The 72,089-nt window shown below is 45.0% G+C and overlaps 1 protein-coding gene across 1 annotated transcript; it reads left to right on the top strand.

The window, feature by feature from the left end:
* The first annotated feature begins 13,691 nt into the window (after positions 1-13,691).
* On the top strand, positions 13,692-68,996 carry LOC124612743 (glucose dehydrogenase [FAD, quinone]-like). The gene is made up of 3 exons (XM_047141126.1): positions 13,692-13,769; positions 31,692-32,023; positions 66,470-68,996. The coding sequence occupies exons 2-3, from the start codon at positions 31,694-31,696 to the stop codon at positions 68,057-68,059; spliced, it is 1,920 nt and encodes a 639-aa protein (XP_046997082.1). The 5' UTR covers positions 13,692-13,769; positions 31,692-31,693; the 3' UTR covers positions 68,060-68,996.
* The last annotated feature ends 3,093 nt before the right edge of the window (positions 68,997-72,089 follow it).

Genomic DNA, 72,089 nt, shown 5'->3' with positions numbered 1-72,089 from the left:
CTTACCAAATTTACCTGCCGAATTACTTACGCCACACGTATCGAAGCACCATACACCTTTTCTTTCTTTCTGCTGATGAAACTTTCAGAGGCAAAAACTATTTTACGCAGATCACCATATTGCACTGACAAGTAAACCCTGTAAATTGCCCCTACATATCGTCAAATACAGAAAGACTGCTACTCAAGTAAACTGCTCCCCCACCGAGGACAGAAACTTGGATATTAGTGCATGAAACCGATCTACAACCCGACAATATTTCACTGCCTATGGTATCTATGTAGTAAACATACAGATTGTATCCTGCATCATACAAAATCAGCCCTTTTTACATCACTTGTACATATATCGCAATGAACGACAGCACCGTATAGTCTATACCCTTCGCAGCAGTAGATATTTACCTTGAGGTTGGGCGAGCATTCATTCCCAACGCGTGAACAGAGCACCCTCAGCGGATCGAAGTCACTCTCAGAACTGTTCTACAAATTTGGGCTCGCTTCCCCTCGGCACAAACGCATTACTGTTTCTGGTCCGGACCTGATTGCTTGCTTGCTTTTCTACTCCCGTCTCTAGACTCTGGGATTAGAAGAAAAGATGTATTTTCGCATGGTTTGCGATAATATGATACCATTTTCGCGGTACTTCTCGATATCAAGCACACAGCAGCATCCAACTGGTCGCTCGCGCATCATAATTACCAAGATTTCGCGCGCTACACCCGAATATGTGCTATATCTGCGAAGTTGAGTCTACCAGCTGGAGGACTGGGTCCTGGGAGCCATCCGTAACGCATGCACGCATACAGACATACAGAAAACAGAGCAAACACACTGCAAATGTTGAGGTGACTGGATGCAGTCGAGTACAGTGCTACATTACACCTCCCAATCAGAAAAAAACAATGAATTTGCGCTAGACATTGGCAGCTCTACTACATTTACAAGCGGTTTTAGAACACGGAGCAAGAGGTTATATCATGTACGCTTTGGTGGGAGTGACATAAAAATCGACAGAATTGCGGAAAATAAGTATATATTGAGGTAAAATGCGCTGAAATGCGGGGAAATTGAGGAAGTACTTGCGTGTCTTCTGCCTGGCGCAGAACAATTTGTACATGGGGCTAAGTATGTGACAGCAAGAGGAACTTGGGAAAACGTCAACATGGAAGGGAACTAAAGCGGGGAAACAGTCACTTTTTCTTCTGTTGAGGCAGCATTCAAATGTACGTCTCTTGAGGTAACAGTGATACGCGCAAGTTGACTACTGCATTTGACGTTTCACAGGAAGACAGAGAACAATGTGCCTCTAAACTTACTTGCAACTGCATGAAAGGATAACAGCAAATGGACGAGGTGGTCGATTGAGATGGAGATGTAACAAGGTACGATTTAATGGCGGAATGATGATGCATTCTAGAGGGGGTAGGATATGAAACTTCCTGGCGGATTAAAACTGTGTGCCGGACCGAGACTCGAGCTCAGGACCTTTGCCATTATATATAGAACTGTTGTGGGCACAGTATAATTTTCGAACTGTGATCTGATATGGACAGTGGACGGTATACATGTCTGGAAAGCTATATTGTCCTCGTATCACAATCAGCCAGTGTTTTACAGTTTGTTAGCATAGTTTATTGTAGAGATACCTGCAAGAAGAATTATGTCATGCGCTAGAAGTATATTTCTTACATTGGAATATTAACAGCGCCGCACTGCACACGATTGATAGGTAGGAAACTGAAGCGATCTAACATTATAGCATGTTTTAAGTGCAGAACGTTGTAGCCTTAGGAGTGAAGGTGTTTAGGTTCTCTCATACCAATACCTTCCCGATACCATACTGAAGAACCATACTTTACAGTTGACAGCGCAGTTTATTCACCTAAAATGCTTAGAACTCTATCCGTCTGGAGCTCCATCATGCATAAATTCACCTGTTTCTTGTTCTTCTTAACCATGTGCTATTTTATCACAACACTTTCAAATCTGGTACTATGCACCGATAAGGGGTGCATCTGGGGAAATCTTGTGCACCTGCATGGGTGAGGACTCGGCAAGCTCCATTCATTCACGAGACGTGAAATGTAGCGGTCTATTTCTGGTCAGCTGCAGATTAAGTCAGTAATGGTGCTCCAGGGCGGCCTGGTCAAAGACAGTGTGAGGAGGCAATTCCGTCTCTAATTTTATCCTAAGACTGTGGGAATGCTCTGTTACTCTCATAAGCACAGAGACAGATAATAAATTATGCACTATTCTCGAGGTGTTACTAATATGTAGAGCGCTGTCTGGTATACTTTGATGATTTATGTATTCGAGAATTAACAATGAACGGACGTACTGCACAGTCATCTATCTACATTTGCAATGATACTCGCAAAGTAGAGGAGGGGTGGTTTAGCTATGATACTGAAATAGTGAAACATGCTGTCACATCATTCACCAGTGTTGAACTTACTGTAAAATTTCTAAAATTGATTGCGCTATCAACTGTGATGCTTATTATAACAGTACATCGATGGTGTATTTCCCATCCCATCCATCCACTGACAGCCTGTTGCTTACCACATAATGACTGACAGAGCTCTTGTTTGAGAAGGGGAATGAGTTTTGTGGATGGGTGACACCTTCTGGCGGTTGCTAGCAGCAAAACAGAGGGAACTCAGAGCCATCATCTATCCCATCAGTTCGACAAATGAGTTTAAATGTAGAGGTCATCAATCACTTTCGGACATCAAATTGGAAATCTCTCCAATGCAGCCAAACTCTTCCAATTTCCTTATGTTGTAACTGTCTTTTGTTTAAAATCATCTACCATGTGTTGCGTGTTATCGTAACTGCAGAAACAAAAGTATTCACACCATGCGATGTCTAGTTTTCTGTGAGAGGCCATGGATCAGAACGTCTTAATGTTAGTTTTAGGCCGGCCGAAGTGGCCGTGCGGTTAGAGGCGCTGCAGTCTGGAACCGCAAGACCGCTACGGTCGCAGGTTCGAATCCTGCCTCGGGCATGGATGTTTGTGATGTCCTTAGGTTAGTTAGGTTTAACTAGTTTTAAGTTCTAGGGGACTAATGACCTCAGCAGTTGAGTCCCATAGTGCTCAGAGCCATTTGAACCATTTTGTTAGTTTAGGACCTGACACAGACCTTGAAGTAGTCGTCGCAAAAAACGAAATGTACGGCAGTGAACATAGTGTGTTAGAAAACAATGTTTCAAACAACGACACAGGGTCACAGGGAGCGTCTCTTGCGACTTACAGTATAGTCTCTGGGATACGGTCATCATCCTACAGTACGGGTGATGAAACCTTAAACTGCCCTCTGCAATGGATCAAAGGCTGTATATTTAATAGAATCGTCCCACATCAGCAGCAGCAGCAGTTTGACAGGTAAATTCGATGACGGACGAGGTGTCCCATTAGGAATGCTATTCTGGGAAGCATCGCAACAACTCTCTCTCTGCGCCGGATCCACATCGCAGCGATGCGTCACTGCGCCTGCAACGGCGAGAAGGTGACTTTTATATCGGATGAAGCTAGTGTGGCTTTTATAGTTCGTAATTTTTCTCTGTTGGATGGTACAGAATTATGATGATAGCATGATGGGCTGATAGATGTGAATGGACACTGATCTGCTTCGGACTGTAGTATCTGTGTATAGTTTGGAGACATACCACATTGTGCACATTTCCACAGAATAGCCAAGACACTGTCCTGTTACACTAACTCAGGTTGTTCTGTTTCCACATGGGTTGCAGAAGGTGCTGGATATGGTTTTCTCTGACTTCTGCTCAGTTACGATTTGAATTGGAACGATCACATGCGCAAAACTGCAGAAATGGGAGCAGTTGAAGGATGCGTAGTGACTGACTAAAACCACGTTGGAATTTTACTGTAGCATATCGGTTCGAGAAAGGTGACTCGCTTCAAGATATGAGAGAGATAGAAATACGATTCACTTGTGGCTGTGATCCTTTGCAGGTATCTGGTTGCATGGAAGGACTTTATTTCAAATTATAGACATCATTTGTAGTGGATAGCGTAACACTAAACATCTGAAAAGCTTGTGTACATTTTCTTATGAACTCAATCAGCACATCATCTACTACTACTGTTTGTGATCCTCTCAATCAGTCATCGTCTATTACTCGGTGGATATATCGCAGACCCTCTGACATGACATCGAGTCAGAATACGTTACAAGTACTATAGTAATATATTGTCGCAAATATCGCTTACGTATCACGTTCATTAGCCGAATCACTTTCAAAATTCAGATATTTTATCACGAGGTTGCATCATCGGCTACGTGTAACCGGAGTGCTGGGCTGATAATACACATTCCTATGATCACCATCTCGGTATTTGTCTGGAAAAGCCACCTCGTTCAGAGGTAATGTCGTACCTCGATCTATAATGCAAGTATAGCTTTAACATGGATACTTGTGTGCACCTCTAGAAGCAAGACGGCTTGTGACAGTAACACACAGTAGTTGTTGCGCTCGGATTTTTTGACATCTGGCCGACTGCGTCTCTCTTTCTAAGACAAAGTGGTAGCACTCGCAAAAGAAACTTACGAGACATGTCCACCCATCGATGATTTTCTCTCAGTATTATTTTGTATCGTGTGGAATCATTTATTAGCAAAGTATTATACTTAGTAGTAGTAGCGGATGCGTGTGCGTGATAGGTTCACCTTTATCATCAGGCTTATGAAGTATATGTTTCTGTTCCTACATTTTTGTGTTCCGACATGTTTGTGTTCCGACATGACTGTGGAATACTGTGATAGCAGAGATAAGAGTACGTTAAGTGATAATAATGGTACAGATATTTCTATTTCCAGAGCCACTGCCGTCAGCAGGGTGTATTTCATATACTTTGCTCACTGTCGAATGTCGTTCAATTGAGGCCACACACCTAACATTTAGTTGTAAGAACAGGCAAAAAATATGTATAAGGGTGGTTTCTTGGGCTAATGATTCTGTATATGCGTGCAGTATAGGTGACCTGTACAAGAATGATTCATAAATCTCGTTAACAGTAGGAGCCATGCGAATGTAGATGACTTAACTGTGTTATCCTCTAGACGATCGAATAGCGAACTAATAGTTAGTATGTGTTGGATAGCTTTCGTTATCACATGGAAAACTGACAAGATTGCAAATGGAGGTGTGTTTGCACTGGACCATTATTCCCACCAATGTAAATTGATCGGTTCATTGCTTCTGAACATTTAGAGCCATTATTTAGTTGAGGGAACATAGATTGTGGTGTCTGCATCTACCAGGTGAAAGACACGTTTGCTGGTTCTCTAGACATGAGAAACATGTTGACTTTGTAAATTATAGGGAAGATTTGGAATATGTTACAACACCAACATCAGTATTAGCGAGTGGAAATATCAGTTTCCTCTATTTTTATTTTGTCGAATTTTTTTCAAATAAAGGTTCTCCCACACGGAATATGTTTCTACTTACTAAGTGGTCTAGAGCATGCTCCACCTCGCTAAAGTTTGGAGTTTGTAGAGAAATAATTTCCAGTCTGTATCTTGGGAATTATGTTGTGCGAGCTATCGGTTGGGTGATGCTTTGTGCTTGATATCGAGAAGTACCGCGAAAATGGTATCATACTATTGCAAACCATGCGAAAATACATCTGTTCTTTTAAGCCCAGAGTCCAGAGATGGGTGCAGAAAAGCAAGCAAGCACTCAGGTCTGGACCAGAAACAGTAATACGTTTGTGCCGAGGGGAAGCGAGCCCAAATTTGTTGAACAGTTCTGAGAGTGACTTCGATCCGCTGAGGGTGCTCTGGTCATGCATTGGGGGTGAATGCTCGCCCAACCTCCAGGTAAATATCAACTAATGCAAAGGGTATACACAGTGCTGAGGGATATAAAAGGGCTGATTCTGTATGACGCAGGATACAAATTGTATGTTTACTACATCGAGATGGTAGGCAGTGAAATATTGCCGGATTGGATATTGGTTGCACGCTCTAATATCCAAGCTCCTGTCCTCGGTGTTTCAAAAATGGCTCTGAGCACTATTGGACTTAACTTCTGAGGTCATCAGTCCCTGAGAACTTAGAACTACTTAAACCTAACTAACCTAAGGGCATCACACACATCTATGCTTGAGGCAGGTTTTGAACCTGCGACCGTAGCGGTTGCGCGGTTCCAGACTGTAGCGCCTAGAACCGCTCAGCCACCCCGGCCAGCTGTCCTAGGTGGGAGAGCAGTTTAATCGAGTAGGAGTCTTTCTGTCTTTGACGATATGTAGGGGAACTTTACAGGATTTAATTGTCGGTGCAATATGGTGATCTGTGTAAAATAGTCTTTACCTCTGAAAGTCTCATCTTCAGAAAGAAAGAAAAGGTGGATGGTGCTTCGATACCGGCGGCATCAGTAATTTGGCGGGTAAATTCGATAAGAGCCAATCATAATGCTCGATTTATTCACAAGACATCCTTTGTGCGGAGATATAGGTGTCTCTACATACCGGTGGGAACATTTGTGTGTGTTGAAAGCAGGAAGGGTAACACGTGATGGATGGGGTATCACGTTAGAATCCCTGAGAAAAGTGAAGTCGATGTTATTCTGTGATGTTTTCGTAAACACGTTCTGTTAGGGCAAGAATTTCCGTGCATACAAGCTGAGACATTACGAAAACTCCTGCAAAATCACATGTTACATATTTCTGGGACACTATGCAACTTACTAGAGTTAGACTTGGTTATTATTTTAGATAGCCATGTGGCTTCAGTATAACGTTGGGAATGTTGCTAGATGCGCTTCCGATGGTATGTAGTTACGCATGGTGATGCGTCATCTACGCATTATGCATGGTCTGTTAGAATTGCTCAGCTCATGCTACTGTGGAATGGGTTTCTGCAGTGTCGCTTGGCAATTAGGTCTTCGTCGGACCGCAGGTAGAGGGAGGGTTCATATCAGCAGTGGTGAACACATGGGTGCACGCCCACCTTGGAGCGTCTGCACTCTGTAAATATGTCTTCGCTCCCATCCAGTTGCATCATCAATGGTGCCCAGGTGATCACATATTTTGAGAGAAATGTCTCAGGTGTCAAGTAGGAAGAGGATGCTGCCACCTCATGCTTGAGGGACCCGAATGAGCACCTGTGCATGGCTTCGCAGTTGATGGCCGCATCACTTCACGGGGGCTACTGCTAGCCTCCTGTGAGGTCCACTGGACGGGGATGGTGGGCTGTGTCTGCATACATTGTGTGTGTGTCTGTTGCATTATTTTCATGCAGATGTGTAGGCTGTGCTATGTGTTATTTGTACAGTTAAAGAGTTGATTTCGTGTCTGCAGATCTGTGTGCTGCATTATTTAGGAGGAGTTTGCTCTCTGTTCTGAAATTATTTTAGTAATTTAGGAGTTGTTTGTCTGCAAAGCGTTATTTAGGAGTAACTTACAGGTCTTTAGGCTGTGTGGTGTGATCCCAAGCATGTGAGTGGGTGTGTTTTTTATGAATGTGATAAATATAGTATCACAAATCGGTCCCTACATAAATTCTTTCAAAATAAATAAAGTACACTCTTTCCTCTCTCCAGCAGGCTGAGTCATTTTCCCACCAATCCCTAGGAAGAGGTGACGGTTGGATGACTTAGATTAGTGGAGTTAGTCCAAATGGCCTTTCTTTCCTGCCCCTTTCATAGGTTTGTAGAGATAGCCCAAGTGGTCTTTCTTTACCACCAAAGTTCAAATATCCCATCGATCCATAGGATGATGTGGTGGTCAGGTGACAGGTTAGTGGGGTAGCCTAAGTGACTTTTCTTTCCTGCCATTTTCTTAGGTTAGAAGAAATATCCAAAGTGACTTTTCTTTACCGCCAAAATTCAAACTTCCTGTGAATCTCTAGGAGGAGGTGGCGGTCGTGTGACTTAGGTTAGTGGAGGTGACAGTCCCCACCATTTTCTTAGGTTAGTAGAGATAGCCTAATTGACTCTTCTTTCCCATCAAAATTCAAACTTAGCACCAGTTTCTAGGAAGAGGTGGTGGTCAGATGACTTAGGTAGCCCAAGTGACTTATCTTACTGCAATTTTCTTAGGTTAGTAGAGATAACTGAGGTGTGATGCACTATCATGTTGTAATTTGAACTTCCCGCCATATTTCAGGGGGAGGATATGGGAATGGATCTGGTTAGTGGAGATTACCCAGTTGACCTATCTTCCCACCAAAATCCGCCATAATGGATATCGTCACAGCTGCCATATTGGATGACGTTGTGCACTATTGCCAAGTCTGCACGCCGCTATCTTGGATGACGTCATCACCGCAACATTGGATACATCTGGCAACAATGCAGAGTGTGCCAGAAACCAAACTGTCGCACTACTTCACGTAGCTCGAATATCTGAGCGTAACATTGCAAAGTGATGCGCAATGGAACGAGAATGTGAGAACTTTTGTAGGGAAGGCAAATGGTCGACTCTGCTTTCTTCGCAGAATTTTAGGAAACAGTGGTTCAGCTACAAAAGAGAGTGCATATAGGACACTGGAGCGACCAGTTTTTGTGTTCTGCTCAAGTGTTTGAGATCCGTACTAGTTCGAATTGAAGGAAGACATCGAAGCAATTCAGAAGTGTGCTGTTATATTTGTTAGCGGTAGGTTCGAACAACATGTAAGTGTTACACAGATGGTTTGGAAACTCAAACGGTAATCCGTGAAGGGATGACGGCGTTATTTTCAAGAACTGAGAAAATTTAAAGAACTGGTTTTTGAGCTGACTGCCAGTTGATTCTATTGTCGCCAAAATACATTATACATACGGACCACGAACATAAGGTACAAGAAATTAGGGCTCATAGGGAGGCATATAGGTAGTTGCTTTCCTCTCGCTCTATTTGTGAGTGGTACAGGAAGGGAAATGACTGGTTGTGGTACAGGGTAGCCTCCGCCAAGTACTGTACTTTGGCTTGCAGAGTATCTCTGTAGATGTCGATGCAGGAAAGACTCCAAGCACGGGTCGGGCTGTGTGACTGCCGACAGCCCTGCTGTATTGCGACGGCAGATGGCGCTCGTGGTGCAGAGGTGCTGGAGCCGTGGCGCAGCAGGTGTGCGCCATTGGGTCCGCCAGACCGCGCATCACTGCTGTCAATGTCTGACAGAAACTTGCAATTCCTTTGCCAACTTCGCGACGACTGTGTGATGGTATTCATATGTGATATCACGGACTGGATATTCGCCAAGTGGTCTGGCCTGTCATTCCCGCAGCTTAAATGCCCCGGAACACGTGTGGGATGCGTTGGAGGAATGTACTGCAGCACCCTCACATGTGTCAACGACCACCCAGCTGTTGTGAGCCGTGCTGGCGGAGTGGAGGGATGGAGGCCAGGCCAGAAGAGCTCCTCACCAATCTCGCACTGCGATCCGTGGTGGTTGCAGCACGCGTGGTGTCATTTTACTTTCTCGCACTGGCCGGCGGGCAGCAGCACGTTCGTCGGGAGACGGCCGTGCGACAACGGTGGTGCTCTAGCAAGGGTCCACAATGGGCACTGTCTGAAAAAGAGTGTGTGAGCGGCCGACCGAGCATTTCCCTGTTCCGCTTCTTGACTAACTACATCATTCTGGACTCCAAGCGTCGCTCGCATGCAAAAGAAATTCCTTCCCGATTCCGCACCAAAGTGGGCACATTATTTGGATGAGCCATATTTCTGGAGATTTTCAACACTAGGTAAGAAACGATCACTATTCTGCAGTGCCATTTTTTGACTGGGACATTGACAGGCTGAGCAAAACACTGATACTACCTTATTCGTTTGGACTTGTACCTTCTACTCCATTATGGGGCAGCGCACGAGATGGTGCAGAGAACGACAAATTAAGCGCTGTATTAGGAAAACCTGCAACTACGTCGTAAGGTGTTCGTAGAACAGAACGATTGGTATCACGAGACATATTTTTGAATTGTTGACTAAGTGAAACTATTATTTAGGTACAAAAAATCTACTGCGAACTGAACGCGGTTTGCATGTGGAAAAGCTGCTCTACAGGGGCCTCGCGTGGTCAATATTTGTTGAGGAATGCTGAGTACTGCGCAACAATATTGATCGTCTATGGGTTATTCTGACGGTTTCCGCAGTATATTGAAGTGGATTACGGACCTGTAGAGATGCTGACGGTCACTCGATATATTGCGCGGTATACTGAACAGTGGAAGCGAAGTATTGCGCAATAAATGAGAGTTCCTACCGAGACCGAGAGAGATTTAATCCACTGTGAACAAATTTCCAGAAATATAATGAGAAAAGTAAGAGACAAAAGATCTAGGAGTGCGTTGGACTGTGTATAGTAAAGCTCCATGCGGTACTTTGAGCAGTTAAGTTCCTGAAATCTTAGGATACGCGAGATACTTCGTTGTCAAATGATTCAAATGGCTCTGAGCACTGGGACTTAAAATCTGAGGTCATCAGTCCCCTAGAACTTAGAACTACTTAAACCTAAGTAACCTAAGGACATCACACACATCCATGCCCGAAGCAGGATTCGAACCTGCGACCGTAGCGGTCGCGCGGTTCCAGACTGAAGCGCCTAGAAGCGCTCGGCCACAACGCCCGGCACTTCGTTGCCCACAGCAGCAGAGGACACTTAAGATCAGAGTGTCATGACAGTAAGCAGAAGTGCTAATTTTTCTTGTAGCAGTTTTCAGAATTGGGAAATAAGGTCACATAACGTGTCCAGAAAATATATATGCTATGTTTATTAAACAGTTGTCAAACCACGGACATAAGGACAAGTAAGTTTTCAGTCGGTATTCGGTAAATAATTATTCTATGTCGTTTTCAGTATACTGTTGGCGTACCGAAATGCATGGCGAACAGTACATGCAAGCGATAAATTACACAGTACACTTACTCAATTTGTATTTGTTGTTGTAGTTGTAGTTGCTGTGCTTTACGAATCTATGCTGCAATAAATGAGCCAGTGGAATATTGAAATGTTTACCGGATGATTCTCAAACTATTTCGCCTTTCTGCGTAATTTCTGTTTGTGGTTTGCAATATAAGTGAATTCCAATATTTTCGTCACGGAGGCAGAGTTCTAACTGATGCAGAGGGGTCAACAAAAATATAGACACTCTTTTATAGTTAATATCTTTCCTTTAAACATATCGATGCAATTTTGCGCTATAGCGCACTCCATTGTTTTCTCAACAGCTCTTGCAGCGCGTTTTCCAACGGATGACAGTGCAGCAGTGAATGAAGTGAGATTGTCTTTTAAACAACGCAAGGCCATGATGAAGTGGTACTGGAAGTAGGAAAACATGGTGGAGGTACAACGGCAATGGCATAATGTGCACTGAACACAGACACCAGCACGTACAACCGTTTTCCGTGTTCGAGATAAGTGTGAAGACCACGGTACTGCTGAGATGGTCGGTAAGGAAAGGTCTGGCCGACCAGAAACATCAACAAGTCCAGCTTCCAGCGCTGCTGTGTTGCAACATTTTACTAGGTCACCTCAGAAATCTGCGAAGCAGAGTGCACGTGAAAGCAGGGTGAGTCGATCAAGCGTACGACGAATTCTGAAGACTGCAGAGTGAAAAGTGTACATTCCAAGATCGCTGCACGGTATGGACGATGACTACCCGGATAGAAGGATGGAGAAGTGAGAGTGGTTTGAAGGCATGCTTCGCCAGGATAAACAGTTCGCAGGGGTGCTTATCTGTTCAGACAAGGCGCAGTTCAAAGTGAACCGTGCTGTAAGCAACCACATGAACTACCCGTACCGGGCTCCTGAACATCCTCACGTTCAGATGGACAAACACGGTCATCTACACGGTGTCAATCAGTAGTGTGGTCTGTCATCGTGCGGTTTGGTCGGTTCATTCTTCTTTGAAGGTACTGTAATTGGTGAGGAGTACCTTCATATGCTGCAAACACCGATTTTATCTGCCATCCGAGAATGTGCAGTATTTGCTATCTGCAATGTTACAAGAAAGACTAGTTGTTTCATGTAAGGACAAATCGAGGAAAAACTGTTAAGATTATATTTCTGTTCACCAAATAAAATGATCTGCTTCTTTAAGTTTATCTTATTTTACTTTTTGACGCAATTGGGAGGAGAGCGTCTGGGGTATGCTTTAAAGCAGTGTGTGTGTGTCCATATGGATAGTGAGGGGCGGCTAACAGTGAGAAATGATGTGTGGGACACGTTTCGTTCAGTTGGATGAGGTGTTTGGTATGCACGCAGAAGTTGGAGGGCCTCTCAGTCGATGTAGTTGACCGGGGCACCCACGACTGCGACGAACGATTCATACATTCATCTTCTACTAAGCGTAACACCGTGCGCAATATAGCTCGACGCATTTGACAATAGGGACTTATCTACTACACGATTTGTTGGATAAGATGACAAATTTTCCGCTGGTAAAATCAGTATCAGCAGAGAAATATGTCAGTTAGTGTGCAGTTTAGCCAGAAAATTTCACGGGCGAGATTCTAACGATTCGTAATAACGAAAAAACGTGTCAAATTTGTCTATCCCGTTGTCTCGAGTAACAGAGAGAAATATGCCCCGTTTACAGGAATTTTGAATATAAACGCCTCCACACATTTTTTTTTTGTTTTATTAAATTACACGACGCATTTCGGATGCTGTAGGTCCATCTTCACGTGAAAATCGTGTAATTCTTAAATTAAGTTTGGTCTTGAGTGAGATAAAATGTTTTTCCTGTTACGAGAAAGTTAGATGTTAGGTTTTCATAAAAGGAAAACGCATTTCACCTCACTCAAGAACAAATGTAAATGTAAGGTTTTACCTGCAGCTAGATGGCGCTCCGCCTCTCTACCACAGAGATGTCAGAGCCTATCTGGACGATGGACGGGTCGAAGAGAAAAAGACCCACCACGGCCTCCTCACCTTACTCTTCCTCTAACTATGGGGGACCTTGAAAAATGCAGTTTATCTATAGAAGTGAGCTACGTTGAACGAGCTACGACGAACCATCGAGGCGTCCACACCGGCATGACTAGCAGTTGTAGTTGGGTCAAAAAAAAAAAAGAAGGTTCAAATGGCTCTGATCATTATGGGACTTAACTACTGAGTCCATCAGTCCCCTAGAACGTAGAACTACTTAAACTTAAGTAACCTAAGGACATCACACACAACCATGCCCGAGGTAGGATTCGAACCTGGGACCGTAGCGGTCGCGCGGTTCCAGACTGTAGCGCCTAGAACCGCTCGGCCACCTCGGCCGGCTTGGGCCAACAGTCCAGCGTCATCGATGTCGTTTCGCAGCTGATGGGGCTCACTTTGAACACATAAAATAGCCTTCTGCCACACTCGCGCTACCGTGCAAGAATTGTAACAGCATGTGATTTTGTTCCTTTAATATTGGGTATCAAAGAGCGCCTACATTTTTTCGAGCCCCACCCTATTGTGCAATAATATTGCTCCGCTCAATACAGTGGCACAATGTTATTGCACAATAAATACCGAGCGTGTGAAAAGGCCCCTTAAGGAGAGGGTTGAAAAGAACGGCGTACCATCTGGAGCACCGCGTGACGCCATGTGGTGCAACCGGCAGCCACCGGAAGGTGCGACAGCGAGACACCAAAGTCGCGACGATGATGAGGGTGCGGAGTGGCGGGGGCAGGGGTCGGGGGCGGCGACCTCTGAGATAGCGGCGGCCGGCGGCCGGGGGCAGAATAAGAGGCGGCGGCTGCGCCCGGCGGCACAGCCAGTGCACCGGCGGACGCCGCAGCACCAGCCATCCAGCCAGCAGCCACTCACTCCTCACCCAGAGGTAAGGCCGGCCGGGCGGCACGGCAGCGACACCGCGCAACTGCAGCTCACTTCAGTTACTGTCTATTAGCCTTTCTGTCTCACTTGTGTACAATTTTCACAACGGTAACTAGTTTAGAACTTCTCCGTTCATTTTCAAACCGTTACCTGAATCAGAAGATGTAACATTAATAAAAACAAAACCAAAGTACGCAGTGTTAAAATACGTAAATAGGTTTCCAACAGACGTACACATTGCACTAGTGCAAACGTCGTTTATTATATATCTGTGTTTCTAATGTTTGCCAGTACAGAATTCCAACTGAATTTTCAAAAGATTCATTTATATATCGTGTCGACGTAACAAATGTGATACGAGTGTAACGTAATTCCAACGGCATTTAAACGCTCGACGGTCGCCTTTACTTGTTTACACTTTCAGGACTTGGCACTCGCCTCGAGTTGTTTACTACGCATTCGTGCGCACTTTCTTTGCACGTGCTGTAAAGTTAAAATGAAACGCGTTCGTGTTGCACCGATAAAGGCTGCAGACATTGTCGCAGTATTTTACGAGACAATATCCGGGACAGTATTCAGCTGATGCTTGTGCGTGTGAGTATTACGCAAAATAGTGCGACAGTGTGTGGGGCGTTTATCAATACAGTATGAATGCACTAGGTGGGCCTACCAGGTCACACTAAATGTAGCAGGTTGCTAGAATTGTTCGACGAAGAGGCGATTATTACGGAGTTGCTTCGTGAACTCGGGTGGTAATCCCTGGAGGGGAGGAGAGCCTCCTTTCCACGGAACGCTATTGAGAAAATCTATAGAAGCGGCATTTGTAGCTGATTGGATTCTAATGCCGTGAACGTACATTTTGTCCAAAAACCACAAGACAAGGTAAGAGAAACTTCCTGGCAGATTAAAACTGTGTGCCGGACCGAGACTCGAACTCGGGACCTTTGCCTTTCGCGGGCAAGTGCTCTACCAACTGAGCTACCCAAGCACGACTCACGTCCCGTCCTCACAGCTTTACTTCTGTCAGCATCTCGTCTCCTACCTTCCAAACTTTTACAGAAGCTCTCCTGCGAACCTTGCAGAACTAGCACTCCTGAAAGAAAGGTTCGCAGGAGAGCTTCTGTAAAGTTTGGAGGGTAGGAGACGAGGTATTGGCAGAAGTAAAGCTGTGAATACGGGGCGTGAGTCATGCTTGGGTAGCTCAGTTGGTAGAGCACTTGCCCGCGAAAGGCAAAGTTCCCGAGTTCGAGTCTCGGTCCGGCACACAGGTTTAATTTGCCAGGAAGTTTCATATCAGCGCATACTCCGCTGCAGAGTGAAAATCTCATTCTCAAGGTAAGAGAAATTAGGACCTCTATGTGGGCACATAGGGAGTGGTTCTTCCCTCGCCCTATTTTCGGCTGTTACGGCGCTTAGCGTCGGGACTAAACGATATGTACCCAGTTGGTAGACATACGTGCAAAATACATTTGCATTCAGGAAGGGCAGCAGGAATTGAAGTATAAATCAAACGTGGAACGAGTAAACAAACATCACTGTAAAATACTCACATTGTGAATACTCAACTTATACATTGAAGATCTGCATGTCACGCATTACCGAGTCCTCCGCCTACTGATGGCGTTGACATGCGCAACTGTAAGTCCCTGTACAATACTTCAGTTGCACCCGCCTGAAGTTAAAGTTCCACGAACCTAACTGTTCTAACCGTGAGATGACGTCACTGAGGCGAGGTAAACTCTGAATAGTGATGTACGAACAATTCTTTTCAGAACTGCGTTGGAATTCTGTACAGCAGGGTGGGGCAAGATTTGAGCTCGCTGGCCTTGCCCAGGCCCGAGTGGCAAAGCGCTCAGCCTCGATTCACTTTTGCCCCCACCCCTACGCCACGCTCTCTCAGCACGAGGAGAGAGAAGAGGGGAAAGCTGCATTTAACCAGCAGTGCAGCCACCTTGCACCCTGCTTAGTTTTATCTTGCACAGTCCTCAACAACACAGGTCCCAAACAAACAAATTTTCAAAATTATTTGATTGTTTTTGGTGTGCTGAAGACATAATTTTTATCTGATACAGTCGGCATACCGACAGACGCAGACAGTTTCACAGAGCTCCGCAGCTAAATTGCCATGTAATCTTGATTTACACTGACGAGCCAAAGAAACTGGTACGCGTGCCCAATATCGTGTAGCGCTTCCGCGAGCACGCAGAAGTGCCACAACACGACATGGCGTAGACTCGACTAAAGTCTGAAGTAGTGCTGGAGGGAACTGACACCTGAATCTTGCAGGGCTGTCCACAAATCCATAAGAGTACGGGGGGATGGAGATCCCTTCTGAACAGCAGGATGCAACGTATCCCAGATATGCTCAATAATGTTCATGTCTGGGGAATTTGTTCGTCAGCGGAAGTATTTAAACTCAGAAGAGCGGCCCTGGAGCCACTCTGTAGCAATTCTGGACGGGTGGGGTGTCACGTTGTCCTGATGGAATTGCCCACGTCCGTCGGAAAGCACAATGGACATGAATGAATGCAGGTGATCAGGCAGGATGCTGACGCACGTGTCACCTGTCAGAGTCGTATCTAGATTTATCGGGGTCCCATATCACTCCAACTGCACACGCCCCACACCATTACAGAGCCTCCGCCACCTTGAAAAGCTCCCTACTGACATGAAGGATCCATGCATTCATGAGGTTGTCTCCATACGTCTATCTACTTGACACAATCTGAAACGGGACTCGTCCTGCCAGGAAGGTAGCTTGACAACGTGCTCAGTACGTTTCGTTCTACTGAACGTCACGATAAGGTCCCTGAACAACCTCTCCGCTATGTTTTGCACATCGACTGTATCTTCTGGAGCCCACTCGTCTTTCAGTTTCTCCTTGGGTGTGTCTATCAGATCCCTGGACGTCACAACTGCTTTGCTTTAATTGAAGGAGGTTTGTAGCTCAGGTTAGATGGCATGTTCCCCAAGGCATTGAGCTTTGTGGATATTCTTAATCAGGAACTAGAAGTTTCCACTGACAGGATTCTATTACGCAATCGCTTGACTGATTGTAAAGTGCTAGTGATGCCTTCTTTTTAAGTACAGAAAGGTGAAACTTTCTCGAAGCTGCACTCTTTTTACTGTTGAAAACACATTCTGAAAACCGGCATGAGTTCTGTTACTAGACACAGTGCTTTTGAAATGAACTGAGTTAGGACGAATGGCTGCACGTGCCCTCTTATTTGACTGGGTGTTGATACCTACCAGTGGCCCACGTTTTCCACTGGGAGGAGGAGAAGGAGAGAATTTTGAGGGCTCCGTATTGGTCCCAATAGCAGCTAGGGAAGTGTAACTCCACCTAGACAGAACCCCACATGCCTAGATAAGCCTTATACAAATGCGGTTTGGCAGGTTCCACAGAGGTTGCCTTCTAACGACTGTTCCACCTCAATAGCCACGCATCTCAATTGCGAGCAGCACACCTTGAGATTTAAGGTTTTCTTTATAGCGGTTTTTACAATTTCAGCGATCTGGCCGGTCAAGCCAAGGTGTCTGTTCCCTGTGACACACAAGATTGCACCGCCGCGCCGCACGATGATCGCTGAAGCGTGCCCAGGGCTTACGGTGAGAGCGGACTGGCTTTGCTTACCAGTCCCCAGCTCAGGAACCTCGGGACCGCCAAGCCCGTACCCAGCAAATGAATGCTGAGCCCCTGAGGGCTTAAATAACTATTACCTAATGGATTACGAGATTTTTTTCAGCCGGGTTTGGCTGCTCAATAATGCTATGTGTTTCCCGTTAATCGTGGTTGTGAAAGTTAGCAAGAGGTAGAGTTATTTATTGCCATCAAACAGAAATGGACGCAGTGACTAGCATTATAGTACGTCTCTGGTCACGGCTAAGCTCGGGATCTGTCAAATGTGCTGAAATATCGTCACACATTGTTGGAACAATCTGCACACAATAGTCAGCACTTCAATCCACCGGTCAGCGCGGTACTTGCGAAAGCATTATTTCGGGACTTCGTATTTACAACGACTTATCAAATAAAAACACTTTCTCAAAATTTGGTAGATTCTCTGGGGTTCAACCCACGTCGGATGTGCACACGTTCAGCTAGAACGATATTCCTCCTCGCCCTTCAGTTACGCCATTACAACCGCACTCACTCCTCACAGAAGAGAGTGTCGGAGGTTCCGTGCGGCTTTTCGCGGATGCTGCTGTAGTATACAGAGAAGTTGCAGCATTAGAAAATTGTAGCAAAATGAAGGAAGATCTGCAGCGGATAGGCACTTGGTGCAGGGAGTGGCAACTGACCCTTAACCTAGACAAATGTAATGTATTGCAAGTACATAGAAAGAAGGATCCTTTATTGTACGATAATATGATAGCGGAACAAACGCTGGTAGCAGTTACTTCTGTAAAATATCTGAGAGTATGCGTACGGAACGATTTGAAGTGGAATGATCATATAAAGTTAATTGTTGGTAAGGCGGGTGCCAGGTTGAGATTCATTGGGAGAGTCCTTAGAAAATGTAGTCCATCAACAAAGGAGGTGGCTTGCAAATCACTCGTTCGACCTATACTTGAGTATTGCTCATCAGTGTGGGATCCGTACCAGGTCGGGTTGACGGAGGAGATAGACAAGATCCAAAGAAGAGCGGCGCGTTTCGTCACAGGGTTATTTGGTAAGCGTGATAGCGTTATGGAGATGTTTAGCAAACTCAAGTGGCAGATTCTGCAAGAGAGGCGCTCTGCATCGCGGTGTAGCTTGCTGTCCAGGTTTCGAGAGGGTGCGTTTCTGGATGAGGTATCGAATATATTGCTTCCCCCTACTTATACCTCCCGAGGAGATCACGAATGTAAAATTAGAGAGATTCGAGCGCGCACGGAGGCTTTCCGGTAGTCGTTCTTCCCGCGAACCACACGCGAGTGGAACAGGAAAGGGAGGTAATGACAGTGGCACGTAAAGTGCCCTCCACCACACACCGTTGGGTGGCTTGCGGAATATAAATGTAGATGTAGATGTAGACTACTGCTCACTGCATCCCTCAACAGTAACATTCGAAGATCACACCGGCGCTTGACTATCGATCCTTGGGCTATGCTCGGCCCGCACGAGTAAAATAGGCTTTTTTCTGTGCACCCTGAAAGACTTCTTTGGAGCGACAGTCGGAAAAAAAACTGGAAAAGTAACTTAGGGTTACAGGACAGAATTTAAAGAACATTAAATTTCAGAACAAGTAATAAAAGTTACAATGTACCGGGGATAAATTCCCTTCGACTCTGATGGTGAAAAGTACAAAAAAATCGTGCAAACATTGAGTATACATTAACGGAAAATGGTGAATATTTACACAAGCTTTGTTTTACATTTAATTGCAATACTTATTTACTTTCCATAGTTTGTATGGCCATAAAACACAATCATAACTTGTTGTTTTTGCGGCACCGCACAGAATCATTTTTTTATTTCAGGAACCCCTTTAATTTTCATCCCTTTCAACACGGCTTTCATCCATTCTATCATGAATATTTCAGCTCAACTCAAGCACCACCCACGAAAGGTAGAGAAGAAATACCACAAATCAGTAACAACTTGATCCTTACCTTTGCTGAACTAATTGTATACATATGAGTAACAAAGTTGGTCCTCATACATCATAATATACAACAGATTGACAACTTTTTACTCCAAGTCAATGCTCTAAACATGTCTCAAGTAAGTACAGACAATTGTAAGAAATGTGTTTATACATAGAGAAAACTTACAGAAATGACGTTATTAATCAGCCTTAGGTTATTTATTTTTGTTATACAGCTATTATGGTTGCCAAAAGGATTGACAGAGTGCATTCTTGTTCAATAAACATGTCATTCAAAATGAAGTGTTAGTATTCGGAACTCATTAACTACTATCAGAACTTCCGAGGTCTGGCACAAACTCTTGCCTATCGACTCCGACAGCTAACTAGATCATTACATCATTATTTACTTGCCATTTGGAAGATACCTTTTATTTCTTCTCATCATACGTTTTTCATGATCACTTATAGGTACATACATTCCCGTATCAGTGGGACAACTAGTGTGAAATAAGTGACATCATTGAATGTTCTTAAAATACGTCATATTCCATACACTTCTCTACTCACTTGAACATCCATTACACATATCCCTCTCAACTCAATACCTTCTTTATTTGAAACATTTTCTCCTTAAGCACCTATTAATCATCATTATTTACCTCAATAATTACTCAACGATTTCTGCATGTTCCTTAACTTAAAAGACCATCAACCACATTAAACGATTTATCCTTCTACTTCGAATCACTTATCTAAATAAGTGAATCCTCCATGTCATTTTACACGTTATCCTATTTATCACATCCATTAGCCATTATGTCATCCAAGCTTTTGCAGTTTGTCTGCTCCTCCATGACTCACAGAATAAGAATAGATGAACTTTTTATTGATATTATTATGTTGGTGCAAAAGTTCGTAGTGTCTTTCCGTAAGTCTAATGGTCACAACAGATACACATAACAGAGATTTTAGTTGTGAATAACATATTCTCCTTCACTATTTACTAGTCTGCCAACGCTGGAGTAACTTCTAGATTCCACGGCAGTAGAAACCACATGGTTATGGGGCAAAGAACTCATCGAGCCGAGATTGAAGCGCATTTTCATCAGCCAAGGAAGCTGCTTGACGATTGTTCGCCAGCGGCCCGAAAAGGTGAAAATCAAGGGCGCAATATCACGTGAATGAGGCGGGTGCGGAATCAGTTGCCCACCCAACTCCTGTGCAGTGCGTTTTGCCAGTCTAGCAGAATGCGGGCGGGCGTTATCGTGCCGTGCTGTAGCACCACTTCACGTGGTCTTCGTGGTCGTTGTCCTTGGATTGCGTCTGCAAGGCGACTGAGTTGTCTACAGTAAATGTCAGCAGTGATGGTTGCACCACGGGGAAGCAACCCGTAGTGCACCACACCACACCGTCGCTGTTCCACGAGCTGCGTAACACTGTCTCTTGTGGATGCACACAACTCTTTGCATTGAGCGTCGCTGTTTTGTTTGGGCTCAACCACTCCATTCCTCTCCTTATGTTAGCATAAAGACAGCATTTATCGTCACTAGTAACGACACAGGATAAGAATGGTCGTCGTTGTTCACACACTAACTGATGACGAGCAAGCAGAGATGCACACATCGCCAGCCACTGATTTTCGTGAATTTCGCTTAGAGCATGCAGTACTCAAACACCGATTTTTGAATCTTCCCCACTGCGTGCAAATATCTCCCGACGTCGGAACCATCACAGTTCATCACATTTGTCACTCACCGAGTACACTGACACCAATCATTGTGGAATAATGCGTTTAAACGATATTCATCAAACCACGTGTCAAAATAATCCTCCTTAAAACAAGAAAACCATTTTCTTGCCATGGTGTGTCCAATGGTATTATCCCCACACACAGAGCCAATGTCTCTGGCACTCCACTTGACACCCCATCTTCTGTCGTCCAAGGCTGCATTCAATATCTCCAAATGACAAAATGGCAATATGTAAACTCAGTTATCAACAGCGAACTACAAATAAAAATTACAATCGATAAATAAACCTGTAGCAAAAATTGTTCAAATGGCTCTGAGCACTATGGGACTTAACATATGTGGTCATCAGTCCCCTAGACTTAGAACTACTTAAACCTAACTAACCTAAGGACATGACACACATCCATGCCCGAGGCAGGATTCGAACCTGCGACCGTAGCGGTCTCGCGGTTCTGGACTGTAGCGTCTAGAACTGCTTGGCCACCGTGGCCGGCAAAACCTGTAGCAACCAGAATACGAATGAGCAGAACAAAAGCACTACGAACTTACGTACCAACCTAGTGATTAGCTTCACTCACCCTTTTAAGAGATGTTTACTTTTTGATTTCACATTTACATATGTTATTTTGGGACTACTATTTTTGTAATTTTGACTTTGGATAATTACACAAAAATGGATTTTTTGACACCTCGATTACTACTATAGTAGTGATGTTATATTTTTGTGATGAATGTACCGCAGGTCTAAACTGTTCCTAATTAAAATACCTGGACAACCACCGTTTAATCTACTGCTACTGTGTTCTTAATCCAAGGCTACGAAGCACGGGAAAGAAGTGAAACAGGAAATAAAGTTTCAGCCGTCTGGGAACATACCAGCCGCCAGTTCGTATACCAGTAAAAGAGTTGCTGGTTCCATATAGGTGTTCTGAATCTATTTTGTTGTCTACAAGTAAGTGGTGCCGTTTTATGTTTTCACCATATTCTGAGCCATTAACTCTGTTAATTAGCACTTACCCTAGTTCCACAGGGCACCACTAGGTGCAGAGATCGGTGTTTGGAGTTCCCAATTTCACCACTTGAAAGTCTCCTCTCTTGCGTGGTGCAGTTCAGTTGGTCTGTGATCTGCAAATTCCTTGTGTGCGTCTGGTGTAGAGTTACTCTGCTACCGCCTGTCACTGTACAATCGTGCTCATGTCGGAACTCACACACAAATCACAGATAACGGTTCGAGGTAAAATCAACCGATTTTAGCTGCTTAGAAAGCATTTTCTGGCCTAGAATCACTAGAAAACACTTCCCTGCTACGTACGTGGCGAATAGTTGACCTTTTTCATCGCTGTAAAGTCCACATGTGTCTGTTCAGCACATGACTTTTACTGTTATATACACGATATACAAGGGTTTTAACGTTCGCTCTTTAAGACACAGTATATTAACATTGTTTGCATTGTTTGATAAGATCTTTCAGTCCATCAAATTTCGGGCATGCAGCCGCGCAAATGCCATTTCTTCCACTGCTATTTCGGAGACGTATCGTCCGGCCATCGTCAGAGGGAGTCACAAGACTTATTTTGTCTTGTGAGTCTTGCGACTGACTCAGGATGGCCGAACGATACGCGGCAGAAATAACAGTGGAAGAAATGGCATTTGCGCGGCTGCATGCCCGAAATTTAATGGACTATTCATTACGCCCCAGGAAGTTGAAAATGCACAAGTTTGTTGAGGATATGCAAGATATATTGCACTGAACAATCCAAAAAGTATCCAGAATGAGATTTTCATTCTGCAGCGGACTGTGTGCTGATATGAAACTTCCTGGCAGATTAAAACTTTGCGCCGGACCGAAACTCGAACTCGGGACCTTTGCCTTTCGCGGGCAAGTGCTCTACCATCTCTCTCTCTCTCTTTTTTTTTTTTTTTTTTTTTAATGTGTGCCCCGATCGGGACTGGAATCCGGGATCTCCTACTTACATGGCAGACACTATTTTATTATTCAAAGATGCACGAGGGAGATTTGAACTTTTTTTTACTCGAACCCGGGATCTCCCGCCCACATGGCAGACGCTCTATCCATCCGAAGCACTTTTTTTTTGTTTTTTTAGCCGAAATGTGAAAGAAGATAAAAATTGTTAGAGGCGAACACATGACTACAAGTTCAGAATGCACAACGATTACCTCTTTTTTTTTAAATATATACCACGACACAGACAAAAATTGTAATAAAGTGAAAAAAGAGAGATAATATTGACAACAGGGAGGGTTTTTTATTTTTATTTTATTTAATTTTTTTTTTATGAACCAGCCAACCATGAAATGCAATAATTTATCAATCTATCACGCTGCCGATTCCGCTTTTTTTTCTTTTTTTTTTTCACAGGAAACACACCGACCTATACACTCAAATGGCAGTGTATTCATTCAAAAAACGAAAATATTCTCGTTTTTTCCAAAACACTTATTGAAGGCAGTCAATTAAAATAAAACAAAACAAGTCATTGCGACAAAAACAAAAGGGTGAAATCAGGAACACGTATAGGAAGGAATGGGGCGTCAATTTTAACGTTCCCACACATTCTTTCTTCCGCCACTTCTACATCGTGGAACATCTAAATCCATAGAAGCGTCCACAAAAATTAAAAAAATAAATAATAAAGGGGCATGGCAACTCCTCCAACGCCTTGGCGATGAAAAACAAGATAAACACGTTACAAAAAAAATTCACAATAACGGGGCATCCGGAACCACGTCCAATGTGCGGTGGCCATATAGTGGGAAAAGGTACACGGATCTGCGTCATATCCACTCACCATCAGGAAGTGGACATAATGACCAACAAGACACATTATGATATTGTTCTTCGATCGAGGAAAGAAAGTTGAATCGGGTCGCCTGAGAACCTCCCCCGAGATAGCCGCCTCCGACGTCCTGAGGAGAAAAGCCAGTTGTCGGCGAAACCATCTCCAATGGTCATGACCGCAGGAAATCAACCGATGAGATAATGTATCAGTTTCATGGCAACGATTGCAGCGATCCGTTACACTGAGGCCAATACGAAAAAGTCGCACGTTGGTAGGTACAATATCATGAACAACTTGGTACTACGAGGACGCCACTTCCATCGGGAAAATCGGGAGGCTGATGTTAGACCAAACAATCTTCCAGCTCGTTTCTGGCGACAGGGCCTCCACAGAGGGAAGACTATAAGGCACTGGCCAGCGGCTTAACAGCAGTTTTAGGGAGAGATTCTCTTGGGAAAGGATATTTACTCCTAAATAACTGACCCCAAGAAAAAATTCCCTGACGTGCCGTAATTTATAACTAATCCTGCCAATATCTACCGGAGGTGTTAACCTCGCCGGTCGGATACCGTCATAAAGGCGAGCTGTAAGTGACTGGGGGGCGGTTTGACACGTTAACACGGTGTGACGGATGAATACGGCAGAAGCCTTAACCTGAATGTCAGGGAGGCTCAAACCTCCCTGCAAAAGGGGCCGCGCCATGACCCCATGACGCACGCGAAATACAGAGTGGCGCCAGATAAACCTGCCAGTTAAACTTTGCAACTTGCGGGACAACATCGCAGGAAGTGGAAAGATTTTTGGAATAAAATAAGCCTTACTTAACACATACGTTTCCATGGCCCGAACCTTATGAAGAAATGAGAGGGAGCGACGCTCGTGTTCAATGATTGCACCATGAATCTTGTCCGTGACAGACTTCTAGTTCATCGTAGCCATCTTTAGCGGACAGCTGTCAATTATAACACCCAACGATCGATATCGGGTGACCTTCGAAGCCCATGGAATTTCAACAGCGTCAAATCCTCGCAAATTGAGTAAACGACATTTCTGGTCATTAACCCGCGCTCCCGTAAGACGACAAAAGGCATGCAAAACTTCCTTCGGCAGTGGTATATCATCATGGGTACGGAAAAGAACCATAACGTCGTCAGCATATGCGCGAACGGTAAACCTTTCTCCCAGCAGCGACCAGCCACTCAAATGAGCAGCTATGGTTCGCAAAAATGGTTCCAGAAACAGCACATAGAGCGACATTGATAATGGACTCCCTTGAAGGACGCCCTGACACACCGCGATAGGGGAATTAAGAAGGCCATTTACGTCAATGGACGCCCGAATACCAGTGATGAGAGAGCTGAACAGCCGTCGTGCACCATTGTTAAAACCAACAGTCGTCAATACTCTCATAAGGATTCCATGATTGACGCGGTCAAACGCTTGGTGAAAATCAATTAAAAGCAAAGCGCTTGGCACGGGAATGGGCCTAATACAAAATTCCTTGGGAAGGCCATCGGGGCCAAGTGATTTGTGGGAGGGAGAACGAGCCACAATATAAAGTATATCATCGAGATGGAATACAGAGAGAAACTCTTCCAGGAGAGCTGGTGTAACAACACGATCAAGTAGGGAGGTGAAATCAACAGACGGTGGACCGTCTGAATCCACTTCAGCATAAATCTCGGAATAGTACTGCTAAAGTTCATGCATATCAGATTGGGAGGACCACTCACGCCAATCTAGAAAACGAATGGTAGAAGGACACGTCCTTTGAGATCGCTTGTGAAGCCGGAGAAGATGATAGAGAGAGGTCAACTCACCCTGTACGATTGAACAAGGCTGGGAACGCAGTCGGATCCCATCCATTTGCCTACGTTTGAGTTGGAGAAGTTTTGCCTTCACATGGTGGACGTCGACGACCCTCAAGGGCGCATCACGAGCATTATCGTAAAGATCGCGAAGGACTGCATTGTTAACTCCCCAGTGCTCCTTATTTCAGCCGCCTTTTCAGCGCTAAAATGCTCGAGTGTATTTCGAATCCTGGGTTTAGTAAAAGTAACCCACCAATCGAGAAGTGAGGAATAACGCGTCTGGGAATGGGTTGTTCGCCGCCAAACGTCTGCGATGATGTCTTCCAGAGAGGGGTCCGTGAGATGTAGAGTGTTTAGCATCCATAAAGGGCGCGAGAGATGGACCCGCTGCGCGACATGGTTAAAAGTCAATGAAACAGCACAGTGGTCAGTAAAACTGACAGAAATTACATCAATCGATAGAAGCTGACCACATATGGGGGCAGATAAATAAAAGCGGTCCAATCAGCTACTTTAAGTAGCTGTAAAATGCGTAAACCGCACCAATAAAGGATATCTGCAAACCCAAGCATCCTGGAGATGCAAGGACGTCACCATATTAAGTTCACGACAAAATGTATAACTGGGGGTCTGATCAACACGGCATAAGACGCAATTAAAATCGTCCCCAAACAAAATCTTGAGCAGGTTCCGTCGGAGTAAACAAACAACTTTTTCCTTATAAAAACACGCGCGATCGGATGCAGGACCAGATCCAGACGGAGTGTAAAGAAAAATTAAGGTGAGGTCATAAAAACTACAGCCTATACCGCGACCATCATCTAGCGTTTCGAAGTCCGTCAGCGGGATTCCATCTCGATAAAGCAAAGCCATACCGGTAGAATTTTCAGGCGCGACATTGAAAAACAGAGAATATCCAGGAAGACAAAACACATCAAATAATACCTACCGGCCGGAGTGCCCGTGCGGTTCTAGGCCATACAGTCTGGAACCGAGCGACCGCTGCAGCCGCAGGTTCGAATCACGCCTCGGGCATGGATGTGTGTGATGTCCTTAGATTAGTTAGGTTCAATTAATTCTAAGTTCTAGGCGACTGATGGACTCAGAAGTTAAGTCGCACAGTGCTCAGAGCCATTTGAACCATTTTGAGCCAAATAATACCTCTTGTAAACATACGATATCAGCTCGGGAATCGTAAATAAACTGGTGTAACGCAGCAAGCCGTAAGTGGGAACGTATCCTATTAACATTGAGGGTTAGAAATGTATACGCCTGCATCCGTCAACACATGTAAGGTGAATAAAACAACACTAAGGAAAAAGCTCTCATCACGTCCGTCTCTCCCCAACGTCCGGAGGCGGGGAAAAGAAGGTATAATGTGAGTCCTCCCCACCTGACGCCGAGGAATCCTCGCTTTTCTTTTTACGACGCGCCGCGGCACGGGCGGGTTGAAAACGCTGTTTCACACCACTCCGTGAAAACATACACTCTTCATGCGGAGAGGTTGGGGGCAGGTACAGAAGAGACGAGTAATGCAGTACCGGTGTCGGGTGGCATCTCCTGAACATCAGGAAGAGAACCCGTAGAATCCTGTTGCTCGACCGTCTCAGCGTGGAGGAGGGGTGGTGCTGCACTGGAACACTGTAAAGGCTGGCCAGCAGGCGACGTCTCTGCGGGAACAACGGAACCACCTGGAACCGTCACGTCGACGGGTGAAGTGGGGGACGCAGATTGAACGCACATTTCAACATCAACAGAAGCAGCTACATCCTCTCTGGTAATCACAATTAACACCAGTAGACAACGCATTACCGCCAGAAGGTGGACCCTTTGTCAACGCCGTGTCAGAAGAACGAGACTGGAGTGGGGCGTCCTCGAAATCTGTACCGTCCTCAGTCCGCCGGCGTTTGACGTGCGCTGCAGGAGCCGTCGTCCCCTCACGGACAGAGGCTGCACTGGTACGCATAGGTAACGGTGGAAATCCGCTAGGAGTAGGCGGTAATGTTGCGCCTACGTCGCTTAAAGCTGGAGACTGACTTACAGCCGACTGCGAAGTTACTATGTCTGCTAACGTTTTTGATAAGACGACGTCAGAACAGTAGTACCGCGCAGGCAGTCAGATATGAGATGACCGCTTTCGTTACAGAGAAAACACGTTCCTTCTTGCCCTGTATACGTAATATGGATGCGGTAACCACAAACAGTTAAGTGGGAAGCAATATTCTTTTTAACTCACATGTCCACAGTCCGGATACCATTACAACACTGGAAGCGATGTTGTGCTGACCAGCGTTCCCACCGTATATGCCGTATTACTCCAAACGAAAGCAACGCTGTTTTGAGAAATGAATCGTCCACTTCAGGAGGAAGGTTATAAATCCTAACCGGAGTGTACTCGAGTGCCGCATTTTCAAGGAGGACTTGACTAACAGAACCATCGCGATGTGTAAACAACACTTTAGAACCAATCCGGGAGAGAAGTCTTTCTACTTGAACGAGATCATAAAACTTCACAAAGAACGCATACAAATCAGAATCAAAGTAAGCAGTATCTACCTGATCAGATGTAACACGGATAACATCAGCTAACCAATCGTGAATTTCTAAGGAGCCAGTTTGAACACGACGCGTACTCTTGCCAAAACTGAAAGGAACAGTAGCTGGACGAGGAACAGATTTAGGAGACTCGACAGACACCATGGCGCCGGCAGAAAACACCGCCGCCAAACGAAATGACAACAAACTCCGCTACGCAACTACGATGTGACTCCGGCCGATACACCAACATGACTGAGTAGCTTCGACACAAGAGGCGCTGCGGCACAGGCGGAAGTTAACGACAACCTGCTCGCTCGACGCGCAAGGCGACACTACCATCTGAACTACCCAAGCACGACCCACGCCTCGTCCTCACAGCTTAAATTCTGCCAGTACCTCGTCTCCTACCTTCCTAACTTCACAGAAGCTCTTCTGCTAACCTTGCAGAACTAGCACTACTGAAAGAAAGGACATTGCGGAGACATGGCATAGACACAGCTTGGGGGGATGTTTCCAGAATGAGATTTTCACTCTGCATCGAATTGTGCGCTCGTATGAAACTTCGTGGCAGATTAAAACTTGTCCGCGAAAGGCAAAGTTCCTGAGTTCGAGTACGGTCCAACACACAGTTTTCATGTGCCAGGAAGTTTCAGTCCAACCTGTATTGTTTTTTCTCACTATTTTTGGATTTCAAAATTACGTTGTATCACATTCCCCACAGTTTAACATTCATTTTCGTTCTATCGTAAGAATAAGTTTTATGCACGGTAGCCGAGATGAAACTGCTTACCGAATTGAACACACTGTCTCACAGTTTGGAAGATTTCTTACGGTTGCCAGAAGGTCAGCCCGTGGGACAAATGCTCAGCCTATTCACACTAGTGTAGACTGCATCTCACAACAACAACATTTGCTGCGTGCACTCAGCACAAGTCTGTCGATTCCTGACCTATCCTCGATCGGCACGAAAAAAGTATGTTTTACGTTGTGCAAGGGACCGTGGCTCCCTTACAGAGTCCACATACATACTGACGAGGAGGAAGGAAGCATAAACAACGACAAGATCCTGTGAGGCAGGTAGTTAGTAGGCAGTCAACTGATGAGCAGGAAACAGATTTCCTCGTGGGCAGTGTTCGTGCAGCTTCTGGCAAGTGGTAGTCTAGGGAGCAGTGTACGGAAGTGCAGTGACCTGCGGTGTTCGCGGCGAGAGCAAGATGTCAGCGTGGCAGGCGGCAGCGGCAGCGCCGAGGGACCGGCCAGCTGGAGCCGCGCTGGCAGACCAGATGCGGCTCGCCGGCGTGAAGACACGCGGTGTCACGCGGAAGCGAGCAGGTGCAACTGCAGATCCGCGTGCCACGTACTGGCAGCGCCCCCGGGAACTATGCCGTTTGCAAAATGCTTGGCGGTGTGCGTCTCAGCGGCTCTTCTGTTGGCAGCCATACTGCGAGGTGAGGCAGGGCCCACTAAGCTCATCCGTGATTGCGGTGGCCGGATACGCGGGGCAACACTTCACTTCTTTCCTCCTCTGCTCGAAAGAACTTAAGTTTACTGCGAATCATTGCATGTAGGCTGTTCCAAGACGAATGACCAATATTCAGGAATATTACTCCGATTATTTGCTGCAAAGGCTCTAGTAAACGTGGTTGTTCAATTGCATACCTTCATCTTCACCCCGCGCGGGATTAGCCGAGCGGTCAGGGGTGCTACAGTCGTGGCCTGTGTGGCTGGTCCCGGCGGAGTTTTGAGTCCTCCCTCGGGCATGGGTGTGTGTGTTTGTCCTTAGGATAATTTAGGTTAAGTAGTGTGTAAGCTTAGGGACTGATGACCTTAGCAGTTAAGTCCCATAAGATTTCACACATATTTGAACATTTCATCTTCTCTACTGTGAGACAAATCTCTTATAATTTTTGCTCCGTGATATCCTCGACCATTGATCATTTCTCCTGGGACATAATGTATTGTGAGGTAACACAATTATCGGCCTATCTCGATGGAGATATTAAATATTGATTGTATTACGTTAGGAATTAAGGAGAGAAGCGAAGTCAGCTCCGATCATAATGTTATCTTCCTTAGTGCATAGCAGACTTACATTTCAGGTCGCAGTGCAGCTATCATCACAGATTACCTGTGTTTATAGCACTGACGATATCAGCCCGACCGGTGCTGACCTCCTTTGTGTCCTGGAGTATAGTATGGTCGCGGGAGACAATCATTCCCATGGAATAGTGTATGAAGTTAGGAACTATCACCTAGATGGTGATTTCCACTAAACCCAAGTCTTGTGTTCAAAATTCTCTGCAAAGTGAAGTTAGCGGTAAACTGTATTGCAGCCTTGCAAAGTGACATAGCAGAGTAGTCGCCTCGGCACTTGCTGCGAACACTCACTTACGATCTGTACGTAAAGTGCTGACTCTCTCTCCAGTCGATCGGTTTCCTCTGGATCAGAGGTCTGGCGTTTGAGAGAACTCGCGTTCCACGAACAGTGTAATCAGCTCCAGATCAGCTGGGCCTGCACAACGCGTTTTTGTCCGCAGCTCGTGGTCGTGCGGTAGCGTTCTCGCTTCTCGCGCCCGGGTTTCCGGGTTCGATTCCCGGCGGGGTCAGGGATTTTCTCTGCCTCGTGATGACTGGGTGTTGTGTGATGTCCTTAGGTTAGTTAGGTTTAAGTAGTTCTAAGTTCTAGGGGACTGATGACCATAGATGTTAAGTCCCATAGAGCTCAGAGAGCCAGAACGCGTTTACCTGATTGCTGAGGCGTCAGTGTTTCAAGGAATGTAAGTGGCCTCCAATTAGCAATAAACGTAATGGTTTTATTGCTCACTGGTTGCAGTTACTCACTCAGCTAGGGTAACGACGATCACTGAAATTACGACCGTCATCAAGGTCATCAATGCCATCCCTCGAGGAACACTAAATGTCTTACTGCCCTCGCACCACTGTTGGCGCATACACTGGCGGCTTTATTTATTTTGTGTAATTTGTGTTCCCCATCTATCCGCGCAGAGTCGAGTTTATTCTGCATTCAACCGAACAACATAACTCACTCTTTGCTAGCAATATTAATGCGATTACGTGTGTCTAATAGCGAGCCTCTTGTGCAAAGTGGGTTGAACAAAACGGACTCAGAACAATATCCTTAAGATGGGCAACAAAACCTACATCGTCTGCCCTAAATGCAGATCTTGTAAGTTGGCTCGCCTGCCGCAAAGTGCACGAAATCCGTACTGAGCCACTTTAGTTCTGCCCACCGCATGTATGTATTCGCAGACTTCCGTATATCAATATGCTAGTGACACGCCCCCGTACAATGCACTCTGCCGACGCCGTCGGCAGACGATGCCATTGCCCCCTGTCAGCACAATCTGTTTATTGATTTAGTTTTCTTTACATTCGTGCCTATCTAAATCGACGACGGATCAGAGTCCTGTTGAGCGCTCCCGTGTGCGCAGCTATGGACGCAGCCGCCGCTTCGCAGTGGGCGGCGCAGGCCGGCAGCGCGTGCCCCGTGGGCGGCGCCGCCGGGGCGCTGTTCGCGCAGCTGTTGGCCACCCTGGTGCACGCACAGTGCGCGCTCGCCGACCGCAGCGCCTACCCGCCGGACACGGCGCGCCCGCTGCCCGAGTACGACTTCGTGGTGGTCGGCGCCGGGTCTGCGGGGGCGGCGGTGGCCGCCCGCCTCTCGGAGAACCCCGACTGGACGGTGCTGCTGCTCGAGGCCGGCGGCGACCCGCCGCCCACGTCCGACGTGCCCGGACTCTTCCCTCTGCTGCAGAAGACCGAGGTACGTATCTCCTCTGCATCGCCAACTGTGTGACACAAACACGGAGGTACTCGGCGACTGCCCTCCTACATTAGTACACAGGACTCCGCTCGAAGAGCAGTCTTTACTTCCTGACTTCGGTTTCGTTTCGGCACCACGCCGTCATTCTTACCTTAAAGTACGTCAATAATTGTATGCCGTAAGATCGAGCATATCTTCTCTTACATTTATAACTGAAATGGCGCCAAGTTTTTGTCGTATTACGTAGTTCCAAAGGTTTAGATTTACGCACTTCTTGTGTTGTTACTGTGGTCTTCAGCCCGAAGATTGATTTGATGCAGCTCTCAATGCTAGCTTATCCTGTGCACCTCCGAATAACTACTGCAACCTACATCCTTCTGAATCTGCTTACTCTATTCATCTCTTGGTCTCCCTCTACGATTCTTACTCCCCACACTTCCCTAGATGGAGGATTCTTTGATTTCTCAGAATGTATCCATCAACCCATCCCTTCTGTAGGTCAAGTTGTGCCACAAATTTCCTGTCTCCCCAACTCTGTTCAATACCTTCTCATCAGTTACGTGATGTCCGCCCCCGGTAGCTGAGTGGTTCGATTCCCGGCTGCGTCGGAGATTTTCTCCGCTCAGGGACTGGGTGTTCTGTTGTCCTAATCATCACCATTTTATCCCCATCGACGCGCAAGCCGCCGACGTGGCGTCAAATCGAAAGACTTGCACCCATCGAAAGGTCTACCCGACGGCAGGCCCTAGTCACACGGCCTTTTTTTTTTTAGTTACGACATCTACCCTTAAGATCTTCAGGATTCTTCTGTAGCAGCACATTTCAAAAACCACTAATCTCTTCTTGTCTCAACTGTTTATCATCCGCGTTTCACTCCCGTATATGACTACACTCCATACAAACTCTTTCAGAACAGGCTTCGAAACACCCTATACTCGACGTTAACAAATGTCTCTTCTTCAGAAGTGCTTTTATATCATTGCCAGTGTAATGTTATATTTTCTCTACGTCGGCCATCATTAATTATTTTACTGTCCAAACAGCAAAACGCACCTACTACATTCCGAGTTTTGTTCCGTAATATAATTTTCTCAGCATCAGCTGATTAAATTCGACCATATTCTTGTTTTACTTTTGTTAATGTTCATCTTATATCTTCCTTTCAAGACACTGTCCTTTCGTTCAACTGCCCCCCAAAGTCCTTTGCTGCCTCTGACAAAATTACCATCTCATCGTCGATTTTTGTTTGGTTTTCTTTATTGCTTACCCAGTCTATAGATTGAGTAACGTCGGAGATAAGCTGCAACCATGTCCCACTTCTTACTCAACCACTGCTTCCTTTTCAAACCCCTCCACTCTTATAAGTGCCGTCTCGTTTCCGCAGAAGTTGTAAACAGACTTTCGCTTCCTGTGTTTTACCCCTTCCAGCTTCGTAATTTCAAAAATGGTTCAAATGGCTCTGAGCACTATGGGACTCAACTGCTGTGGTCATAAGTCCTCTAGAACTTAGAACTACTTAAACCTAACTAACCTAAGGACATCACACACATCCATGCCCGAGGCAGGATTCGAACCTGCGACCGTAGCGGTCGTGCGGATCCAGACTGTAGCGCCTTTAACCGCTCGGCCACTCCGGCCGGCTTCGTAATTTCAAAGAGAGTATTCCAGTCAACATTGTCAAAAGCTACCTGTAAGTCTACAAATGCTATATACGCAGGCTTGCCTTTCCTTCATCTGTCTCCTAAGAGAAGTCATAGGTACAGTATTGACCTGTGTGTTCCAACATTTCTCTAGCATTCAAACAGGCCTTTCCCGACGTTAACATCTACCAGTTTTTCCATTGCTATGAAAAGTATTCTTGTTAGTATTTCGCAACCATGACTTACTAAACTGATATTTTGGTAATATTCAATTCTTTGGAATTGGAACTGTTACATTCTTTTTGAAGTCTGAGGCTATTTCGCCTGTGTCACACGTCTTGCACGCCAGGTAGAAGAGCTTCATGACGGCTGGCTCTGCTAAGGCTATCAGTAGTTCTGAAAGAATGTCTATCCCAGGGGCCTTGTTTCCTGTTAGGTCTCTCAGAGATCTGTCAAATTCTTCTCGCAGTATCCTATCTCCCTCTCATCTTCATCTATATCCTCTTCCTTTTCTTTCATATTGTTTTCAAATTCATATCCCTTTCATAAGTAATTTACATACTCCTTCTTTGCTTAATACTAGTTTTCGACCGAATAGACTCATACAGCTGTTCCTCTTTTCTCAAAGACCTCGTTAATTTTCCTTCACGTGATAACTATCTTGGTCTCTTTAATTTTCCTGTTGGCGATGTCTACTTTTCTTCAAGTTTGATATGCTTGTAAATCCTTAAGTCTTCTAACCATTTCGCACTTCCTGTCAATCTCAGTTTTAGGCGTTTGTATTCACTTTCACCTGCTTCATTTGCTGCGTTTTATATTTTCTCCTTTCGTCTGTTAAATTCATTATCTCCAGTGATATCCAAGGATATCTGTTTGATCCTCTGCTGCCCTCATTAGTTCATCACCCAAGTTACCCATTCATCTTCTACTGTATTCTTTTCCCCTGTTCTAGTCAACGGTTGCCTAAAGTTCCCTCTGAAGCTCTCAACACCGTATCGTACTTGATACGTGTCCAGTTGCCGTCTCATTAATTTCCTTCCTTTTTGCAATTTCCTCCATTTTTATCTGCAGTTAATAACCAATAAATTGTGGTCAGAGTCCACATCTGCCCCTGGAAAAAATGAGATTCCGAAATCTCTGTCTTACCATTACAAAATCAACCTGAGACCATTTGGTGTCTCCAAGTCTCTTTAACAGATATAACCTTCTTTCATGATTCTTAAACTAAGTGTTATCGACGATTAAATTATGCTCTATGTCAAATTCCTACAAGCGGTTTCCTCTTTCATTCCTTTCCCCCAGTCGATATTCACCTACAGTTTTTCCTTCTCTTCCGTTTCTTACAATTGAATTCCATTCTCCCATCACAATTAAATTTTCGTCTTCCTTAACACTCTGAATAATTTCTTTTATCTCATCGGAGCGCTAGCTGCCATGCAAACTTGTAACACTGTGGTGAGTGTCGGCTTCATATCTATCGTGGCTACGAGACGCGTTTACTACGCTGCTGATAGTATCTTACACCCATTTTTAACTTCTTATTCACTATTCACTTTTCACACTAATGGGAAAGTGAACAGGCATAATTGTTGAATCTGGGGTACGAAGCATCCACACGAATGCATTGAATATAACCTTGATTCTCCAAAGAGAAATGTTTTTTGTGTCTTGTCACGTCGAAAACTGTACGGGCCATTCTTTTTCACCGAGAGCACTGTCACTGGATATTCCTACTTGTACATGTTGCAGCAATGGCTGATGCCTCAAATGCAGTCAGACTCTCTGTTCATCTTTTAGGAGGATAGGGCTCCACCCCATTTTCATCGTGAATACCGAACTATCAGTTTAATAAGTCGCAGCTGCAAAATACTATCGCGAATTCTTTACAGACGAATGGACAAACTGGTAGCAGCCGACCTCGGGGAAGATCAGTTTGGATTCCGTAGAAATGTTGGAACACGTGAGGCAATACTGACCCTACGACTTATCTTAGAAGAAAGATTAAGGAAAAGCAAACCTACGTTTCTAGCATTTGTAGACTTAGAGAAAGCTTTTGACAATGTTGACTGGAATACTCTCTTTCAAATTCTGAAGGTGGCAGGGGTAAAATACAGACAGCGAAAGGCTATTTACAATTTGTACAGAAAGCAGATGGCAGTTATAAGAGTCGAGGGCCATGAAAGGGAAGCAGTGGTTGGGAAGTGAGTGAGACTATTCAATCTGTATATTGAGCAAGCAGTAAAGGAAAAAAACAGAAAAGTTCAGTGTAGGTATTAAAATCCATGGAGAAGAAATAAAACTTTGAGGTTCGCCGATGACATTGTAATTCTGTCAGAGACAGCAAAGGACTTGGAAGATCAGTTGAACAGAATGGACAGTGTCTTGAAAGGAGGGTATAAGATGAACATCAACAAAAGGAAAACGAGGATAATGGAATGTAGTCAAATTAAGTCGGGTGATACTGAGGGAATCAGATTAGGAAATGTTTTTTTTGTTTTGCTTTTTTTTGTTTCGGGGAAGGAGACCAGACAGCGAGGTCATCGGTCTCATCGGATTAGGGAAGGACGGGGAAGGAAGTCGGCCGTGCCCTTTGAAAGGAACCATCCCGGCATTTGCCTAGAGCGATTTGGGGAAATCACGGAAAACCTAAATCAGGATGGCCGGACGCGGGATTGAACCGTCGTCCTCCCGAATGCGAGTCCAGTGTCTAACCGTTGCGCCACCTTGCTCGGTGATTAGGAAATGAGACACTTAAAGTAGTAAAGGAGTTTTGCTATTTGGGGAGCAAAATAACTGATGATGGTCGAAGTAGAGAGGATATAAAATGTAGACTGGCAATGGCTAGAAAGGCGTTTCTGAAGAAAAGAAATTTGTAAACATCGAGTATTGATTTAAGTGTCAGAAAGTCGTTTCTGAAAGTATTTGTATGGAGTGTAGCCATGTTTGGAAGTGAAACATGGACGATAAATAGTTTAGACAAGAAGAGAATAGAAGCTTTCGAAATGTGGTGCTACAGAAGAATGCTGAAAATTAGATGGGTAGATCACATAACTGATAAGGAGGTATTGAATAGAATTGGGGACAAGAGGTGTTTGTGGCACAACTTGACTAGAAGAAGGGATCGGTTGGTAGGACATGCGATGAGGCATCAAGGGATCACCAATTTAATGTTGGAGGGCAGGGTGGAGGGTAAAAATCGTAGAGGGAGACCAAGAGATGAATACACTAGGCAGATTCGGAAGGATGTAAGCTGCAGTAGGTACTGGAAGATGAAGAAGCTTGCACAGGATAGAGTAGCATGGAGAGCTGCATCAAACCAGTCTCAGGACTGAAGACCACAACAACAACAACATTCACTATTAAACCTACTCCTGCATTACCCCTATTTGATTTTCTTATATTAACCGACCGGAAGTCCTGTTCCTCTTGCCACCGATCTTCACTAATTCCCTCTATGTGCAACTTGATGGAAACATCCTCCTAAGTAGTTCCTTCCCGGATATTTGAACGATGAACTGTTTTACTTCCGGAATATCTCACCTGTGAAGATGCCAACATTATTGAACCATACAGTAGAGCTGCATGTCCTCGGGAAAATTCCTGGTGTGGTTTCCCCTCGCTTTTTCTGTATGTTCACAGCAAGGCAGTTTTGGCTGATGTTAGATCAGTCAGTCATCAAGACTGTTGCCACTGAAAAGATTGCTGCTCCTGCTCAGGAACCACACGTTTGTATGGCCTCCCAACAGACAGCCCTCCACTGTGGTTGCATCTATGGTAAGGCTATCTTTATCACTGTGACACGCAAACCACCACACAAATGTCAAGGTCCAAGGTTCAAGGGTGAAAGACTTCTTACTGAAGTGGAATGACTTATTATTAGTAAATGAATCAAATGCAGCCAACCAGTTGCGACAGAATGAGATGTTATTCAATCTTTGACCATTGTTTCGACGGATGTAGATCCGTCATCTTCAGGAATATGGCCAGCCGCGGTGGCCGAGCGGTTCTAGGAGCTTCTGTCCGTAACCACGCGTCTGATACGGTCGCAGGTTCGAATCCTGCCTCGGGCATGGTTGTGTGTGATGTCCTTAGGTTAGTTAGGTTTAAGTAGTCTAGGGGACTGATGACCTCAGAAGTTAAATCCCATGTGCTCAGAGCCATTTGAACCATTTTATAACTAAATGGCCAGTTGGACCGCACCTAAAACAACGCCGCAATTCCACTTTAGCAGATTCAGCTGATGTTGGTAATGCGAAGTTCCGCTCGGTGACCCCCACAGGCTGAACCTTAACTTCACGATGTCTATCGTCCGAGAGCGGCAATGTGGATATCGGTACAACGGTGGCACGAAGTTCTTCCCAAGTGGAGGGTCGACCATGAAAAACAAAATGTGACTTATCCACCGCTAGCATTCCCCTCAGGACAACTGAAACTAACTCCCCTTCTGGCAAGTGGATTAACAAGGCCGAACAGGCCGTCTTAATTCTTTCCACGTATTTGATGCAAGTCCTCCTCATCTTGCAGCATCTGCCAAACATAGCGACACTCGAGCTGTTTACGAACTCCCGTGGTCAATATTTCGCTGATCACAAGCTTCCTCAACTGCTGCAATGAAAACCCTTCTGGCATAGCCCTGGATACCAGAGTCCTCAATTCGCCTCTAGTTAAAATATACAATAGAGACAACACCAAACGCATCAGCGTGTTGCTCAAAGTGAACCAACAACCATGACATCCTTTCAATTTGCTCAAGTCGGTCTACAGCTAATTCAGTGACGTCTCTAAACACATTCACCAGGGGATTACACAATTTAGCAAACGCTGCGCCTAACCTCTCGGAAGACATAAATACATTATTCGCGGGCTGGCTCGCGCGCCACCCTGAAAAAAGCAAGTCCTGTTCCCCAGTCGTCTTAATCAAAGATCCCCATTCAGCGGTTGATTCCTTATAATGATCCTCTAACCTTTATTCCTTAAATCCGCTATCCGGTTGGTTAAGCGTATTAACTGTGCCCGCATCCTGTCTAATTGACTGCCACTAGGTTGAGTGCCCTCCAAAGAGCCCTCCCTAACAACCTTACACAAAAACTCAGTCGCTGCTTCTGTCTCGCCCACAACATCCAGCGTCCGCAGCTCGTGGTCGTGCGGTAGCGTTCTCGCTTCCCACGCCCGGGTTCCCGGGTTCGATTCCCGGCGGGGTCAGGGATTTTCTCTGCCTCGTGATGACTGGGTGTTGTGTGCTGTCCTTAGGTTAGTTAGGTTTAAGTAGTTCTAAGTTCTAGGGGAGTGATGACCATAGATGTTAAGTCCCATAGTGCTCAGAGCCACCACAACATCCAGCGTGATTTCAACTGGCTGAAGAATGGTAGCACGCAAACAGACGGCTAAGTCTGGGACACAACCGTCAATAGGCTGGCCCCTTATCGCCAGCTCATAATCCGGGGGCACTGCCTGATCGCCAATAGAACTGGTCACCTGAAACAACCAAATAGGAAAGACAAATATTGTTTAACACCAACAGAGCTACAATTCAGACCAACGGTAACTGTAGTGGCAATATTAGAATCGCAACCACGCGCTGCTACCACTGAAACACGGGACTTAGGGAAAGGCAGGATTTGGTGTGGACGGGGCCTTACTCAATCACCGTTGGTTGCTCTGATTTTTTTTTAAAATCATGTCCACTTTGTTTGGAACCAATTAGATATAAGTTTAACCATCAGGAACAATTATCAAATAGGACTGTTAAGACAATATCTAATTAAAAAGTCCTTAGATTCACAGCTGAGGGCCAGAAATTCAAATTATTTGTCGGCTGAAGGCCCCAATAGTAATTACTCAAAAAATTTGATGGCTTAAGGACTAGATAGGAAATTCTTACTAAAATATTATAAAAAAGGACTATCATGTTAAGAGATAATAATAAAAAATTCTTAAGACAAATTGCATTCACGGCTGAAGGCCTTATTGACAATCATCACAATCTGATCAAACCAAGATAGAAGTGGGCGTCAGACAGTGCTCCAAGGATCGGCCTGGGAAAGTCGCTCAACTGCGCAACCGATGAGACAGACAGGAAAGAGTTGTATTCACTTGACCTGATGGCAACTTGAACTAGTGACAGCTTAAATGCAGACCAATACTCTTACAAAATCTACCTAACGTGTGATAGCCAACACAAAGATGGAATAACCCAGGCAAGGCGGAACCGGCGGACAGCACTGTCTCTTCGTAATCCGGTGTTTAGAACATCCAGAAGCAGAAGGAACCACTACGACGAAAGCAGTCCAACAGGAACAACATATCCGACCCACAATCAAGGAGGCTGTCTAACTACACGCCTTACTGGACAGCAGCGGCAAGGCGAGGAAAGGTACACTGCCGCGGAAGTACGCAAACCTCCAGGGCAGACAACTGGGGCGTTAGCGGCCACTAGGCAGAAAAATACCGCTGTTTCAACTTCACCAGTAAACACAAGGAATTCAATAATTAATAATAAGAAGCGGAGGACGGCTAACTAATTTTGCCAACTCCAAACACTCCACTCATTGCTCTTCGTCTCAGCGACCCTGCGAGCAGCAGTGCATCAGCAAGTGGCGTGCTCTCAAAATTGTGGAGGTTTCGCTACTGGGTTAATGTTCACTCAACTCAAACGTCCTGGGTCGGGTGGACAACGAGTTTGTGACCATCGCAACTACAGCCCTACGATTCGGCAATGCCTGCGTGCCGCCTTCGATCCTGTCACGTCCTCTTGTCGCTGGACCTCACTGCTGATTCATCCCAACCGAACTCACTGACTCACCCAACCCGGAAAACACTTCGCATCCTTCCAAAGATAGTACCACGGTACTAGATATCGCTAACGCTGCTGCTGCCACTCGCAGACAGACAATGCTAGCAAACATAGTGGCGCCAGTAAATACAAGAAGAAAACGAGACGCCACTCTCCCTATTACATGATGTCAACCTACCAACGGCACCAAGGCGAGCCACACACGGCTCAGTCAGTAAATTTTGAGAGAAATAACGTAAATCTAATTTTACACTTCAAGAGTTGTATTCACTTGACCTGAGTTTACGCACATGAATTTACGCATTCGCATGAGTTAATCATTCATCCATTTATTAATTTATTCATTCATTCTTTCGGGGTGTATCCGTCAGCTTATTTAAACCTTGGGTTTGTCGTGGTGTGCCCATCATCAGTCAACCTGTTTACTTTTTACATGTATATTTTTGTGTACGAGTAGAGTAGCTTTGAACACATGTACCTGGGAAAGGAGTAAAGACATCAAGAAAATTTTCAAGATTGTTCGAGATCCGGATCTTAAGAATATACTTTAACAATTTCTGTGCGTAGCCATCTTGAAGTCCTATGCTGTGTTTTGGTCCACTTCTGAGGGCGAGAAGATATTGAAAAAACCCTTTTTTGCGATTTTCTCAGGAACCAGTTATGAGCTGATGATGCCTCCGTAAGACTTATCAGACCCACCGTAGACTGCATCAGATACAAAAAGAACCAACCGATTTTCTCCATTTGGCCAGTGTGAACGCAGAAACTGTGGCAGGAGTTCAGTGCGGCAGTTTCCCGCCGCAGAGCACGTGGCTGGCGGTTGCTACGGGGCCGTGGCGAGCGGCTAGCGGGTACGCGGCGTCGGGAAAACCAGAGTGGACGCTCGACAGGGGCGCATGTGGCCTTGTTTTCGCTCTTGGAGAAATTTATAGGCCACAGAAAAATTGATAAAAACAGACAGAGCAACACGGAGGTGTGAGTTGACACTAATGGACAGAAAAATATGTAAAACTAAATTATCTAGACGCGCCACAGAAATATGTAATATTTTAAAGGTTACTGTTGTCTAAAAATTGTAAATTTTTGAAAGTTCAAAAGCTAATATCTCGGCAATGCTTTGGCCGATTAATATGAACAGAGTGTCTACGGATGCGGTTAGTAGAGCTGCATCGACAAATCATAGCCGATTTAGCATAATCTGTACCATTTTTGAATGAGAGGTCGGAAAATGGGATTCGACTGAGGAAAACTGTGTTTCTGTCAATAAATAAATATAAAGAGACGAAACTAGCGACAGCATTCTAAAGTTTAAATAGGTATATGAGTAATTATGTATTTTTATTTGTTTACTTATGTTAAGACAAAAAATCCGGGGAAAGCAATATCACGCCCCAAGAACATTATTTGTGGAAAAACGATGGCAGATACAGAAAACTGGACCTTAAATTCTTATTGCCTGGAACATTTCCATATTTTTCAATATATCATATATTTTTTGTATTTATTTTTAGAATATTCCTAATTTTTGTCAAACTGTTTTGAGTTAGGCAGTCGTTTCGAAGGTGCATAGGATGGCCATCTTTGACGACTGGAGTTCTTTCTGAGCGACGCTAAGAGCCGCACTGCGACAGGAGTGGAAATACAGGTAGCAATATGTTTTATGAGATCTTGTCGTATAGACTGTCCTGCACGACAGGTGTTGTATGGTAAAAGTGTCGGCCTACTTCAATAATCATTTTTTCTGAGCCCACATGTGCTAATGGACATGGCTGGGAGAAGTGGAAAAAGCGGAAATTTGTGGTAATATCTTAGGGGAGCAAACTGTTGAGGTCATCAGTCCCTAAGCTTACGCACTACTTAACTTAAACTAACTTACACTAACGATTACACACACACCCATGCCCGAGGGAGGATTCGAAACTCCGACGGAGGGAACCGCGCGGACCGTGACAAGACACCCTAGACCTCGCGGCTACCCGCGCGGCATGGCTGGGGAAAGGTTGAGGTGGATAGAGGAGGGGATGAACAGAGAGAGAGAGGCTTAATACGAGAGGATGAACAGAGAGCAGTAAGCAGGAGGACATGGATAGGAAGAAGGGGGAAAAGGTGGATAGTGTAAGGGGATCGAGGAGATGAATAGGGAGATGGGGCGGAAGAAAATGAATAGGTGGAGGTGGGGAGGAGGTGAAGAACACAAGGAAAGGGAATAGGAGGAGGTAGATATGGAGAGGGAGCAGGAGGAGATGGACAGAGACAGTGGGGGAGGAGTAGATGGACAGGCAGAGGGGGAATTTAGACAGAGAGAGAGAGAGGGCGAAATAGATAGGCAGAGAGGCGGAATGGTTGTAGGGATATAGGGGTGGATGGGATGGACAGAGAGAGAGAGGAGGGGAAAGTAGGCAACGAAATGGAGGTATACGAGATGTGCAGAGGAAGGAAGGAGAATGAGATGCTCAGAGAGAGGGGGAAGGAAGAAAGAGAGAGGGTGGCAGAAGGAAATTGGCAGGTGACGTAGGGAGGAAATTATTGTCGGAGTGAGGGGCCATAGGAGATGGACAAAGAGAGAGGGAGTATAAGGAGAACAGACAGAGAGAGAGGAGAGAGTAGATGTAGGGACACAGGTGTGTTCATCCCTGGTTACAACATTTTCACAGTTCCTGAGCACAACAGCGCCTAATGTATTTCAACCATTCAATATATTGCTTCCTGCTACATGTATCTGACGAAAAGACCATGAGTGCAAGATTAGATAGATTTGAGCTCACACGGGCCCTTATCATTTCTGTGAACCACTCACGACCGCAGCAGGAAAGACGGTGAACTGCCAGAGGTACATGAACCACCTTCCACCATACCCTTGAACGTGGCTTGCGGAGTTTTGAAATAGATGCAGATGAAGACCATTCGTGTCGAAACTGGTTAACTGTAATGTATCTAATAAGTGTTAAAAGTTCATTTCACCTTGTAACAAGGACTTAAAAATGGCAAACAGTTACAGGGTAAGGAACTGGATTGGTGCAATATTTCAGTTAGCTGATGTATCTCCAATGTTATCTTGTACCGAAAAGCACTCACACGCGAGTGTTCTTCCGACGAGAGGTACATACACAAAAGACATAATTACAGTAAAAATAGCCCCCATCTCGCGGTCGTGCGGTAGCGTTCTCGCTTCCCACGCCCGGGTTCCCGGGTTCGATTCCCGGCGGGGTCAGGGATTTTCTCTGCCTCGTGATGGCTGGGTGTTGTGTGCTGTCCTTAGGTTAGTTAGGTTTAAGTAGTTCTAAGTTCTGGGGGACTGATGACCATAGATGTTAAGTCCCATAGTGCTCAGAGCCATTTGAACCATTTGAACAGTAAAAATAACTACGCAATAATAAACGGAAGAAATGCATCGTTATGATTCCTGACTAGAACTGCCAACTGTTAACCATGTATTCTGCCGGAATATGCAGCGTTAGTTTACCTGTGACGCACACCAGTAAAGAAAAAATTTGCTATCATGGACCATACATCTTAACATGTAACGAAGAGAGATCGCCCTGGATTCTTTCTCGCTAAGACCCCATCGTGTGGCCGCCCGCTGTGGCCGTGCGGTTCTAGGCGTTACAGTCTGGAACCGCGTGACCGCTACGGTCGCAGGTTCGAATCCTGCCTCGGGCATGAATGTGTGTGGTGTCCTTAGGTTAGTTAGGTTTAAGTAGTTCTAAGTTCTAGGGGACTGATGACCACAGATAATAAGTCCCATAGTGCTCAGAGCCATTTGAACGATTTTTGAACCCGTCCTATGAACAGATGTGGTAGAAATACAGATGATTATTTAAGACACAAAGATCATCAACACCGACATTGGTATGCAGCTGTTAGTTATTATACATATCAGCTGGTTCTCCTTGTGGCAAACCGTTCTCGTCCCTCTGTTGTCCGCATTTCACTTCTCTTCAGAATCACCCCCAAACTTAAAAGAGAGGGTCTAACGTGTGGCTCACCGGTATTCATCAAATTTCGCAAGGAATTTCCATATTGAAAATAAAAAGAGGCACGAATATCGGCTTTGTGGTAGACACTCCGTACTTTTTGAAAACAATCAAGGGCAGATTTGATGACGGAAAATCATATTTTAATGCTAAGCATCGAAAGATCGTCTAAAAAATCTTATCAGTTCAATGTGGGGTCCAAAGTTAATGATCGGGTTATTAAGCTGTTTGTGCTTTCTTGCTGTATCTTGGGTACCAGTGACTCAGGGTCCCCAGCAGCGTGAGGCCGACCGCCAAGCGGTGAAGGCTGGATCGCGTTCGATTCTTGGAGGTGGCGTTTCTTTCATTCGATTTTTTTTTTCCATCGGATAATATTATGATTATCGAAATACTTTTCTTTGCCTTTTATTAAAACTAAAACATCGGGAGATTGGATTAACGATCAAATAAGTAAATATTTAATTTACCGACAGTTATTTTCAGCGTGATACGTAGGACAAAAGTATACCTAAAGTATATTATCGAGGAATGCTAACTGATCTTCTATTGTCAGCGTTCTCGCAACCAGTGGCACGAAATTTTTCGTAGAAACAGGGAAACATAAATATTTCTTGAACCATGCGCAATACACAAACAAAAATCGTCGCATTGGCATGTTTTACGGTTCATTGTTCGTGGAAAACATATGTGGTTCATGCTGCTAAAAACAGACCTATCAGGCGTCAGGTCCGTGCCCAGCGTATAAAAGAAAATCCTGTAAGACAGGTGTTGACAACTGCTTACGAACCAAAGCACGAATTTTTATGCCACTCTCTCTGTCTTGTAATTCTCTGCTCTGCTGTGAAGTTGCATGTATCGGAAAAAGTAAACATCACACGGCTGACAAAGTGAGGTACGTGAAGATAGCTGCCAATACATTACATTATATACTTACTTGACTGTTAATCATAGCTTCGGATCTTTTACTTTAAATAAAAGCAAAGTAAAGTATCTGGATAACCAGAATTTTATCGAATAAAAAAAGGGCCACGATCAAGAATCGAACACGGACAAGCAGTTTGGTTTTCTAACACCTTCACCGTTTTTTTTTTTTACCCAAATTTACTGGAATTGTTTTTCTTGTTTCAGTGATTATTTCCACATCTCAGAATATTCCATCCTGTTTTTTACCACGATATGTTATGTATAAAGGATTCGAGCTGAAAGTGCTACCCCAAAGAAATTGCCGCCGGGGTTTTGGAAGAAAAATTCATGGAAATAGCAGTACGACAATGTTCCCGCGCGCTTATCATTGTACGTGAATGTAATTTTAGCCGAAACAAAGCCTCCAAAGATTATTTCCTACTCACGGATCTGAAGATAATCACCCAAGGACGAGCTTCTACCCCTACTGAACCGGTAAACTTAGGATTGAATGAGGTGAAGGTAACGGCGAACATTTTCCTCCACTAAAGCTTTAAGATTTGTACTGTCAGAAGTTTATTGTGTCTTATGAGGGGTAGTTTGAAAGGGGCAAACATAGTTTTGATTGATTGAAAATAAGTTCTCTCGTATTGTTTTTTAAGAACAATTCGTACCGTTCGGTCATATTACGAAAAGTTTGAGCTTATGGTTAGGTAATGCAATCGGTGTATGGCATATTTTGACCGTGAGTCGCATTTTGTGGAATTAGACCGCCAAGTGAAAGTTGTTTTATTTGTTGCCACCTGCATGGCGATGATAATCAATTGAGGATGAGGATAACACAACCCCCAACTCCTGAGCGAATAAAATATCTGACCCAACCGGGAATCGAACCCGCTCCTCTGGCATGGCGTTCAGCGACGCCGATCACTTTTCTTTTTTAAGCTAACAGAAAACGATGCAACTACACGCGTTCATTCACCATATTGCCCTCAAATGCTTATATACGAATCAATGCAACGAGTGTAAAGAGGTATATATATATATATATATATATATATATATATATATATATATATATATATATATACTCCTGGAAATTGAAATAAGAACACCGTGAATTCATTGTCCCAGGAAGGGGAAACTTTATTGACACATTCCTGGGGTCAGATACATCACATGATCACACTGACAGAACCACAGGCACATAGACACAGGCAACAGAGCATGCACAATGTCGGCACTAGTACAGTCTATATCCACCTTTCGCAGCAATGCAGGCTGCTATTCTCCCATGGAGACGATCGTAGAGATGCTGGAGTTAGTCCTGTGGAACGGCTTGCCATGCCATTTCCACCTGGCGCCTCAGTTGGACCAGCGTTCGTGCTGGACGTGCAGACCGCGTGAGACGACGCTTCATCCAGTCCCAAACATGCTCAATGGGGGACAGATCCGGAGATCTTGCTGGCCAGGGTAGTTGACTTACACCTTCTAGAGCACGTTGGGTGGCACGGGGTACATGCAGACGTGTATTGTCCTGTTGGAACAGCAAGTTCCCTTGCCGGTCTAGGAATGGTAGAACGATGGGTTCGATGACGGTTTGGATGTACCGTGCACTATTCAGTGTCCCCTCGACGATCACCAGTGGTGTACGGCCAGTGTAGGAGATCGCTCCCCACACCATGATGCCGGGTGTTGGCCCTGTGAGCCTCGGTCGTATGCAGTCCTGATTGTGGCGCTCACCTGCACGGCGCCAAACACGCATACGACCATCATTGGCACCAAGGCAGAAGCGACTCTCATCGCTGAAGACGACACGTCTCCATTCGTCCCTCCATTCACGCCTGTCGCGACACCACTGGAGGCGGGCTGCACGATGTTGGGGCGTGAGCGGAAGACGGCCTAACGGTGTGCGGGACCGTAGCCCAGCTTCATGGTGACGGTTGCGAATGGTCCTCGCCGATACCCCAGGAGCAACAGTGTCCCTAATTTGCTGGGAAGTGGCGGTGCGGTCCCCTACGGCACTGCGTAGGATCCTACGGTCTTGGCGTGCATCCGTGCGTCGCTGTGGTCCGGTCCCAGGTCGACGGGCACGTGCACCTTCCGCTGACCACTGGCGACAACATCGATGTACTGTGGAGACCTCACGCCCCACGTGTTGAGCAATTCGGCGGTACGTCCACCCGGCCTCCCGCATGCCCACTATACGCCCTCGCTCAAAGTCCGTCAACTGCACATACGGTTCACGTCCACGCTGTCGCGGCATGCTACCAGTGTTAAAGACTGCGATGGAGCTCCGTATGCCACGGCAAACTGGCTGACACTGACGGCGGCGTTGCACAAATGCTGCGCAGCTAGCGCCATTCGACGGCCAACACCGCGGTTCCTGGTGTGTCCGCTGTGCCATGCGTGTGATCATTGCTTGTACAGCCCTCTCGCAGTGTCCGGAGCAAGAATGGTGGGTATGACACATCGGTGTCAATGTGTTCTTTTTTCCATTTCCAGGAGTGTATATATATATATATATATACATATAAGCGGTCCACCGACCTCAGGGCCTGAAAGCTAGCCGATGTTTCTTCTATTTTTGCTATGTAAAACAGAACGTCTCGGCATTTCCATCAAACACCTAGTCACACCTATGGACTGCCTTAACCAACACTCTGTCTAGTAAACATGAGATTTACCACGTTAGCAAAATTTTCTCCATAGTGCGGCAGATGCGAGTCGTCCTAATTTGTGGTAAGCATGTGCTGCTGAAACGGCAAAAGGCCATCACCCTTCCTCCACCATACCAGCAATAAAAAATATACAAATTGTGCAAATGGCTCTGAGCACTATGGGACTTACCATCTGAGGTCATCAGTCCCCTATAACTTAGAACTTCTTAAACCTAACTAACCTAAGGACATCACACACATCTATGCCCGAGGCAGGATTCGAACCTGCGACCGTAGCGGTCGCGCGGTTCCAGACAGAAGCGCCTAGAACCACTCGGCCACACCGGCTCAAATTGAGCAATTAACCAGCATCGTGAAGCAGAAAGTGATTTAATAACCCTTGATAACTCGACGAAAACACTCGCTTTTTTATCTACACACATACATTATTCACTGATAAAAAATAGGTCCTAAAAATGTACGTTAAAAATTTCAAGAGCATGATGCCGTTAGAACGCTGGAAACTTTAAACGCTGTATCTGTTTGCAACGCAGAAGCTGCTTATTTCAGTAAGGGAAAATTACACATTAAGTGTTACCTATCTAACGCTTCCCAAAAGATCCGCAGCGTCTAGAAGAGTCTTGGAAGGTGTCGCTAGATGGAAGTTAAAATCGCATTATGACGAGCACTATGGGTGACTGTGTGCTGTCTGTTGCACGTTAGCCGTAGTCTCTATCCTAAACAGAAAAATTTACAATCAAAATTTATTTAATGAACTCCAGAAGAACCGATCAGGTATTACACTTAACTAACCATTTCCCGTAATTCTATCTCACAGTCTACATGTGACTGGGGACTACGGGATGGGGGGAAGCGTGCTCGCATGCTCAATGCGAAATAGTTTAACGTACTGAGTAGATGCATGATTTATTCAACAGATGGAGCATGCTCCTGAAAGTGCATTTACACGGAACAAACCTAAAAGCACAAACCTTGCGGTCGCATATGAGCAAACGATAAGAACGTACCGTTAATTTGTTAGTCGGCAACCATGTGTGGTCTAAGGAAACGCAGAATGGACGCTCAAATTTCTTGCACACGCAAAGATTCTGAAGCAAAGTTTGCTACTTTACAGTACTGAATGAATCGTCAAAGCCATCTCGTGATTCAGAGCGAAAACTGCCATGACAATTGACTGGGCACACAATACACGAAGTGCACTGGCATCGTTCGGGTCCATCTAAGTTAACGTAAAACGGTACGGCAAATGCCGCTAGCGAGAATTCCGTTCTTGTCCTAACCAATGAATTTACTTCTAATAGATAAATCTGGCCCAAAATCGAAGTAACTACCATCGAAACAGGAATACGCACTTAATCACGGAGCAGCGACTGCTTCCTGCGACTCGTTCCGTTCGCGCCCCAAATAAATTGTCTCGCCATGACCAATCGTCAACCTGCTTTTTTTAGAAAGAGCGGGCGTTTTCCTCCATTCTAACGATAGGAAATTCCTCATCCTTTCGGTGCAAAATTCACGTTCGGGAGGACGACGCTTCAATCCGCGTCCTGCCACCTGGATTCAGATTTTCCACGATTTCCCTAAATCGTTCCAGGCAAGTACCGGCTCCTTTGACAGGGCACGGCCTGTTTCCTTTTCCGTCCTTGACACAGTCCGAGATTGTGCGCCGTCTCTATCTTGATGTCGACGGGACCTTAAACCTAATCTTCTTTCCTTACTTCGTAGTAATATTTTCTGTTACGATCAACGGCTGAAATTCTGAAGGCCTTACTCAGTATCCGGATTCGAAACGGCGGACCGCGCGCCCGCACACCTGGAGAGGCGGTGTCAGCCACCTGGAGCCTCCACGTGCCTTCCAGGCCGGCCAAGTGCTGCCAGCCGAACTTGCCTACTTGAGGGTGTTTGTTGTTTCACCTACGTTCGCTCATAATGAGCGGTCATCTATCTTTAGGACAGGTGGTTATACCCCTGACTTCTGCTGTTGCAGCGATGTAACACAACTTGCTCTTTAAATTACTCACATTTTCGTCACGTCTACCGTCTCTGTGGCGAATATAACCAGACTGTTGGAGCAGCGGGGTCGCTGTAAGCTGCAAGTTATTTTAGCAGCGGTAACACACACTGTAAACGGTCACTCCAAGACAGCTTCAAAGTGCGATCGCGATTAGCAAGAGAAGTTTTCTCCGGCCACTAAATTGCAATGCATTCCATCTACTCCACATTTCGCACCATTAAAAGCTTCGTGTCCAGTCTGTTAAAATTCACCGAATGGTGTCTAGGAAAGATGCAAATTGATGTGGCGTTCCCGTGCAGTATTTGGTTTAAGGATGAAGAATTTCACCAATTCACTAGCAAATCAGTCTTCACAGTATGCCTATCAGACAGTTGAAAATCATCGCTAGGTTATAAACAACGACCTTGATCAGTGTTCGTGTGGTGCGTAGTTTTCAAGGAACTTATCTCCGCTCCCTGTTTTAGTGATGTGACCCTAAGTAGCCACAAGCATATAAAGTTATCACGTCCTCCTGGAAAGCGTGATAAGTTCGTAACAGTTCTAGCTGTTACGTAGTGTGCCCGTCCATCACAGCTAGGGACAACAGTGATAAAGGAACTCGGCGACACTGTTAGCCGGTTCCTTCTAACTGACTACTCGCCGTTAAACATCAAGTCCACACTGTCCCTATCTGAGCGTGTGCAATCACGGCTGCATTAGAGTCGCTTTCAGATGTTTCGTCACGAGGAAGCAGAGTGGCAGAACTTTACTCACAACTCACCTGCACTGCTTTACGGCGACGTGATTCACCAGACTAGTACGTTGCTACGAAAATTGTTTCCAAGTTGCGACACGTAATAACAACATGTATAAAATTTCAGTGAACTTCATACATTAATTAGTAGGTGAACTAATATTAAAACAAAAATGTAAGCATTTCATTTTACGTTTATAACTAAACGACGTAGCTTTTAAAATTGTAACATCAAGGCAAGTAAAATAAACCTAGAGCATCATCTTTATATTTTACATCACGTCACCAGTTATCTGTCTGTTCGCATACCAAGTTTTATCAGTCCTTTATAAAATCGGTTTAGATCTGTAAGGTCAATTTTTTTAGAATCTACCAAGAACCTGTGTGAAGAATTTCTCAAGCTCTTCGTTGTTCTGCGCAATCTCTAGAGACTCCCACTTCAAGATTACTTCCCTTCGGTTCAGCCGATGCTCTCCGCTGGCGATTACTATAGCTCCTCTCTCCTGCACCGAATCATTACATTGTTCAAAGAGACAGATTCTGTCGTTTAATGAAACCACCCTTCGACAGTCAAGCCCAAGGAAAAAATAATAATTTTTGAATCTTATTTATAATATTTTAGGATATTGATTCGCGACTCATTCTAACGAACACTTAAACCTTTTCGTGCGAGTTCTGGTTTCTCTTATTTTATTGTAATGATCATATCTCCCTATTTTCACACTTTGAGGAGAAAGCCGGTGACTGAAATTTCACGAGAAGGTCCTGCACCAGCGGATAAGGACCTTCCTTTTAATCACTGCCAAAACAACTGGTGTACCATACCTGTGGCATTCTTTCTCCTATTTCACGATGATTCAAAACGAGCTGCCGTTCTTTGAAATTTTTAGATGTCCACCGTCAGTCCCATCTCATGCGGATATCACAACGCACAGAAATACTCCAGAGGAAGGCGTAGAAGCGTCTTTAATAGACTTGCTGCCTTTTTCTAAATGTTCTGTCAATAAATATTAGTGATTGGTTAGCTTTCCACAGAACATTATCTACGCGATCATTCCGATTTAAGTTATTCGTAACTGTAATCACTAAATATTTAGTTGAATTTACAGCCTTTGGGTATTGTAATTTATCGTGTAACAGAAATTTAGCGAATTTCCTTCAGTACTCACGTGCATGACTTCACATTTTTCATGATTTACAGTCAGTTGCCACTTTTCACGCCATGTAACTATCTTGTCTAAATTGTTTTCAAATTGCATTTGATCATCTGATGACTTTATAAGAGGGCTGCTCAGACTGACTGCTAAATCTTTTATATCTATCAGGAACAGCAGATGGCCTATAACACTTCCTTTGGGGGCACCAGATATTACTTCAGTTTTACTCGACGACTTTCCGTCAGACTCACGAATCAAGTCACACGGATGAGTCCTGGGACAGGCAGTTTACTTAGAAGTTGCTTGTGAGGAACGGTATCAAAAGTCTTCTGAAAATCTAAAATTACAGAAACAGTTTGACGTTCCCTGTCGATAGCACTCATTACTTCGTTGCAATAAAGACCTAGATGCGTTTCACGAGAAAGATATTTCCTGGCCGGCCACTGTGGACGAGCGGTTCTAGGCGCTTCAGTCCGGAACCGCACTGGTGCTATGGTCGCAGGTTCGAAACCTGCCTCGGACATGGATGAGTGAGATGTCCATGGGTTGGTTAGGTTTAAGTAGTTCTATGTCTAGGGGACTGATGACCTCAGATGTGCTTAGAGCCATTTGAACCATGTTTTTGATATTTTCTGCGTTCGTGTTTGCTGCTTGTCAATAAATTGTTTTCTTCGATGTTATTCATAATGTTGGAACACGGCATATGTTCCAAAATCCTAGTGCGAATCGACGTCAGCGATAAGGGTTTGTAATTCGGCGGATTACTCCTATTTCCTTTCTTGGGTATTGATGTGACTTGTACAACTTTCCAGTCTTTGGGTCTACATCTTTCTATGAGCGAGCACCTGTATTTGATTACTGAGTTTGGTGCCATTGTGTCAGCGTACTCGGAAAGAGACATGACTGGTATACTATTTAGACCGGAAGCCCTGCTTTTGTAAGTGTTATTAGCTGCTTCGCTACAGCGCGGATATCCACTTCCAAGTTACTCAACAGTTGTTCTTGATTCGAATTCTGGAATGTTTATTTCGTCTTTTTCTGCGAAGCAACTTTGGAAGACCGTGTTTAGTAACTCTCTTCAGTGGCAATGTGATGAAGAATATCACCATTGTCATCGTACAATGAAAGCACAGATTGATTTTGGCCACTGGTGTACTTTACATAGGACCAGAATGTCTTTACGTTTTCTGTCAGATTTCGAGACAATGTATCGTTGTGGCAACTAGAAACATCAGAAAAAGTTTTGCATCACTCTGGTTCCCAGAACTACGGAAGATAGACATTGACTGTGGATACTGTATCACAGACACAGTCCCTTTGACTGTTCAGAGAAGTCACTAAACCCGCCCAAAGATATAAACAACCATGCCTGAGCAGCGCCTTTTAGACGGAGGGGGGTCCGACAGCCGATCAGTTCCAGTCATTCCACCGGGAAAGAGGTACACGGCTCATGTTGTCTGCGTCTCGGAGTGAACCAAAGCGATGTTGTTCGGACATGGAAGAGATACAGAGAGACAGGAACTGTCGATGGCATGCCTCGCTCAGGCCACCTAAGGACAATTACTGCAATGGATAACCGCTACCTACGGATTATGGTTCAGAGGAGCCCTGACAGCAACGCCACCATGTTGAATAATGCTTTTTGTGCAGCCATAGGACGTCGTGTTACGACTCAAAGTGTGTGGAATAGGCTGCACGCTGCGCAACGTCACTACCGACATCCATAGCGAGGTCCATGTTTGCAACCACGACACCGTGCAGCGCGGTGCAGATGGGACCAACAACATGCCGAATTGACCGCTCAGGATTGGCGTCACGTTCAGGCATATGCCTTCAACCAGACAGTCGTCTGAGACGTGTTTGGAGGCAACCTAGTCAGGCTGAACTCCTTAGACATACTGTCCAGCGAGTGCAGAAAGGTGGAGGTTTCCTGCTGTTTTGGGATGGCGTTATATGGGGCCGACGTACGCCGCTGGTGGTCATGTAATGCACCCTAACGGCTATACGATACGTGAATGCCATCCTCCGACCGATAGTGCAACCGTATTGGCAGCAAATTGGCGAGGCATTCGTCTTCATGGACGACAATTCGCGCCCCCATCGTGCACATCTTGCGAATTACTTCCTTGAGGATAACGACGTCGCTCGACTAGAGTGGCCAGCATGTTCTCCAGACATGAACCCTATCGAATATGTCTGGGATAGATTGAAAAGGGCTGTTTATGGACGACATGACCCACCAACCTCTCTGAGGGACCTACACCGAATCGCCGTTGAGGAGTGGGACAATCTGGATCAACAGTGCCTTGATAAACATGTAGATAGTATGCCACGACGAATAAAGGCTGGCATCAATGTAAGAGGGTGTGCTACTGGGTATTAAAGGTATTGGTGTGTACAGCAATGTGGACCAGCACCTCTGAAGGTCTCGCTGTATGGTGGTACAACATGCAATGTGTGGTTTTCATGATCAGTAAAAAGGGCGGAAATGATGTTTATGTTGATCTGTATTCCGATTTTCTGTACAGGTTCCGGAACTCTCGGAACCGAGGTGATGCAATACTTTTCTTGATGCGTGTGTATAAGTTCGTGCTAAATTTCGAACTGATGTAAAACTTCGCAAAGTCTCACTTGTGTAGTTCCCGTGGTGTCCCCGTCTGTGAAACAGACACATTCGCGAATACCTTATCCCTACCCGCCGGACGCCTCTTATATGAAGTGTTCCTCATAAATCCATTCAAGAAGCAAGCCCTACTGCCACATTCTTAATGATTCCCCAAAATGCACGTACGTGGCCACTTAACCGCCTGTCAGACAGCGGAGCAAATGCTCCCATCTTCTGTCGTTACTCCTCTTTTGATTTCTCAGAGACTCACCTCAGTTCCTCTTCCGCCAAAGTTGTTAACTGTGTTTTATCACGTCCTCTTTTTTATCGATCCCTCTCTGGAACCCATTGCTGTCCCTTCCTATAACTTGTCGCTTTTCAACAACGAATGCAAACTGTGTCTATTTTCCCCTTGCGCAATAGCAACGACTAGCTGTTTTATGATGTTGTGTATGAGATGGAACTTGTATCATACTTATCGTAAAGTATGTAATATGTAGAACACGTGGTTAGATTGTCTAATGGCCCTAATATTGCCAGATTAAATAAATCAAAGGATGAAATAAAAGAAATAAACATGCGGCGCGGGGCTGCGATAACTCAACGTGCTGAGTTGTCTGACTGGAGCTGTTTACGGAATGCGACTGTGGCGAAGGACATCGAACTGCACATGACAGTTACGTTAATAAACTAACGAACCGCAACAGCCTGTCAAGCATGCTTACAGTTGTTGCAGTAGTACACCCATTTCTGACGACGAGACAGTGCTTTGTTATCTTCTCATTATTTGAACTAGTCCAATATATTTTATGTCTTTGAAGTCTTCTTCCAGTTTTAAAAACGCGGATGCCGCAACTCGGCACCTGCGAACGTCACAGTGACGTGGCGCAAGTCAGAGAAGTGGCCGCCGCGAGCGCTCCTGGCTGCGGACTGCGCCCCCTCCCCCTCCTCCTCTGACGGCGACCACTGCGCCCACGCCCTGCTGGCTGCGGACTTTCCGCGCTGCCCACACCAGCCAGTCAGTGTGCATGAGCAGCGGCGTCGGCTGGGCTGCCGCTCCCTGTCTAGCTCTCCGCCCCAGGCGTTGCTCTACACGCGGCACGGCTTAAGCTTCCTTCTGTCTGCTACCATTCTTTTCCTCATTACGCGACGTGACACACTGCAGCACTCAACAATTGAGGGATTCTTCTCTGAGTTGAAAGTTCAGTTTCTCACACAGTGCTTATTTCTTTATCTTAAATTCGCACTCGATCAACACAATTCCGGTTCACTTTTTCGGTTATAGGTAATCTCTGCTTTTTTTAAAGCACCTATACATCGAATTTGTTGTAGTTGATCGATTTTGCCAACTTAACTGTATTATCTTCAAGGTTCAAATGGTTCAAATGGCTCTGAGCGCTATGGGACTTGACATCTGAGGTCATCAGTCCCCTAGAACTTAGAACTACTTAAACCTAACTAACCTAAGGACATCACACACATCCATGCCCGAGGCAGGATCCGAACCTGCGACCGTAGTGGTTCCAGACTGAAGCCCCTAGAACCTCTCTGCCACAAGAATTGTCTTAAACAAGAGAACGAGGTCAATTTTATACTACTAAATCATTAGCGGTAAACTTCTGTAGCCTCGCTCATCGTTTAAATCTCTGGTCGTCATAGAACGAAGACAAATGAGGTAAAACAAATTCGAGGTATCACCAGAAGGCAAGGCAAACGGAAGACAGTTTTGTTAGCAAAACTCCTGGAAATTTAAGTCCACTGTTGACGAAGCCAAATACAACATATTGATGCGGACTATCCCGGAGAGTGGTGTCGTCATCAAGTAGACCTGACAGTGGACGTTCCAGTAATCCATTGGCACACTGAACAAATTGTAGGACCTTCCTTAATAGATCAGGCGTGAGCTACATGCAGGAAGCGGCTACTCGGTTTTACAAGTGGGATTTTTAGGAGAGGGGATACCCTCTAGACGCCCGGTAAAATGCGTTGCGAGTCCAGATGCAGGAATGACATTTCATCTTCGTATTATTTAACTGTAAGAGAGTCGCAGAACTAGTCTCACTTATAAACGGTAACATTGCCTTCATTGTACTAGGAATAGAAAGATGAGTGAAATCAGATGGCCGGCTGGAGTGGCCGAGCGGTTCTAGGCGCTTCAGTCTGGAACCGCGTGACCGCTACGGTCGCAGGTTCGAATGCTGCCTCGGGCATGGATGTGTGTGATGTCCTTACGTTAGTTAGGTTTAAGTAGTTCTAAGTTCTAGGGCACTGATGACCTCAGAAGTCAAGTTCCATAGTGCACAGAGCCATTTGAACCATTTTTGAAATCAGATGTCAACAGCAGTAAATTTCTAAATTCAAAAAAATAGTTCAAATGGCTCTGAGCACTATGGGACTTAATATCTGAAATCATCAGTCCTCTAGAACTTAGAACTACTTAAGCCTGTCTAAACAAAGGATTTCGAACACATCCATGCCCGAGGCGGGATTCGAACCTGCGACCGTAGCGGTCGCGCGGTTCCAGACTGAAGCTCCTAGAACCGCTAGGCCACACCGGCCGGCCCTTCTAAATTCAGACACGACTGTGAATCGCAAAGATAGGTTGAATGCTGGTGGCGGAGACGTGATAAAAACACGATAACATGTAGTGAGATTAGTGCAGATCCGGAGTGCTAAATAATTCGGGTGAAGACAAATGTTAGTGGTGGATCAAGAGAAGGACCGGTAATGGCGAAACATATGACGGGAAACTTGGAGAATCTTTCAGTAAATTTTCTGGTCATGCTGCAGTTTTAGGTCGATATTTCAACTTACCCCTATATTCTAGGAGATTCAAGTAATTAGGAGTTGTAGTAATGACAAGGAAATGTTTGAAATTCTTTTAAATGCCTTGTCCGAAAATTACCTTGAGAAATTAATCAGAGAATCGATTCGTGAAGCTAACAGCTGGTGATGAACCCGAACACTTCGAGTCAGCGTTCAAGAGGGGATCAGTGATCATAAGGCCGTTACAGCGTCACTGAATGCGGCTGTACATGTAAATAAAAACAAAGTTAGGGAGACCTTTCTGCTTAGCAAGAGCGAAGAAAAGACAGAATTCAGACTATCTAAACGGTCAGCACGGAAATTTTGTCTCTGGCACTAACAACGTTGAGTATCAATGGACAAAGTTGAAGAACACTGGACAATACGCTTTAGACAGGTATGTGCCAATCCGAGTTGTGAGGGATGGAGAAGACGCGCCTTACGTCGACACCCGTGTTATAAATATGCTACGAAAGCTAAGAGATGTTCATTGTAAATTTAATCTCAGCCAAAGCTTCACAGACGAACAAAAACTAAACGGAGCCGAAACTAACGTAAGGACAAAATCGTTCAAATGGCTCTGAGCACTATGAGACTTAACTTCTGAGGTCATCAGTCCCCTAGAACTTAGAACTACTTAAACCTAACTAACCTAAGGACATCACACACATCCATGCCCGAGGTAGTATTTGGAAAAAGCACAGGCATTTCCCCTTTTCAAGTAGGATCGTAGAACAGGCGCACAAAACTGTAGCCCTATATCTCTCACGTCGGTCAGTCGTAAGATTCTCGAACCTGTTTTATAGTTGGTGTACTATGACATTTCTGGAGACCGAAACTCCCTCAACATGAGATCCAAATCAAGTGTAGTGTGAAACGCAGCTGGCTGTGTTGGTCCAGGTGACGCGGAAGGAGGTGGACACCGGCGACCTGACGTGGGAAGGCGCTCGGTACGGTTCCGAACCACCGCCTAATGGACAAAATACGAGCGTATGGGATATCAGACCAGCTGCGTGACTGGACTGAAGAGTTTCCAACATACAGAACACAGTACGTCATTCACAATTAAGACAAGTCTTCAGACGTAAAAGTGCCTCGGGCGTACCGCAGTGGAATGTCGTAGGTGCATTACTTTTCACGATAGATATATAGATATAAATCACAGAACAGACAACATCGGAAGCTCCGTGAGGCTTTTCGCGGCGATGCTATTTATTCTGCACGAAGCTGCTACGCCAGAAAACTGTAGCGACACGTAGAAAGGTGACAGTTGACCCTCAGCGTTAACAATTATAGCGTGCTGGATATACACGGACAGAGAGACGGTTTAGTGTATGATAAAACGACTGCAAAACAATCACTAGAAGCGGCTACTTCCATAAAATATGCAGCAGTACTTGTAAGGACTGATTTAAACTGGAGCGACCACGTAAAATTAATTGCAGAAAAGGCAGAGGCCCAACAGATTCATTGGAATAAACCTCAGGAAATGAAGTCCTTGAAGAAAATAGGTAGCTTACAAAATCTTAGCTAGACCGACACCTGAATATCGTTCGTCACGCTTGGGATCTGAACCAAACACTATTGATAGAGGAGGTAGAGAAGATCCAAAGAAGAGCAGCACGTTTCGTTACAGGTTCATTTAGCAAGCACCAAGGCGTCACGGAGATGATCAGCCGACTCCTGTGGCAGACGCTGCGTCAGAAGCGTTCTGCATCACGGCGTGGTTTACTGTTAAACGTCCGACGAGATCGTACGGCCTAGTGGAGTCAACAAGTATACTGCCACTTGCTACGTACATCTCGCGAAAAGATCGTGAAAATAGATTTAGAGAGATCCCAGCGCACGTGGAGGCTTGCCGGTAGTCGTTCTTCCCGCGAAACGTTCGCGACTGCAACAGGGAAAGGGAAAAGTGACAGTGTCGCATAAAGTACCCTCCACTACACACCGACAGATGCTTGCGTAGATGTAGATGTAGAAACGTAAAAGGTCTCTGCAGCTCATGCGAAAAGAGACATAAAGAAGTTCAAAGAATGTGTAATCTCCTTCCATGGCTCCTCTCTCAGTTCTGAATTCCTCGCTAACCTGAAACAAAGTCTAAAGGGAGTGCATGCTCTTCGGTATACTCTCATATGCTGAACAAATGCATTTTAAGACCAAAGGCTTTTTCTGTGTGTTTCTATGTCCCAGAGACACTGGGCAAATGTTTCATCGCCGCGCGGGATTAGCCGAGCGGTCTCGGGTGCTGCAGTTACGGACTGTGCGGCTAGTCCCGGCGGAGGGTCGAGTCCTCCCTCGAGAATGAGTGCGTTTGTCCTTAGGATAATTTAGGTTAAGTAGTGTGTAAGCAGAGGGCTGATGACCTAAGCAGTTAAGTCCCATAAGATTTCACACACATTTTGATTTTGAAATGTTTCATCAATCCAAAGATAAGCAACGGGCCGTCATGAAAACTAGGGTTTATAATTGTCAGGAGTGTCAGTCCCGCTGTATAGGAGGGAATGGGAAGTCAACCTGTAGCAGAACCACAGAATACCATGGCAGCTGCAGATCAAAGGAGACAGATTTATCCTTTGCTGAAAATAGCTTAAACTACAAACATGTAATAGATGTTAGAAGTCCTACACACAGAGGGAAAGAGTGCAATGCACACTCAATTAGAAAATTTTTTGTTGTTGTGGTCTTCAGTCCTGAGACTGGTTTGATGTGGCTCTCCATGCTACTCTATCCTGTGCAAGCTTCTTCATCTCCCAGTACCTACTGCAGCCTACATCCTTCTGAATCAGCTTTGTGTATTCATCTCTTGGTCTCCCTCTACGATTTTTACCCTCCACGCTGTCCTCCAGTACTAAATTGGTGATCCCTTGATGCCTCAGAACATGTCATACCAACCGATCCCTTCTTCTAGTCAAGTTGTGCCACAAACTTCTCTTCTCTCCAGTCCGATTTAATACCTCCTCATTAGTTATGTGATCTACCCATCTAATCTTCAGCATTCTTCTGCAGCACCACATTTCGAAAGCTTCTATTCTCTTCTTGTCTAAACTATTTATCGTCCATGATTCACTTCTACTCATGGCCACACTCCATAAAAATACTTTCAGAAACGACTCGATGTTAACAAATTTCTCTTCTTCAGAAACGCTTTCCTTGCCATTGCCAGTCTACATTTTATTCCTCTCTGCTTCAACCATCATCAGTTATTTTGCTCCCCAAATAGCAAAACTCCTTTACTACTTTAAGTGTCTCATTTCCTAATCTAATTTCCTCAGCATCTCCCGACTTAATTCGACTACATTCCATTATCCTCGTTTTGCTTTTGTTGATGTTCATCTTATACCCTCCTTTCAAGACACTGTCCATTCCGTTCAACTGCTCTTCCAAGTCCTTGGCTGTCTCTGACAGAATTACAATGTCATCGGCGAACTTCAAAGTTTTTATTTCTTCTCCATGCTTTTCAATACCTACTCCAAACTTTTCTTTTGTTCCTTTACTGCTTGCTCAATATACAGATTGAATAGCATCGGGGAGAGGCTAAAACCCAGCCTCACTCCCTTCCCAACCACTGCTTCCCTTTCACGCCCCTCGACTCTTATAACTGCCATCTCGTTTCTGTACAAATTGTAAATAGTCTTTCGCTCCCTGTATTTTACCCCTGCCACCTTCAGAATTTGAAAGAGGATTCCAGTCAACATTGTCAACAGCTTTCGCTAAGTATACAAATGCTAGTAACGTAGGTTTGCCTTTCCTTAATATTTCATCTAAGATAAGTCGTAGGGTCAGTATTGCCTCACGTGTTCCAACATTTCTACGGAATCCAAACTGATCTTCCCCGAGGTCGGCTTCTACCAGTTTTTAGATTCGTCTGTAAATAATTCGCGTTAGAATTTTGCAGCTGTGAATTATTAAACTGATAGTTCGGTAATTTTCACATCTGTCAACACCTGCTTTCATTGGAATTGGAATTATTATATTCTTCTTGAAGTCTGAGGGTATTTCGCCTGTCTAATACATCTTGCTCACTAGATGGTAGAGTTTTGTCAGGACTGGCTCTCCCAAGGCTGTCAGTAGTTCTAGTGGAATGTTGTCTACTCCCGGGACCTTGTTTCGACTCAGGTCTTTCAGTGCTCTGTCAAACTCTTCACGCAATATCATATCTCCCATTTCATGTTCACTTACATCCTCTTCCATTTCCATAATATTGTCCTCAAGTACATCGCTCCTGTATAGACCCTCTATATACTCCTTCCAAATTTCTGCATTCCCTTCTTTGCTTAGAACTGGGTTTCCATCTGTGCTCTTGATATTCATGCAAGTGGTTCTCTTTTCTCCAAAGGTCTCTTTAATTTTCCTGTAGGCAGTATCTATCTTACCCCTAGTGAGACAACCCTCTACATCCTCACATTTGTCCTCTAGCCATGCCTGCTTAGCCATTTTGCACTTCCGTCGATCTCATTTTTGAGACGTTTGTATTCCTTTTTGCCTGCTTCATTTACTGCATTTTCATATTTTCTCCTTTCATCAATTAAATTCAATATATCTTCTGTTACCCAAGGATTTCTACTAGCCCTCGTCTTTTTACCTACTTGATCCTCTGCTGCCTTCACTACTTCATCATTCAAAGCTACCCATTCTTCTTCTACTGTATTTCTTTCCCCCATTTCTGTCAATTGTTCCCTTATGCTCTCCCTGAAACTGTACAACCTGTGGTTCTTCCAGTTTATCCAGGTCCCATCTCCTTAAATTCCCCCCTTTCTGCAGTTTCTTCACTTTTATTCTACAGTTCATAACCAATAGATTGTGGTCAGAGTCCACATCTGCCCATGGAAATGTCTTACAATTTAAAACCTGGTTCCTAAATCTCTGTCTTACCATTATATAATCTATCTGAAACCTTCTAGTGTCTTCAGGGTTCTTCCATGTATACAACCTTCTTTCATAACTCTTGAACGAAGTGTTAGCTATGATTAAGTTATGCTCTGTGCAAAATTCTTCCAGGCGGCTTCCTCTTTCATTTCTTAGCCTCAATCTACATTCACCTACCACGTTTCCTTCTCTTCGTTTTGCTACTGACGAATTCCAGTCACCCATCACTATTAAATTTTCGTCTCCCTTCACTACCTGAATAATTTCTTTTATCTCATCATACATTTCATCAATTTCTTCGTCATCTGCAGAGCTAGTTGGCATATAAACTTGTACTACTGTAGTAGGCGTGGGTTTCGTGTCTATCTTGGCCACAATAATGCGTTTACTATGCTGTTTGTAGTGTCTTACCCGCACTCCTATTGCCCTATTCATTATTAAACCTACTCCTGCATTACCCCTATTTTATTTTGTATTTACAACCCTGTATTCACCCGACCAAAAGTCTTGTTCCATTTTTGAATTTTCTAACCTACCTGCCCGATTAAGGGGTCTGACATTCCACGCTCCGATCCGTAGAATGCCAGTTTTCTTTCTCCTGATAACGACGTCCTCTTGAGTAGTCCCCGCCTGTAGATCCGAATGGGGGCCTACTTTACCTCCGGAATATTTTACCCAAGAGGACGCCATCATCATTTAAGCATACAGTAAAGCTGCATGCCCTCGGGAAAAATTGCGGCCGTAGTTTCCCGTTGCTTTCAGCCGTTCGCAGTACCAGCACAGCAAGGCCGTTTTGGTTAGTGTTACAAGGCCAGATCAGTCAATCATCCAGACTGTTGCCCCTGGAACTACTGTTCTGCCCCTCTTCAGGAACCACACGTTTGTCATGCCTCTCAACAGATACCCCTCCATTGTGGTTGCACCTACGGTACGGCTATCTGTATCGTTGAGGGACGCAAGCCTCCACACCAACGGCTAGGTCCATGGTTCATGGAGGGGGGGGTTAGAAAAATTAGAAATTAAAAATCAGATGTGTGTATCCCCACATCTACCTCTTAGTGAGCAAACTCAAGTCAGTTATTCACCCATTTAGACAATGTTACAACCTACAAATAGATGACGACACAAATTCCCATTCCTGGATGCATTGTTGTAAACGCTGTGAATGTTGTAGATTACCATTGCAGCTGTGTCAGACTTGTCGACGAAGAAAACTTTTGTAGTTCAAGTCCCGAATCGATAGATTAAGAACGTGATTTACTGATCTGTGTTTGGTTACAATCGTTGGCATCAGTTGTGTATTAGAAAATGCGACTATAACCCGAAACCTGGGTCGTATAATAACAATAAAGATTGTGAAATAAGGTTAAAAAACGTGTTTCGTTTACTTAATAGAAGTTTAAAGAACTGAAATGGAAAGAAAGACGATGTCATTACTCGAAGTCATTTTCAGGTAAATGCAGGGAACTGCTATTCGAGCAAGACAGTGGATGAACTCTGCTGCCTCTACCGTATACCTCGCAAGCAGACTGCGAAAATAAGGCTGCTGCAGAGTGCGCGTACCGAAGGAAACAGACGAAGCTTTACTCCTCGCAACATTTGTGCTCCCAGTGTTTGAGAAAGCGACTGAAGTACAAAGTACTACCGACCACAGAATGTTAGCTTACGGGCTGTACATGCCTGTTCAAACGTATAGCCACACGGTGACGTCTGAAAACGACCCACGCTCTCATCGGACATTTCCCTAACGTCTGAAAGAGATACATGCTATCTACGAACATTTTCCTCGCTTTTTCATAATAGTTATTATACGTTTTCATCTTACATTTTTTTGTTTTCTCTGCAGGATTAATACATTGTAAACGTTTTGCCGCTGGGTTTCGATATACATTGTGCACAATATGCTGCTGCTTCAAAGTACGCGTTATAAAAATTGTGATGTGTCCCACTTAGATACTAGTTTGATGCCTATTTGTTTCAGTCAGTACTACAACCTGGCCTCCTCAGTCATTTTTCGCTGTACCAATTAATCGGAACGACGGGATCCTGTAATAGGTATTAGACATGGAGATGGAGGAGGTACTCCAACTCGAAGAGCTAAATATGAATAAGATTATTTTTAAATATAACATCTGTCTCTTACAAATTACTTGGAGATCATTCGTCTGAGTAGCAATTCGATGTCTGAAGGTTAACAAACGTAATGGCTGTAGAAGCACAAGTCACTGAAGAAACAGTTATGACAAGTATAATAAATGAGATATTATTTTACAAATCCCAAGGATTTGCTGGGATCAATACGTCAACACATACAGCACTTGTTGAGTCATACTCCGCAAATAGAAGCTGCTGTGTTATCGGTCTTTCTTCCTTTATTCGTGATGGAAGTACGAAGGTAGTGTTTCAATGAAATGATTAAAATACAGTGGAGTGAAATGCGTGCAGACATGAAAAGAGAACAATGTCGGCATGCTAGACCATTTTCAGTGTATTCACTCTGCAGTAATCCAGCATCAAAAGCCACTGTGATGACTTTATCCAGAGTCTGCGAAGAGCTGTGGTATCCCTCTATGCTTTAATCATTTCATTAAAACTCCGCGTTTGTACATCGATGACGTACATAGGAAGCGCGTACAACAAAGCGGAAATTTTTATATTTGGAAATACGACTAATTACTCTATGTGTTGACATATATTGTTTCGAGGCAATATTTTGCTTTATGACTAATATAATTTCATTTACTATGATTGTACACAAATACGAAGATCAAGGATAAATAATCTTGACGTGTTGTAAAAGAGACACATATTCGTATTTTACAGCGTTTTGTATTCTGTTTCAGTTGGGGTACTCGCATTATCTCTATCAAAATATCGGTACAGTTTAATCTCACAATTTACACACGTTTCGTCTTCCACCACTGCGTGCTGCGGTCAAATAACAAAGATCTTGCTGGGACGAGAGTCTCTTAGAATTTTCCTTTTAGCCTCGATCGAACACAAGAACACTCGCCGAACAATTATTTTCAGAGTGGTATGCATTGAGAAGTGGGTCAGTACGGATGTCAAGTGTGGTGTTCGAGCAGCAGGCAGTCTTAGGGTTTTTATGCCACAATTATCATTTCTTTCACCTGTGGCACTGCTAGTTCAAAGGTCACGGCATGCACCTCCAATGAGGCCAGTCCAAGTAAGACACTGTGGTGTTGGCAGTAACCTGCAGATTGACGATTGTGGAGGGAAAAACTAATCCAGCAAAAACAAACCATACCCGTGGTCCGAGTGTAGACGACATCTACATCTACATCTACATCTACATGATTACTGTGCAATTCACATTTAAGTGCTTGGCAGAGGGTTCATCGAACCACAATCATACTATCTCTCTACCATTCCACTCCCGAACAGCGCCCGGGAAAAACGAACACCTAAACCTTTCTGTTCGAGCTCTGATTTCTCTTATTTTATTTTGATGATCATTCCTATCTATGTAGGTTGGGCTCAACAAAATATTTTCGCATTCGGAAGAGAAAGTTGGTGACTGAAATTTCGTAAATAGATCTCGCCGCGACAAAAACGTCTTTGCTTTAATGGCTTCCATCCCAACTCGCGTATCACATCTGCCACACTCTGTCCCCTATTACGTGATAATACAAAACGAGCTGCCCTTTTTTGCACCCTTTCGATGTCCTCCGTGAATCCCAACTGGTAAAGATCCCACACCGCGCAGCAATATTCTAACAGAGGACGAACGAGTGTAGTGTAAGCTGTCTCTTTAGTGGACTTGTTGCATCTCCTAAGTGTCCTGCCAATGAAACGCAACCTTTGGCTCGCCTTCCCCACAATATTATCTATGTGGTCTGAAGTTGTTCGTAATTTTAACACCCAGGCATTTAGTTGAATTGACAGCCTTGAGAATTGTACTATTTATCGAGTAATCGAATTCCAACGGATTTCTTTTGGAACTCATGTGGATTACCTCATACTTTTCGTTATTTAGCGTCAACTGCCACCTGTCACACCATACAGCAATCTTTTCTAAATCGATTTGCAACTGATACTGCTCTTCGGATGACCTTACTAGACGGTTAATTACAGCATCATCCGCGAACAACCTAAGAGAACTGCTCAGATTGTCACCCAGGTCATTTACTCGTATATAGATCAGGAAGAGCAGAGGTCCCAGGACGCTTCCCCGGGGAACACCTGCTATCACTTCAGTTTTACTCGATGGTTTGCCCTCTGTTACTACGAACGCGCCCGGGCCTCCTCTGGTTGCAGGCAGACTGGGCCTACCTGACGGAGCCGGACGGGCATTCGTGCCTGTCCCTGAAGGGCGGCCGCTGCTCGTGGCCGCGCGGCAAGGTGCTGGGCGGCTCCAGCGTGCTCAACGCCATGGTCTACATCCGGGGCAGCCCGCAGGACTACGACAGCTGGGCCGCGCTCGGCAACGACGGCTGGGCCTACCGGGACGTGCTCCCGTTCTTCAAGAAGCTCGAGGACTTCGACGAGAAGGAACTGAAGAAGAGGCCGCACACAGAGTCCGTGCACAGCCGCGGCGGCCCGATATTCGCCACGATGCCGGAATTCCTCGAGCCCTACACGGAATCCCTGGTAGAGGCTGCCCGGGAGCTCGGGTTTAAGATAATCGAGGACTACAGCGCCGAGCCGAACTTGGGGTTCGGCCGGGTGCACTGCAACATCAAGAACGGCACCAGGTGGAGCACCGCCCGAGGGTACCTGGCGCCGGCCAGGGACAGGAAGAACCTGCACGTCGCCAAGTTCGCCTACGTCACCAAAGTACTCGTCGACCCGGAGACGCGGACGGCTTACGGCGTTCGGTACGTGAAAGACGGCGAGGTAAAAGAAGTCGGAGTCAAGAAGGAGGTAATCGTATCGGCGGGAGCTGTCGACACGCCCCACATACTGATGCACTCCGGAATCGGGCCGAAAGATCATCTGGAGGAATTCGGAATACCCGTAATAAAGGATCTGAAGGTCGGATACAACCTACAGGACCACCTGATGTACACCGGGTTGTACTACACGTTAAAGCCGCCGACGAAGACGTCGCCCGAAGAGACCGCTTTCCAGTACCTGGTCAACAGGACGGGGCCGTTGTCGACCACCAGAGTCAGCTCCTTCACCGGGTTCCTCCGGACGGACGAGGCGCCCCCCAACCTGGTGGGCCTCCCGGAGGTGGACTCGCCGACCTACCCGGACATGCAGATGCACTACATCTACGTGGAGAAGGAGCTGGCGGGCGCGCTGGCGCACGACTACAACTTCGGCGAGGACGCGGCGGCGGCGCTGGCGCGGCTGACGGAGCGCCACGACGCGCTGCTGGTGATCCCGACGCTGCTGGCGCCGACGAGCCGCGGCCGCGTGCGCCTGGCGGGCGCCGACCCGCGCCGGCGCCCCCTCGTCGACGCCGCCTACTACGCGGACCCGCGCGACCTCGACAACCACGTGGCCGGCGTGGCGTTCGCGCACCGCATGGGCGCGACGCGCGCGCTGCGCGGCGCGGGCTTCACGGTGCGCGACCTGCCGCTGGCGGCGTGCGCCGACCGCCGCCCCGCCACCGAGGACTACTGGCGGTGCTCGCTGCCGCAGCTCACCACCACGCTCTACCACCCGGCCGGCACCGCCAAGATGGGGCCCGCCGCCGACCCCGACGCCGTCGTGGACCCGCGGCTGCGCGTGCACGGCGTGCGCGGCCTGCGCGTCGCCGACGCCTCCGTCATGCCGCTCGTCGTCCGCTGCAACACCAACGTGCCGTCCATCATGATCGGCGAGAAGTGCGCCCACATGGTGGCCGAGGACTGGCGGCGGCGCGACGCCGGAGCCCGCCCGCCCAAGCAGGAGCTGTGAGGGCGCGGCTCCGGTCCGCCCGCTCAGCGGACATCACCGGTTTCCGGCAGTGTCGCCCATCCTTGGGCCCCATTCGTAGTGGCACTGTAGCCAGTCTCACGAGAAAACTACGTTTCTTACGTACAGGATCTAGCCTGCTCGAACAAGTCAGTGCTGGTCGTAGTTTTTAGTCGGTGTTTTGCACCCTCCATTAGGCAACTCTTAAACTCATCCCAAATTTGCGCCTTACAAAATTCGATACACAGAGAATTTCGTTTGGCTCCATGCGGTGGAGGAAGTCTTTTTCAGTCATGTGTCCCTAACCTAACCCACTTAGCCGACACAGTTTCCTCGCTGTTTAACGTGGATTCTCAACTGTGTGTCGGTTGTGGAGACTTCTCACATTGCTGGGAGGTAAAGGCAAACTGAAAATTGCTGTTGTCCTACCGGGATTCGATTCCGCTATTTCTCGGTTGCCAGGCATGCTATACCGCAGGCCCGGCGCCGAATCAGTTATAATACGTAACAGACATTTCATTGCTAACTCGGTCCTCAAACGGATGGAGCACACAACTTCTCTCCCTTAAACTAAATGAGCACTGTGGCGTCGAAACAGTACATCCTGTACAGTAGGACAAAGAGAGACACTGACATACGTATATCAATGTGAGTATGATGGTCGACAGTGCCGGAAACTGGCAGTCGTGAAATAATAGACAGCATTCGACACAAAAGTGTTTTTTTTTTTTTTACCTTCGCTCGGACGCTATAGGCGACCACGGTTGTTCTATCACTGCAACAAATTTCATGATAAACAGTGATTGATACACTCAGTATGTGCCTCCTAGTAGTTAACAAACGTTAGGACTTCTTATATTCTGCATGCTGTGCGTCTCTGGATATCTGAAAAAAAAAGGATAATTATGTATCACCGACAACTGCTGATGAAATAAGCATATGTGTGTATTGTTTATTGTCTACTGAACCGGGGACCTGGAAACGACGGGGAGACTTCGTTTCGTCGTAGCCCTCAGTGGTTCACAACCCCACACCGAACCCAGGGTTATTGTGCGGTTCGGCCCCCATTTGACCACCCCGGTAACGTCTCATACCAGACTAGTGTAACCCCAAATGTTTGCGTGGTACAGTAATTACGCTGTACGCGTATGTGGAGACAGTGTTTGCGCAGCATTTACTAGAAACTTGTTTAGATTTCTGTCAAAAATGATGGTAGTTCTCATACTAGTACCCAGCCTGTATGTGTGAAGAAAATCGTGAACATACCTGTTGTTGGATTCTTTGCTTAACTATCGACAGTTAGAAGCTCTTTCCATATTTTGTTTTTACGTCGACTTGTAAATAGAAATCTGCTATCCTGTTCCTCAGTGTGCCACGTGGTAGCAGGGAACAGCTCTCCGCAGCCCAGCACAGAACACATAAATACTAAGATTTTTCACATACATCACAATTTCAGACTTATATTTCACTTTTCACAGGACTGTCTGTAGATCTGAAACTACCTGGCACATTAAAACGGTATGCTGGATCGACACTCGAACTTGAAACCTTCGCCTTTCGTCACAGGCATGTGCTCTATCGACTTACAACTCACGACCACCGCTTCACTTTACTTCCGACAGCAACGTTCGTGAAGGCAGGAAGCTAGGGTAATGTTCGTGAAGGCAGGAAGACAGGGTCATTTTCGTGAAGGCAGGAAGATAGGGTAATGTTCGTGAAGGCAGGAAGATAGGGTAATGTTCGTGAAGGCAGGAAGATAGGGTAACGTTCGTGAAGACAGGAAGCTAGAGGAGCAGGCGTGGCGGGGGTGGATCTGCGGTGGCAGAGCACCAGTCCTGCCAGTAGGCACACATGTAGCCGCACTTGCCCGCCAAAGGCAAAAGTCCCAGGTTCGAATCTCCGTCTGGCATACTGCTGTAATCTTCCAGGAAGCTTCTATAACGCACTTATTTTTTGTTGACCACATGTGATCGCTATATCTCATGCCACTTTCACACGATATACTTGTATTTATAAGAAAATACGTTTCCATAAATGCATTTTAACCTTGGATATTTCGTTTATATGCATGAAGACTGTCAATTCCTTTCCTATGTAGTGTCGATTTAATTTTATTTGCATTGTCACTACAGAATGGAATCTTATAAGCGGCCATAACAATTTTATGAATGTTAGGTTTATATTATGACAAGTTCATTACATATGATTCCACTGATAGTTCTTCAAACGTGTTCTCTCCATTGCTATACAGCTAGCCTTAAGACGATCGTTTCTGTCAAAACTGGTAGCGCATAGAAGTTTATTTTATCAGCAGGTCTTGGTTGTGCATAAATACGACACTTTGTTTAAAGAAATAGGTATTTTGTTCAGATAGTATTTCCTAGTTTGCAGTAAAATTATGAAGCAAATTTCAGTACAGTTTTTATAATTATTCGTCACAGATTATTACTGTTTATGACTTGCGTGTGTAATTCTATTCTTGTAATAAAGAGTTGTTTAAAAAATTAAAAAACAAATTCTCACTTCAGAGACCATGAAAAGTACAAACATTTTTGTTTAAGCATAAATCAGTCACACATGTGACCTGAAATTTTAGTGATATATATGAAGAAGATTTCAATGGTCATGAAAAGATTATTGAGTCTAACTGACTCGAAACAAAACTTTAAGAACTAATACACAGCACATACTTTCCTGTAAGTAAAGACGATGATTGATTAACTGCAAGGTATGATACATAAGCAGAGTCATGAAAGCAGTGGGTGACACTAGTTACTGTTAATTCCACGCTTATAGCAATCCGCAATTCACAGTGAATGCATCACTTAAGTATGTGCAAGGAAATAATTCAGTCTAGAACAATAGTCAGTAGTACCTTCTTACAGTGCATTAAAAATATTATGAAGTTCACTGAGACTATATCAATAAAACTATACACTATATATATATATATATATATATATATATATATATATATATATATATATATATTGATACACAATCGTATTATTATCCTTCCTTTGATTTTCAGAGAATTACAATTCATGTTCGGGAAAAATAATAAAACTAATAATTATCACTCTCCAATGCAGTATTCATAATCTATGATTTTGTAGAGAAATTTCCAAGTCCATTTGGGGCATAAAGGTTTTCACAACATTTAGTACACTTTTAGAAGGGACAGTTACTCTAATTTTCCGTCAAGTTTTCTCAAAACAGTATACAAATATCAGTACTGTAGTCTTATATAGAGCTATACTCCCTTACAACTGAGTTAAAACTCAAGTATATTGCTGCACTGAAAATGCATCTCTAATTCAGTTTTATAAGCTAGTTCTTCGTTATCCAGAATTATTCACAAAACCACAATGGTTTTATCCTGTTAGCTTGTTTCTACCTCCAAGTAAGAAATTATGCATCATCAGTTATTAGATTACATAGGGTAAGTGAGACCATTTATAATAAACGCAGCATACAGAAATCAGAGAATTATTGCCTGGGTTTACATAGGAATTAGGTTTTTACACTGCAGGAATATTTTACAGTTTGGGCTTTTACCAATGAAGATGGGTAGATTTACAGATCTTTTCATACAGCAATGAAGTTTCTTCCAGATATGATAGTACTAATTTCTTTCGTCACACATACATCAATTTACCTTGGTAAAGATAAAGTCAAGCTACTTTATCTCATTGGTCTGTTTTCAGAGAAGTTTCTGAAATTCAGTATTAAGTAATTTCCTTTGGTAACACAGTTATGCAAGACCACGTTTACCACAGATGTTTAAAAATTTTCGCTCAGCAAATAGATCAAATTTACGTTATAATAAAGGGTTCATAAAGTTACCCCTAAAATCTGTGATTTTAACGGTCGTCTAATAGATCTTATAATAATATTTTTCCATGAGGTAGTTTCTGTTCAAATATAGTGGACAGTTATGAGTACATAATTTTAACGTATTGAGTTTAACAGTTTACTTTTGTGAAACCGGTCGCATTTGACAGGAGGCTTCTCAGGGAAATGGATGGAGCAG

Source organism: Schistocerca americana, chromosome 4 (assembly GCF_021461395.2).
Source record: "Schistocerca americana isolate TAMUIC-IGC-003095 chromosome 4, iqSchAmer2.1, whole genome shotgun sequence".
Lineage (NCBI taxonomy): Eukaryota > Metazoa > Arthropoda > Insecta > Orthoptera > Acrididae > Schistocerca > Schistocerca americana.
The sequence above is the reverse complement of the archived record's forward strand: the minus strand, read 5'-3'. Positions and strand labels throughout refer to the sequence as shown.

Coding starts and splice junctions, on each gene's coding strand:
- LOC124612743 (XM_047141126.1), top strand. CDS start 31,694: ATGGACGCAGCCGCCGCTTCGCAGTGGGCGGCGCAGGCCGGCAGCGCG. Junction 32,024..66,469: donor CTCTGCTGCAGAAGACCGAG/GTACGTATCTCC, acceptor CTCTGGTTGCAG/GCAGACTGGGCCTACCTGAC.